The sequence below is a fragment of the Capra hircus genome, chromosome 1 (assembly GCF_001704415.2).
Source record: "Capra hircus breed San Clemente chromosome 1, ASM170441v1, whole genome shotgun sequence".
NCBI classification, from domain to species: domain Eukaryota; kingdom Metazoa; phylum Chordata; class Mammalia; order Artiodactyla; family Bovidae; genus Capra; species Capra hircus.
The window spans coordinates 33,877,169-33,949,257 of NC_030808.1; the positions used below are offsets into that span (position 1 = coordinate 33,877,169).

A 72,089-nucleotide genomic window follows, 5' to 3' on the forward strand; every position below is an offset into this window, starting at 1 on the left:
TGTCCGACTCTGTGCGACCCCATAGACGGCAGCCCACCAGGCTTCCCCGTTCCTGGGATTCTCCAGGCAAGAACACTGGAGTGGGGTGCCATTTCCTTCTCCAAGGGAACCTCTAGCTTACTTTAAAAATATAAAGCCTTGGACTTCTCCTTTCCAGGCGTATTTCTTCAATGTCAATGAATTGTCAGGAAAGTTTTCCACAGGACTTACAGCAAGTTCCACATTAACAAATGCAAAAGCAAAACAACAAAGTACACCTCTGCTAAAGAGTTAATTGATAACTTCAGAAGCATTGTATTAAAAAGTTCCCAAGCCTGTTATTCTGTAATTGATATAGCCCATTTCACTTCCTGTTCTATTATAACCCTTGTTTTGTAACCATACAATTCTCACTACAACACATAAATCCCTTGACTGTAAAATTAACCCCATTAAAAAAAAATAAACCACCACCTAAAGGTGTTTTAATTTCTAAAGATACTTGTAAGTTGCTTAACTGAATAAGAAAAAAAACAGAGGGCTTAATTGTCAAAAATGTGGACAAAACCAAATTGCTACATTAAAATATAAGCATCAAGTTCACATTAAGTTATTTATTGAACTGAAGATGACATTTGTTTTAACTACAAAGTCCTCCATTATTTTATATCATCAACACATAGTTATGAGACCTATTTGAAGAGTGAATAGAAATACAAAAATGTCTCTTCCTCCATCCTGATGAAAAACAACAAACATATATATATATATATGATTTTATAGTTAGCTTGTGAAGCTAAAATCTTATGAGTTACATATACTTTCTAAATTAAGAATGACAATAGAGCTAAGATTAATTTCTCTTTCTGGGCATGTAAAATGAAGATAGCATAAAATTGCTCATCAAACTAATAAATCTGGAATTTTTTTTAATTTAAGGGTTCTAAGATAACATTTCTATTATGTTTTCAGTTCACTGAATCAAGTGACAAATATAAAGCTCATTGTACTATGTATTTTTACAAACGCTTTCACCTGATCTAAATTTATGTGATGAAAATGGTCTGTTTTCTTTTTCAATATATGAACTTTAAAATGATGCAAAGAATTCACATGAAAACCCTTCCCTAAATTGTGTATCCAGAAACATGTATGGAATAGTGATTTTAAATCAGATACCATATCTAAGATTGTAAACACTCTAAAGAATTAAATCAAGTGTGTAAATAATCATTAATTTTTGCCCTAGTTATAGCAAAGAAAAAAATGTACAGCTCTATCAATATAAAAAGATATCACAGAAGAGTTCACATCTTATACATATACCAAACAACTAATTAAAGAATACCGTATTCTAAAAGAATTATTCTTAGGTCAAAATTTAGTAGTCCAGAAATTGTCAACAAGGAAGCTAACTGATGATGACCTGTCATTTGCTAGAAGGTGTGACTGTTTATTTACACAAGAGAATTGGTACATTTTGCTTACCATTTCTTAAAATTTTAAAAGAAGATTAGGGTAATTGAATTGGATCAAGTCAATCTGCAGTTTCAAGAGAATACTAGTTTGATCAATTATTTGAAACCATAAAAATATTTTTCAAACAAGCACATACAATGGACAATAAAAGAAATGACAGAATTAAGAAATTTTAATTATGACTATTTCTATACCTTGGAAAAGTATACAGAGGGAAATTCCCAGAGAGCACTAAAAAGAGAAAAACCTACTAAAAAATTCTGAAAGTCTGTTCTGTGCCCAATCTCTAAGATCAAGTCACCAATTAATTAACATTGAGGAACTATTAAGATGTGAGGTTCCTTTGTGGACCTCACCTTTTCCCCACTTTCTAGAGCCTTCCATTTGTGCACAGTTTATATATTCTTATTCAATATACATTATTTTTCTAATTATATTGAAGTATATTTGATTTACAGTGTTGTGTTAATTTTTTCAATACAGTGGTACAGCAAAGCGACTCACTTCATATATACATATATACACACACACATATATATATGTATATATCCTTTTCATGTTCTTTTTTTCCATTATGATTTATCACAGGATATTGAATACAGTTCCCTGTGCTACACAGTAGGACCTTGTTGTTTATCAGTCCTAAATATACTAGTTTCCATCTACTAATCCCAAGCTCCTAATCCTTCCTTCCCTCACCTCACCTCCCCGTTGGCAACCAGAAGTCTGCTCTCTATGTCTTTGAGACTATTTCTTCAACATATACCATTAAACCAAATTTTTACCCTGATTCTTCTAATATGACTTGAATATTGTTTTAATCTTCAATAATAAAGGGTTCTTGGACCATGTTTTTAGAGAATATATTTTAATTTCTCTCTCAAAATCCACCTTAAATCTTTTGAAAGATATGACTTTTATTCTGGAGGAGGAAAAAATAAAACAACTGAGTCTTTAGGGTCCAGTAAATTAAAATTGGCAGGTTGATTTCAGTCTTAGTATCATAGTTTTGGCTTTTCCACTGTCCTATCTGCTGTGAAGATGCTCAATCACAAGAATTCTAATGGCCATCGATACCTCCCTTGTAACCACAAGGGCTCAAGTGAACGCTTTCCATCTTCAACAACTGACACAGTGTCAACATCTGCTTCCAATGAAGTTGTTTCTTTTTTCTCAAGTCAAATAAATCTGCTGACTGAGACTGTAAAGGGTTTTTTTTTTTTTTTCCTCCTCTTTTCATGCGGAAAAATTTTTTTCCACCATATTTTGCAATTTTTCCTCCAAGTTGAAAAAACGGATAACTTCAAAGGAGACGTTTTTAATCTAGGTGCTAAGAAAGCCCAAAATATAATAAAAAAAATAAAAACTTTGGTAATTTCATGCAAATGTCACTTTCATTTTGGAGACAGTAATCACAGGGTTCTGGATGAATATAAGTCTGAAGTTAAGAAAACTCAAGAGTTGGACCTACATACCACTAAGAAGTTAATTTATTTTCTTTCATAAACAGCACATTAAAATGTCAGAAATAATTAAGAAATTTACATTTTATTGTCAACATCTAGTAGAAGACAAAGATTCTCTTGCAACAATTTCTTACATAAAAGCACAGCTGTATATCAATTTGCTATAGATATGGGTGTGTAAAGAAAAGGGACACTTGGGAGCTCAATTTGATGATTTACTTACTCAACTGACAGATACTTGAGGAATCTGTCATTAACTGAATGTCTACTATGAGCCATATTATTGAGTGTATATATATGTGTGTGTGTGTGTATGTGTGTAATATAATTTCCAACCTTCCTAGCCTGCCAGTTAGGTATTATTATCCTACTTTACTCATGAGATAAATAAATGAAGCCCCAAAACACACATCTAATTGTGGCTGAGCCAGAATTCAGAAAATGACCTAATGTCCAAGTCAATTTTTGCTCACTGATTCATTGCTTCTCTATTCATCCTCCAGTCAGAATTGTAACATAAATACTGTCCTTTTCTACTGCTTTGTGTCACTGACCCATTTTCTTAATTTGGCATATATTATGTAACCAAGGGCTACTCAGTAAGGGACAGAATGCAGTTTCTTAAAATATAGTATCTGATTGCTATTTGCATAATAAATAAGGAGCTTCATGAGGGCACATTTTATGCCAGTGCCTGGAATTGTGGGTTTTTTTAAAGGTTGTTACAACATAAAAGAAATTAATTCCTCAGTTACTTGCAATCCACTTGTTCTCATGGCAAAATGTAGAGCAATCCCCATTATTTTTTGCTTAAAATATTAATGCACATAACTTTAAGGGAAAGAGAGGGGAGAAAAATTAAACGGGAAAGTTAAGAAGGGACTGTTAACCTTATTAAGATGAAACATTGATTTTTAAACATTTAGAGGTGCTTTTCAATTAAATAGTGAGGAACCAAATAACCTGTTAGGATCTAACTAGTCACTATTTTATTGTTCCTCAGATAATGATAGTTTAGTGGTCAAAGCATAGATTAGATGGAAAATCAATGAGATAATTTCCTAGGGTCTAGCTCACAGATCTTTAGAAAGCCTGAATAAAGACTAATTTGAAAAATAACCAAAAGAGGAGTGTTTCCAAATGAAACTGAAGAGGGAAATGGTAGCCCTCAATAACACAGTCCGGAAACCTCCAAGACTACTGTATCTTTTTGGTGGGAGAAAATCCATCCAACGAATGATAACATTTTAAGCTTAAACTCAGACTACCATACTAAATTACAACTTATCCCTTGTATGACATCCCGTGGTTATGGTACTATAATGGTAACAAAGGCATGCCAATCACAGAGACACACCCATTTTTCTTTGACTTAGATTTTGATCCATTTCTTGCATATGCAAGGATCCAGTCTTTGCAAAGTGTCAACACCACCTGGGCCTGTTTTCAATGGGGAATCTTATTCACAAATCTCTCCTGTGTACAGCAGAATTTAGGTCCCTAACTTTTCTTGGGTCCTCAGAGCCGAGGAATATTTTACAAGATAGCTACCAGGGATGGCACAGGGCACAGTGTCACCCTAAATTTAGGGTGAAGCTATCTGTCAGCTCTCTCTCCTTCAACTCAATTCACTAGAGAGTAAAGAAAGAAGCAGAGAGTTGACATATTTCTTCTCAAAATTGGGAAAATCCAATTGAGTGATCTGAATAAACTGGAATACCACACAATTCTAAGAGAAACTGCACAGTTACCAGGTTCCAAGGGAAGAAGAGAAAAATAAATCATCCCCACCCATGGGATGGCTGCTACACTGGCCTTTGAGAATTCAGGAGGATACAAAATAACACCAATTTTAAAGATGCATTAAACCTTGTGCTACACAGATAAAGGCACAGTACAAATACAAAATTGAACTGAAGTTGCTCAGTCGTGTCTGACTTTTTGTGATCCCATTGACTGTAGCCTACCAGGCTCCTCAGCCCATGGAATTTTCCAGACAAGAGTACTGGAGTGGGTTGCCATTTCCGTCTCCAGGGGATCTTCCCAACCCAGGGATCGAACCCCAGGTCTCCTGTACTGCAGGCAGACGCTTTACCGTCTGAGCCACCAGGGAAGCCAACTGCAGATCAAAATGCCAATAATTTAATCGAGCCACTCCCTAGAAATCTAAGCTTATATCATTAGTAAATCATTAGTAAGTGGACGATTCCTTAAGTTTGGACCTCACATTAGGTAAATGTGTATACCGTGTTAAACAGAGTCTGGTTAAGAAGAAATATAGTGATGAAAATACAAGAGAGGGCATAAATTTATAACTAATAAGATGCACCCACCAGGAAAGAAGAGTATGGCACAAAAGGGAAATATTTGAAAACGATCTGTGAGAATTTTGCCTAGCTATGCAGACTGTGTTGTTCTTATAGTTAAAATGTTCATAGATATGTTATCCTATTTAAGATGGAAAATGATATTTCACTAAACATTTAATTTCATATGGATGAGGACAGGGATGGGAAAAATTTGAGAAACATTGTTAACAAACTAAAACATCTATGTAACACTACTTTTTTAACATGACCCAACTCTGGAAGCATCTGAAAGAATGGACTTTATATTGAAAGTTCTTAAAATGTCAATAACTGCTATTTGATAACCTTAATCTTTTCCTAATTGTATTTTAATGATTATCCCAACTTTTTCTTATTTAGATCCTGAAGGGCATGTCAAGTTGAATCCTGAGTCCCCAGCAATAAATTTCAAACAATAAATTGCTAATTTATTAAATTAATTTCAGTAATTATAGTATAAAAATTTATCTTGCCCCCAATTTTTTTCTTAAAAAGAATCAGATCAATTAAAACCAGAATTAAACAAATAAGACTCACCAAAACCTGTTTAAAACAATACACATGCAATACATTATCCTTCAACTTATAATGATGGATAAAACTCTCAGAAACAGCCACTGAGTGAAAGGGTTTGTCATGTGTCTGGTACTTTCCCAAATAGAATCCTTTCAAACTACCTTCAGGAAAAACTCACTTAAAATATGACTAAAATTGTCATAAATGAATAATTATAAACAAGAAAAATAAGTCACTGGCACTCAAAGATAGCATGGTTAAATGCTTTTTTTTTTTTTTTCCCAGTAGTTGGTTGTAAATTCTGGTTCCATTTTATCAAAGTTGGATGGACTACAAAGATAATTATATACTTCAGGCAAACTCTCCATCTGATTCAAAGTTTATGAAAACTTTCTTAGTCAACCTCCAAGCAATCTTTGGGAGAAATCAAAGTAATGAATAGCTTTTCTTTAGTGTGATCATTAAAAAACTTCCTTTTCAAGCTACACATGTAACTCAGAGCTAAGTAAGCTATCATGGAAGTAACTCTTCACTGAGACTTAATGTAAAACAGTACTATACTGGCTTGGCTATGGTGCTACTTTTGCAAAAAGGAGAAACTATCAAACATTTGAGGTAACTTAGAGCACAGAGCATATCACAGACATCTTAGAGACAAGCATTTTAAACACTTTAGCCAGTGCTTCTCTGAGAGCAAGTTCTTTAAACAGAACTTAACAATTTTTACAATATTAAAAAAAATCCCTCAAAAATAGCCCATCAATGCTAAATCAAACTTCCTGTATTTTTACAAAAATAGAAGAACATAGAAATACAAAATTGTGTTCCTGAAAGAATGAACATTTTCATTGTGGTTCATCTTTTCCTGACAAGGTAACTTGTTCAAAAAGAAGGGAAAAAAAAAAAAAAGTCAAACCAAAAATTAAACCATGTATTGATAAAAGCAAGACAAAAAGAAAAAGAGAGAGAGTTGCACAGTTGGCAAAGGCTCAGATGAGGGAAAGAAATAAACAAAAATGCTTTTCTTCAATGTCTAGGACTCATTCTGCTTTCCCAAGAAAAGGCTCCAAACCAAAGTCAGCTGGAGAGCACTTTCTCTTTTCCTTCCACATCTAACATGTCCCACTGCAGAATGACAGTCCCTGGCAGCATCTTTTCCCAGTGGGACCATGGATTCATGCTCCAATTTAACTTGATAATACTGTGTGTTTCAGTACCACGGTGACTCCTTGCCCTTGTCTTGATGCTGTAGACCTAGAAAAGGTGTGAGAAATAGAAAAGTATCAATACGTGTAGCACTTGAGAATAGGCATTCTCTACAATGCACTAGAGATACAGAAACCAAAGTGACAACTGAGCTCACAAGTTTCAAAAAGCCAACCAAAAGTCTAGACTGGAGCAGTGCTATTAGCACAGTACGCATTCTTTACGGTGGCTTTTATCTTACTGGAGTAGGTATGAATAATAAATAATATGAATGAAGCTTTCTTATTTCTAATCTCAAAAGGAACTGACATGGGAAAACAATGATACAACTGATCTCTAGGGCATATTTAGGCAGAGTTTCAGTTACCACTTTTCAGCAAACATCAGATGATACTTTTGGACTGAAGCAGTGAACTACATTTACTTATTTTTATTGCCTCCTCTTTCAGAAAATATTTGTGTGTGCGCATTCAGTCGTGTCCAGCTCTTTGTGATCCCCATCGACTGTCGTCCGCTAGGCTCCTCTGTTCATGGAATTCTTCAGGCAAGAATACCGGAGTGGGTAGCTATTTCCTTCTCCGGGGGATCTTCGCAAGCCAGGGATCGAACCCGGGTCTCTCACATTGTGAGCAGATTCTTTACCATTTGAGCCACCAGAGAAGCCCCACTAAAGCATCTGTAGTGGTTTCATTTCTTGTCGTTCAACTTGTCAAATAATTGTGTAAAGCAATGGATGTCATTACAAAACAGTTACAATTAGTCAGTCATCATGGGAGTCATTAAGACACTATACTAAACAAATTACATAAAAGGGAAAAGAACGAGAAGGAGTCAAAGAAGCAGCTCATAGAACCACAAGGCACGATCTTTGGTTTTATAGCATTTGTATACTGGGAAAAAGCACCTCTTTCTGAATGCCAAATGATTAGTGCCATCTGAAGTTTTATCTCGTGTACTAGCATTATGTTTAGACAGAGAGGCCACAGTTTCCCTTTCCCATTTCAAAAGAAGAGGAGGAGAAAGAAAAAAATAAAAAGGATCTGGGGCATATCAACTCACTCTAAGTTTGCTTTATTCATTTTCAAATAATTTTGTGGTCAGAATAATTTGCAACCTGACAAAGTCTCCGCTGGGTGACTTTTATAATCTAAACCACCTTAACCGACAATCTGCTGACTGCATAAATATTTTTTTCATTATTAAAACGTCTCATCTTCTGTATGACTCAGTATTTTCCACACTTGAAGACCCCATCAATCTATAGAATGTCAGCACCGCAAGTCATGAATAGTGTTGGAATCATCAAGTAGTTTGAGTGTCTTTTTTCCTTCTTAAATAAAAGCAATTCTTAGTTTGCAAAGAGACATGACTCCACCAAAATCACGTTAGCCTTTTTCTGTGGACAAGGATTATGTTACTTAACACAGTCCTAAATATTCTAATCAGAGTTAATGGTGGGACTAATTCTCGCTCTTCAACTGTGTTTCCAAGTCTGCATGACTCCAAAGCAAACCTTAAAAAAATCAATTCACCTATGGCCTACAACATATTAAATGGCTTATGTTGTCCTTTTGGCTTAATTTCTTCTCAGTGATGAGACATAAATACAACTTCTCCTTTGATTACCAGGTATCCATACCTATAAATTTCAAAGTCAGTATAAAGAAAAGGAACAATCACAGACAAAAGACTCTACTACTAGTAAGTTGTAACAGGGATATGATTTTTCTTGTTAAACACTTGTTGAAGGAAGATTAAAATATTTAAGAATCTGTCAATACACTTAGTTTTCCCAGTGGTGAAAGGAGACAAAATCATTAACCCATGATTCTTAATGTGGTCTTGTTGTTGTTCAGTCACTAAGACATGTCCCACTCTTTGTAACCCCATGAACTGTAGCATGCCAGAATCCTCTGTCCTCCACAATCTCCTGGAGTTTGTTCAAATTCATGTCCATTGAGTCAGTGATGCTATCTAACTATATCATCCTCTGCCACTCCGCTTCTCCTTTGCCTTCAATCTTTCCCAACACCCAAGTCTATTCCAATGAGTCAGCTCTTCACATCAGGTGGCCAAACTATTGGAGTTTTAGCTTTAGCACCAATCCTTCCAATCAATTTTCAGAGTAGATTTCCCTTAGCATTGACTGGTTTGATCTCCTTGCAGTCCAAGGGACTCTCAAGAGTCATCTCCAACACCACAGTTCAAAAGTGTCAATTCTTCAGTGCTCAGCCTTCTTTGTGGTCCAGTTTTCACATTCATACATGACTTCTGTAAAAACCATACTTTTGACTGTACAGATCTTTGTTGGCAAAGTGATGTATTTCTTTTTAATATGCTGTCTAGGCTTTTTCATAGCTTTCCTTCCAAGGAGCAACGGTCTTTTGATTTCATGACTGCAGTCACTGTCCACAGTGATTTTGTGCTCCAGTTGCTTTAGTCATGTCCAACTCTTTGCAACACTATGGGCTATCAGCTACCAGGCTCCTCCGTCCATAGGATTCTCCAGGCAAGAATTCTGGAGGGAGTTGTCATGCCCTCCTCCAGGGGATACTCCCAACCCAGGGATCAAACTCAAGAATTCTGTGTCTCCTGCACTGCAGGTGGATTCTTACTGCTGAGCCACCAGGGAAGCCCCCACAGTGATTTTAGAGCCCAAGAAAGGAAAACCTGTCTACTTTTCCCCCTTCCATTTGCCACAAAGTGATGGGACTGGATGCATATATCTTTAATCCATGATCCTTACATGAGCTACAGATACTTGGGGATTCCCCAAATTTTCTTACAAGAACATAAAATCCACTCTGCTATTATTTTGCTACTATTCAGGCTTTTTGTTTTTTTTGTTTTTTTGTTTTTTTTGCTTCTCACTCCTCAAACTCAAACCTATATGAAATTAGTTTATAATACATTTTGAAATCTACTTACTGGCTTGCTGAAATCACTCAGGTTTATCTCTTGTTATTAGTAACTCAGTTTTAGGTTTATTATTTACTCTGTGATATTTTCAGTGAAAGTAAAATAAACATTATAATGATAATGGTAGCACACACTTTCTTAGGGCTGAACACACTAGATATTGTTCTATTTTATGTGAAATATCTCATTTAATCCTTTCAATCATGTGAGAGATATATATATATATATAATGTATATATATATATTCATTTTACAAATGAGAAAATTGAGAGTAAGCGAGGTTATGCCAACTCTTATGTGGTAGAACCAGGACTGAATGTTGGAGGTTTGATTTCAGAGTCAATAGTTTTAACCACAATGTATATGGCTCCCCTTTTTTTTTTTCCAGATTTTATTTTACTTTACAATACTGTATTGGTTCTGCCACACATCAACATGAATCCACCACGGGTGTATGGCTCCCCTTTTGTGGATTATCTTGTCTGTAGGCTGTGACACCAGCCTCTATTCTTGGAATTCCCAGAGTCAAAATCCTTTCATTAAATCAATTCAAAGAAAAGTCAATACATTTTAAATATTGATTTTTGCACTATTTAGAAACACCCTGATTTATCAGAACTGATACCAGTGTTAATAAAATAACTCTGTGTTTTTTTAAAACTATACTTTTGCAAAGCGTTTCTAAGTCACAGAAGATGATTGCATAGTAGTTTGTTATACTTCAGATCATGTAATAGGACATGTTTTATGAATAGATGTGTAACCATTCCTCCCTGCCCCCACCCAAATAAACTGCCACAGTATGAAAACTGGAGACGTAGGGTGGCCATCTAACACATGAGGTGTTTGTCAGAAATGGGCCCAAAGAACAAAGACATCACACTGTTCGCTTCAGAGTTTGAGAGTCTGAGATCAAGTCACGAGAAAAACCTGAAAGAAAACAAGCCCACAGACCCAGTTCCTCGCTTCAGTTCCAATACCACCACCACTTGACCATCAAAAGAAAACAGAAAATCCAAATCCAGGAACAGAGCAACAGAAGTACAAACATAGGAAAGACGCACTGAATACTTGGGAGTGGGAAAGAAGTTTCGGTTAAAAGAGATCATATTAGGACTTCCGCTCAAAATTTGAAGAATCTGACTATGTAACAAGGCACTGTAACTCATTTACTAGCTGAAATTTTTGGGAGCCTATTGCTTCACAGATTTCTTCTCTTCCAATAAGCCTCTAGGAATAAGGAAGTGGAGACGGCAGCAAGGTGTGCCTAAGCAGAGAAAGCCTAGAACCTTCCCCCTCCCTTGTTTTCCTTCAAGTCCTAGGTGTCTGATGAAAAGATCTTAAATTTCTCATGCGCTCCTCAAACAAGGATACAGAAGTTGCTTCAGAGAGATTTCTGGCAGGCCTGCCTCTTTATCCCATAGCTGTGATATGGGTACCCCGTGGCAGATAAAATGATATGAGCCACCCTAGCTGAGCACCTCAGAGGCATCACAAACTTTAGGAAGCTGAATGAAGTAGTCATCAGTGGAGCTCTGTGTGGGGAATGCACAGAGAAATGGTGGGGGAGGCGATATGTTTGCAAACAAAAGCAAGATAGGAAGGAAATGACAAAGCTAAGAAGCAGACAGCAACCACTTAATCAACAATGTTCAGGATATGACTAACTGGGAAAACAGAGGCAGTCCCTAGGGAGAGAATGAGGGAGGCATCTGGGAAGAGGGTTCAACTAGAAGTAGGGCAGTGTTTTAAACTGAGGAATGAAGAAACCATTGGGCTGGACTACAAATACTCGGAATTGGTGAAGTCATTATAGCACAGGGAACTATAATCAATATCCTCTGATAAACCATAATGGAAATGAATATGAAAAAGAACGTATATACAACTTAGTCACTTTGCTGTATAGCAGAAATTAACAACACTGTAAATCAACTATACTAGAATAAAATGAATTTAGAGAAAATGAATTGAAAAGCTAAATTTTCTGCTATTGGGTAGAAGTAAATAATAAACTGGCTTACTGAAAATGCTATACTCCAGCACATCTGAGTTTCAGGACCATGTGATCATCAGTCATATCCACTAGAAAAGCATACCCTACTTCTAAAGAAGAATAATCCCTTGACAACATCACTATCACTCTTAAGTAACTTTTAATATGATTCCAATTAATTTTATTGCTAGAGATAAAAGAAGTAATGTGGTAACCATGCACTGGTGAATATGCTGTTGATAAAAAGAGAAGAAAAATAGGAACATAAAACCTGGATGTGCAGGTGGAATATTTAATGACTGAAAAGAAAAGAAAATACTTAAATGAAATACTTAGTTTCATAGATATTGAGTCTAGAAAACCCCTGTGGATCAGAATGCTTGATACTATATTAAAAGATGCTGGTGGTTTATTTCTACATTTAAAACAGGAATACCTGCTTCATCCTTGCTTTAACAGAGAAAAGCCATAATTGTCACAAATCTAAATATACACAACGCTGTATTGGCTGCTATATCAAAATACCCAGCGTTCGCCAACAGCATAACATCTGACACCAACACACTGCCAAATGATAACAAACTACGTGATGTGAGAGACAGTCACGTTATCTTCTTCTACTTTATAAAATTATCACTGATAATTATCATACAACTGCATTTGTTTGAGCACCTGGGCAATCAGTTTAAATGCTAATGAAGAACGTTTAAATAAGATCTAAATGGGGGTAGTACCTTAACACTAACGAAGGGGTAAAAATAAGAGTGGAAGGCTATTTAATTTGGGAACTGATTTCATTACAGGTAAATATCAAGCTAGATCATGTTTAAGCATCAGGAAGAATTCCCTTCATTTGTTTTTAAAACTTCAAAAAAAAACCCTCAAAATATCATAGATTTGTTGTTTAAAGATCAAGTTATGAAGTATTTAGAAAGTAAAAGTTCTATATAATGTACTCCGTCATCACACAGCTTGCTAAGTATACTTCAGATGTACATACATACACCACTGTTTATCCTATGTGACAACGATGCTTATTTCACCAGCAATATTGACTTGCAAAACCATTTCATGTCAGTATATGTCGATCAACTCTTTTGAAGAATATTAATTCTTCAATATGCACAATATTCATTCTTCCCTGTACCATAAATTACTCAATTCTATATAGATATGCATCGTTTGAATACACACACTGTGGTGTGTATATAAAAATATATTTGTTACTTATGTGAATATTTTGGTAGGTAAGATAGCTTCCTGAAAATACATTTGTATAATCACTGAACCCAAGTGTATAAATATATTTATACTTACATAGTTCATGGTGAGTGGCAAATGTTTCAGGTAGTTTGCATCAATATTCATATTTTTACTATTATCATTATAAATTCAATGTATCTAATTGTTTCAATTTGCATTTCTTTCAGTTCTTGTGAAGCTGAACATTATGTGATTTAGTATTTCTTCCTGTGTTTTATCTTTTAGCTGACTATCTATGCTTTGATTAATAACAAAATAATTTCCTCACTGACTTCTAAATGCCTTTTGTATATTAGTATTTTTTTTCATGTATCACACCCAATTTTGGCCAATTTAATGAGTACTAAATACCTCCATACTTACTACCTAAACTTTGGACAATAATTATTTTAAAAGTCATCACAAACAAGAATGTATTCTTGAAACAGACCAAAGATTAAATTTATTGTTAAACTGAATTACAATTATCCATGTATCATTACAACTCTTACATACTAAAACAATGACAAAAGATACCTAACTATGAATGCATAATCATTTATTAGCAGAGGGAGCATTCTCAGTATGTGGAGGTATCTTCCTGGGTACATTTAGAATTGTCTTAAAATGTCCATGTAGTACTCTTGTCAGAAACAATGAGGTGAAAGCTGTCTAAACCTGTCAAATATCTTTAATTCAGATTCAAAAGAGAAGGAGAAATTTAAAGCCCATTGAACTTGATGTTACTGGTAGACTATAATTTACTATATTATTGGAAGAAGCATGGGACCCATACACCTGAGGCCAAGATTGCAGGTGACTAGCAGTTCAGTGGCCAGGTGTCTCCCTCTGCTCCTGGCCCAAGCCGCAAGCACTCTTAGTCTGTCTGCTCTCTCAGAACCCTCCTCCCTCCAAAACCACAAATTTGTGCACTGACTCTCCAGCTTTTGCCCTTACCGATATCCACTTCCTCAGATTCCTGTACTTTAAATGCTCAGCTAGGAGGGAACTGGCAAGTACTTTAAGCATCAGGATATGTAACTACAAATCTGAACTAGTCATTCTACAACTGACCTTTTGGACAATATAAAATACAAATCATAGAGTTGATAGTTCTTTTGTTATTGTTGTTCTTTGTGTTTTTTTTTTAATTTTTATTGGAGTATAGTCCGCTGGATCATGGAAAAAGCAAGAGAGTTCCAGAAAAACATCTATTTCTGCTTTATTGACTATGCCAAAGCCTTTGACTGTGTGGATCACAATAAACTGTGTAACATTCTGAGAGAGATGGGACTACCAGACCACCTGACCTGCCTCTTGAGAAACCTGTATGCAGGTCAGGAAGCAACAGTTAGAACTGGACATGGAACAACAGACTGGTTCCAAATAGGAAAAGGAGTACGTCAAGGCTGTATATTGTCACCCTGCTTATTTAACTTCTATGCAGATTACATCATGAGAAATGCTGGGCTGGAAGAAACACAAGCTGGAATCAAGATTTCTGGGGAAATATCAACAACCTCAGATATGCAGACGACACCACCCTTATGGCAGAAAGTGAAGAGGAACTAAAAAGCCTCTTGATCAAAGTGAAAGAGGAGTGTGAAAAAGTTGGCTTAAAGCTCAACATTCAGAAAACGAAGATCATGGCATCCGGTCCCATCACTCCATGGGAAATAGATGGAAAAACAGTGGAAACAGTGCCAGACTTTATTTTTGGGGGCTCCAAAATCACTGCAGATGGTGACTGCAGCCATGAAATTAAAAGACACTTACTCCTTGGAAGAAAAGTTATGACCAACCTAGATAGCATATTCAAAAGCAGAGACATTACTTTGCCAACTAAGGTCCGTCTAGTCAAGGCTATGGTTTTTCCAGTAGTCATGTAAGGATGTGAGAGTTGGACTGTGAAGAAAGGTGAGTGCCGAAGAATTGATGCTTTTGAAATGTGGTGTTGGAGAAGACTCTTGAGAGTCGCTTGGACTGCAAGGAGATCCAACCAGTCCATTCTGAAGGAGATCAGCCCTGGGATTTCATTGGAAGGAATGATGCTAAAGCTGAAACTCCAATACTTTGGCCACCTCATGCAAAGAGTTGACTCATTGGAAAAGACTTTGATGCTGGGAGGGATTGGGGAAAGGAGGAGAAGGGGATGACAGAGGATGAGATGGCTGGATGGCATCACCGACTCAATGGAAGTGAGTCTGAGTGAACTCCGGGAGTTGGTGATGGACAGGGAGGCCTGGCGTGCTGCGATTCATGGGGTCACAAACAGTCGGACACAACTGAGCGACTGAACTAAACTGATAGTTGCTTTGCCATGTTGTATTAGCTTCTGCTGTTCAGCAAGTGAATCAGGTATACATATACGTTGTCCACTGTTTTTTGAATTTCCTTTCCATTTAGGTCACCACAGAGCACTCAGTAGTTTTTGATCATAGCAGCAATTTACCATGCTCAAAACATGAACGTCAGTGTGATAACCTCTTGGCTGAGAGAAGCTGGGGCCCAGAAAGTGCAATATGGTGTGTAGACACTGCTCACCAAGTCAGTGACCTCAATTTCAAAAGCAGATAAAAAGTAACTTTGAAGATAGAGACAAAGAATAAAGGAAAAAAGGAATGGGGAAGAGTGAAATAAAATACCTTCTATAATTTCTTCTACAGACTTTCCCTCAGAACTGGAGAGGAACAAGACCAAAAAAGAAAAAAAAAAAAAAAAAAAGGACAGAAACGCCTGGATCATTTATTGTAACTGAAACCACAAGTTATAATACTCTCAAGAGATTCTAAGTATCCAGACATCTGCTGGATAACAAATGCAGCCAAACATGCATCTTTAAAAAGGTTTCTAGGTTATGCAGTGACAGCTTTATGATCCAGAAAATAGATAATCCAACCAGAGGCAGAGGTAATCTGGATCCACTGCTCATCCATAAAACCTTAATTAAGGACACATCAGCACAAGTGTTCTACCTGAAACTATGAGTTAGTTAAGGACTCTCACATTTTAACTGCAGAAGTACAATGTATCTTTTATGCCTACTTAGTTAAGTAATAATTCTCCCCATTAAATCAAACCATATTGGAAAATATTCAGTAAGAATGAGACATGTTGCATATAGATCAATTCTTCACTGACATCAGTAATTTTTCATCTCACTTCTCTGTGACATGAACACAAGCGTGCTCTCTGACATATTCCAGAAACTTCTGTCCAATCCAAGCATACATAAATAGGGTTTCAATGACTGTGAAGATGCTAAGTGTCATCTGATAGTGCTCAAACAAGGCAGCTATGAAAATAAGCATTATAACACATGCTTGTGGTCAACAAAAATTAAATCCCTAGTATATCAGGCTGTAACCAAACAAACAAACAAACAAAAAATGGCATATTTGGGCCTCTCATCAGTCTCTTGCAAGAATTTTTCTGGTCATCTTTTTGCCAAGGAATTCAGAACATGTTGGCCACAGACAACTGTTTGTGAAACATTATATTGTTGATAAATAAAATAAGAGAAAAGTTAGCCAGAAAGTGAATAAAAACAACTTGTCAATTCACCAGCCACATAAAATTTTGTATAGAATCTTTGTAGGCGATTTCAAAGTTAATGTAAAATTGCCTGGATACAAGTTATGAAACAGATTTTGTCATAGGAGCTGTTTCTTTTAGATGTACTGCTATATGTGATACAGTAAATAGGAAAGCAGTACTGAAAAGATAATTTGCTGATATGAAATATGCTGACCACTGAAACAAGCCTTTTAATGCTTAGAGTGGTTATTTATTTGGAATCACGTGATAATTAAACAGTTTTTCAATCTCTATAGCTCCCCTCCTAGGCAAGCAAATAAGCTTCTCTTGGGAAGACCCTGTATACTTTGACAAAATCGCCAATCCCAATGACAAGGAGTTGATGACAACTCCTTCAACAAAACAAAAGAAAATTGTGCAGCCCACATTTTAGCTACCCATAGAAACTTGTTCATAAAACTAATACTAGAATGGAAAAAGAACACATTTTAGCTCACAACTGTTGGAGATAGCAAATATTTTATTAACGGAGTTTTGGTGAATTTAACTACATGCATAGTCTAACTTCCTTGTTCTGCACACAAAATTTCCTTTCAATCTATGAGTGACAAGAACATCCCAACAATCCATAATCATAGTGAGTAGGATATATTTTTTAGTAATCTCTGATGACATCACCCTTATTGCAGAAAGTGAAGAAGAACTAAAGAGCCTCTTGATGAAAGTGAAAGGGGAGAGTGAAAAAGTTGGCTTAAAGCTCAATATTCAGAAAACTAACATCATGGCATCCAGTCCCATCACTTCATAGCAAATAGATGGGGAAACAGTGGAAACAGTGGCAGACTTTATTTTGAGGGGTTCCAAAATCAGATGGTGACTTGCAGCCATGAAATTAAAAGATGCTTACTCCTTGGAACGAAAGTTATGACCAATCTAGACAGCATTTTAAAAAGCAGAGACATTACTTTGCCAACAAAGGTCTGTCTAGTCAAGGCTATGGTTTTTCCAGTAGTCACGTATGGATGTGAGAGTTGGAATATTAAGAAAGCTGATCGCTGAAGAATTGATGCTTTTGAACTGTGGTGTTGGAGAAGACGCTTGAAAGTTCCTTGGACTGCAAGGAGATCCAACCAGTTCATCCTAAAGGAAATCAGTCCTGAATATTCATTGGGATATTCACTGAAGCTGAAACTTCAATACTTTGGCCACCTGATGCAAAGAGCTGACTCATTTGAAAAGACCCTGATGCTGGTAAAGATTGAAGGCAGGAGGAGAAGGGGATGAGAGAAGATGAGATAGTTAGATGGCATCATTGACTCAATGGACATGAGTTTGAGTAAACTCCGGGAGTTGGTGATGGACAGGGAGGCCTGGTGTGCTGCAGTCTGTGGGGTCACAAAGAGTCAGACATTACTGAGCAACTGAATTGAACTGAACAGAACCACATGGTAGAGAGTTCCAGATGGAGAAAGCTATATTTTAAAATGTGAAAATATTCTGATGACCGTTCAAATCCTTATCTTTTTGATTCTTTATCTTCCCTTTTCTCATAATCTGCCCAATAATATAAAAGTACCCGGTTTACATTGTATGGCCAACACAAGCTGACACCACTACTGGGAAATTTGGCTCTGACAAATATTACAGCTATTCTTCAAGAACAGAAATAAATTAAACTAGAAACAGGAAGTGATGGAAGATTTAAAGTTTGCATCTCTATCATGCATGATGCCTCACATCTCCAGTGTGACTTGGTTTTCCTGTTTGAAGAGTACCATACATATGAAGAAGAATGAGAACTTCAGTTCTGCACCATGTGTCACAGTCTAGAAAACACAGCCATGCGCATTAGTCCATTGGAATCTCCTGGTTGTGTCAGACTAGGAAGTATCATCTCTATTTTGCATCTAAGAAAGAAGAGTGGAGAGATTTTGAGATTTGCTCAGCAAAATATAGCTAAAATAAAATACAGGTTCAGGAATCTATTTTTTGGCCCTCTGCTTTTTCCATAAACACTGCAAAGATTAATGTTCCCTATACATTTATCATCATTTTCTCATCAATTCTTCATCTTAGCTCCCTAAGTTTGGGAGGAAGAGTAAATTATTGATAAAAATCAATATTTCTCCTCTTTTTCATTGTCTCTTTCTCATATAGACACAGGAATACACATATGCACACACACTCAAACATATTTTTCTCTTATAAATTCCTCCTTCTCTCCTCCTTAAACCACATTAGTGACAACAATACTTTCAGTCCCAAAAGGAAACACAAATTAACAAGCTAGTCTTCTCTGCTTTCATTGAAATGCATAAATACACATACAGGATTTCTTGCCATCTGTTTTTCCCCCCAAAAAAGGCATATACGGTCTTCCCTGGTGGTGCGGTGGTTAAGACTTTGCCTCTCAATGAAGGGTTTGCAGGTTGGGTCCCTGATCCCAACATTCCTTGGGGCCAAAAAACCAAAATGTAAAACAGAAGCAGTATTGTAACAAATTCAATAAAGACTTTAAAAACGGTCCATATCAAAAAGTCTTTTTGAGAAAAAGGCATCTAAATGTGCTTCTTCATATTTTTTTTTAAAGTCAGCAACATCACACAAAACATACTTCACTCATAGATCCCCTCTTAATGGCAATCACTTAATTCCACCTCTGAGATATTATGAACATTGTCACGATAAACATTTTTGTACCTGTCCTCACATGCTGCTGCTTGTAATTGTGTGGTACAGATTCACAAGAGAAGAATGCTGGGTCAAAATTTAGGAGAATTTTTAACTGTAGTACATATTTCAGTTTACTTAAAAAAAAAGCTTACACTTCTCTAATTTTGTAACAGCAATATATGAAAATAGCATTTTCCCTTAACCAAGATGTCCTTTACGAGGATTTACACACACACACACACACACAGAGGCATCTATTTGTATTATACAAATGCACCTTAAAACATTCAGAATTCTCTCAGAAGGTGTCTGTATTTGTCCTGTAAGATTGAAAGAGAATCTCTGAGAATAAACCTCCATGCTTTGGGCATTGTAACATTATGGCACCATCTTAAGGATGGGCTTTCCAAGTGGCTCGATGGTAAACAATCAACCTGGCAATGCAGGAAATTCAAGAGACATGGGTTTGATCCCTGGGTCTGGGAGATCCCCTGGAGTAGGAAATGGCAATGCTACTCCAATATTCTTGCTTAGGAAATCCTATAGACAGAGGAGACTCCATGGGGTCACAGAGAGTAGGACATGACTAAGTGCGCGCACACACACACACGTGCGCATGCACACACACACACACACACACACACACACACACACACACACGCATGCACCCCTCTGGATGAAGGGCCAGGATAGAGAATGGGGAAGATCTACAGCACTCTGGGACAGCAAGGGAGTTTCATTACAGTCCTGCAGAATCTAGCCCTGGATGCTGGAAACTGACAGCAGTGCTCTGGAATGTATTTCTCCCTCTGATTCACCATCCTGCTACTTTTAATGCAGATCTCACTCTCTGGCTGGGATCTACTGGCATTCTACATGCATCTCAAAGATGGTTTCCATTACCCTTCTGGTCACGGAACTGTCATTCTGGACATGTGCCTTATACAACTAACACCATTCAAGAGTGTGTAAATACTGTAACATACTTTCGGGTTTTTTTTTTTTTTTCCTTTCAGTGGAAAATAGGCTTATGCCACAGGCCAAAAGAAAAGCAAAGGTTTGCAGAAAGAGTGGCACAATCAGCTGTTAATTACTAGAGTCTTTATGTTATCAAGTCATAATAAACTGTCAAAAAAATAGTAAAAGTCCACAGGAAGTATCCGTTTACAAATATTCTTCCTAGTATTTTCTTTAATCCACAACTATTTCTTTGTGACATTTTAGTTATCCTAATTAAGATAATGCCTTCAAGGTAAGTATCCAGAAATCTGTAAATCTCTATCGACCAGCACAGGCTGTCACTGAAAAATCACATAGTTCTAGGGCTGGCTTCTATATTAAAAAGCCATTTAATGTGTCTCCCTGCTGAAATCAAATGATTAGAAGTAAGCTTCTCTGTCTATTCTATTTTATGACACTATTAAATAAAATTCATTAGTTTCCTTATTTGTAAAAATCATTAATAATGTTAGGAAAGATTACAATAAATCACCAACCCCACAACCTTCATAAACATATTAAATGAGTAATAACTATGCTCCAAAGAAGTGGTAAAGTAGGAAAGAGTGACATGGCTTTTAGTGGAGCCTTTATCATATATGTTGCTTTAATGCCCTCTTTTCTTTATACTGAAAAGTGTGTTAGTGCTTTAATATTTTTATATAATTAATACTATCTTGTTAATGATTACTGTGGCTCTAGATGATTCCCATCACTTCATGGCAAATAGATGGGGAAACAGTGGAAACAGTGGCTGACTTGATTTTCTGGGCTCCAAAATCACTGCAGATGGTGACTGCAGCCATGAAATTAAAAGACGCTTACTCCTTGCATGGAAAGTTATGACAAACCTAGACAGCATATTAAAAAGCAGAGACATTACTTTGTCAACAAAGGTCTGTCTAGTCAAGGCTATGGTTTTTCCAGTGGTCACGTATGGATGACCACTGAGAGTTGGACTATAAAGTTGGACTATAGAGTTGGACTATAGAGTTGGACTACAAAGAAATCTGAGCACCGAAGAATTGATGCTTTTGAACTGTGGTGTTGGAGAAGACTCTTGAGAGTCCCTTGGACTGCAAGGAGGTCCAGATCCTAAAGCAGAGATCAGTCCTGAGTATTCTTTGGAAGGACTGATGTTGAAGTTGCACCTCCAATACTCTGGCCACATAATATGAAGAGCTGACTCATTTGAAAAGCCCCTGATGCTGGGAAAGATTGAGGGCAGGAGAAGAAGGGGACGACAGAGGATGAGATGGTTGGATGGCATCACCGACTCGATGGACGTGGGTTTGGGTGGACTCCGGGAGTTGGTGATGGACAGGGAGGCCTGGTGTGCTGCAGTTCATGGGGTCGCAAAGAGTCGGACATGACTGAGTGACTGAACTGAACTGAACTGAACTGAGATGATTTCTCTCCAAATTTAGTGCATCTCTCTTTCACTGTAAAACCTGGAGTTGGAACATTATGTTATTAGGTAAATATTCAAATGTTAGGTTGATAACTCTAGGTTTCCTTTAGTCTTTTTTCATAAATGTATATATCTATAGAGAGAAACAAATTTAAAAAGGTTATTTTATGCAAAGCTCCATGATTTTGATATCCTTAGTGATCCAAATACCAAAATTTGTGACATTTTAAAGTGAGATGTTAAAATAGCTTAGCAAGGTTATTTTGAAAACTTTCATGCCTAAGTTTTGCCCAGGCTTGTCAGCACCAGACCACCTTCAAGAAAGCATGGTTTTGAGATGTAATCTAGAGAGATGGTAACTTACAGGCTGGATGAAAGAGCAAGTGGTAACTTGATAACCATTTCTCTTTCATAGACAGAAACTGCTTGTCCATTTGCTGTTCTATTAAGTGAACTATTTATAACCTGGTCTTTTATTTCCTGCATCTGATAAAACAAAGATATTTATATTTCTAATGGATTTCAATGTAAAGCATCCCTATAGTATTAAGCAAGATTGACTACCATGATCCTAAGCAAAAAAGTAATTCAATTAGCCTATTTTTAAGGGAACACTATATAATAATTGTGAGCAATAATTACCATTTATATTGCATTAAAATACATTTTGTCATTTATGAAAGATTTTTTTTCACAAAATATTCAGATAAGAAGATTCAGATTAAACTTGTTATATATGGGCTTCCCTCGTGTCTCAGACAGTAAAGCATCTGCCTGCAATGCGGGAGATCTGGGCTTGATCACTGGGTTGGGAAGATTGCCTGGAGCAGGGCATAGCAACCCATTCTGGTATTCCTGCCTGGAAAATTCCCATGGACAGAAGAGCATGGTGGGCTACAGTCCATGGGGTTGCAAAAGCTGGACATGACTGAGTGACTAAGCACAGCACTGCGTATATATATGTGTATATATATATATATGTAAGTAAAAATATGTATACATATGTATGCTGCTGCTGCTGCTGCTAAGTCGCTTCAGTCGTGTCCGACTCTGTGCGACCCCATAGACGGCAGCCCACCAGGCTCTCCCGTCCCTGGGATTCTCCAGGCAAGAACACAGGAGTGGGCTGCCATTTCCTTCTCCAGTGCATGAAAGTGAAAAGAGAAAGTGAAGTCGCTCAGTTGTGTCTGACTCTTAGCAACCCCGCGGACTACAGCCTACTGGGCTCCTCCGTCCATGGGATTTTCCAGGCAAGAGTACTGGAGTGGAGTGTCATTGCCTTCTCCGATACATATGTATAAATATAAATATATGTATAACTATAAAGTTATAGTTATACATACATATATTTGTAGTTTGGCCACCTCACGCGAAGAGTTGACTCATTGGCAAAGACTCTGATGCTGGGAGGGATTGGAGGCAGGAGGAGAAGGGGATGACAGAGGATGAGATGGCTGGATGGCATCATTGACTCAATGGATGTGAGTCTGAGTGAACTCCGGGAGATGGTGATGGACAGGGAGGCCTGGCGTGCTGCGATTCATGGGGTCGCAAAGAGTTGGACACAACTGAGCGACTGAACTGAACTGAACTGAATACCATAAAAAATTCAGGAAACTATTTAAGGTGATTTTACTCATAATATTTTCAGACACAAAGTGTCTATGAAGAATAAAAAAAGATAAGGTCATTTGTGAACTTTTTACTTCCCTATTGTTGCCCAACATGCCCTATCCACTATCACAATTTAGGAGTTCAAAAATATTTTTTCCAGGTTTTTTAACAGACTATATCTATACCCAAGTGAAGCCCATCAGTATAAAACCCTCTTCAGAAATAATTTGCTACATGCCTCAAAATTTGTAAGAATACTAGAAAAGTAGTTTCCTGAGTTTTCCTTGAAAATTTCATAACCTCTCTTTAGCAAGAAATTTTCATATCTATCAACTATTGTAGTTACAGTTATTCTCTGTCTAGGAGGAACTCTGTTCCATCCTATGATGAATAATCTTGATTTTAATACCTGATGGTATATTCATCAATGTCTAGAAAATTCTGGAAAATTCAAAGGACAAAGGAGCCTGGCAGTCTATAGTCCACTGGGTCACAAAGAGCCAGAGACAACTGCATGCACATGCCAGACACACACACACATCATGCTAAGTCGCTGCAGTTGTGTCTGACTCTTCGTGACCCCATGGACCATAACCCTCCAGGCTCCTCTGTCCATGGGATTCTCAAGGCAGGAATACTGGAGTGGGTTGCCATCCCTCCTCCAGGGGATCTTCCCAACCCAAGGATTGGACGCATGTCACATGTGTGCCTCCTGCATTGGCAGGTGGGTTCTTTACCACTAGTGCCACCTGAGAAGAGCTACACACACACAATTATTGCTTATATGACAAAATATTTGAGAAACCAGAAAGTACATAAATATATGTTAATTCTCTTTTAGCTCCAGATTTCTTGAACCTGTAATATACTACAGAATACTATTGACTATTGTTTGGTTTATTAAATTTTAAGCTACCTAAATATACACTAGCAAAAAGAACATGTATACCTCAACTCTAAGCTGTTTATATATATTTTATATAGAATTATTGTGACATTTCTCAAAGTAAAAAAAAATTATAACAAAATTGGAGCTAAAATAACATGAGGGATGCTAAGAAAAATAAATCTGTGAATCTAGAGATGAAAACCATCTCAAGCCCTGAGCAGCTTGTGTTTACAGGAAAAAAAGTCACAAAGCATGACTCTTTTTCCTTTCTGTAAATTTAAATCCAGTGGATGAAATGGAACTTACAAATAAAGTCAACTTTGTATTTCAGTAAAAAAAAAAAAGACTTCATTAACAAATCTTAGTTGACAAATTAATTCAAACTGGCTGGAAAATGCAACATTTTATGTCCTACATCAGAGAAACTGTTGTTAATAACAGAACATATGAAAGCATTTCCATAAGATGCATTTTTTGGTTATGGCCACTAAAAGATGAATTGTAAGTCAGAATTTACCTAATGTCATCATTAAAAAATCTAAGCATGATATTCTTGCATTCACATATACATATCTAATAATACATTGTATCAAAATCACAAATATTTCTACATTTAACTCTCTTCTTACTGACATACAAAGGGTACCATACAACACTCTGAGATTACTGAATTTAATCCTCCATATCCTGAGTCCTCTCTTCTTCAGTTTACCCTTCTAGGTATTTTCTTCAGACCCATCTACCCTTTCTAAACTATGCCTCTTCACAGTAGCTACATGTTAGGTGAAAGTTACTAGTAGAAGTTGAAAACCACATGGCTTTTATAATGAAAAAACAGTAATAGCATTTCCCAAAGAGCATTCTATGAGAAGTTAATAAGTATACTAAAAACAAAATGTGCCCAAAAGAAAGTCAGGTGGAAAAATCTCCTATTAAGCAAAATTTAAGATGTTTCTTTACTAAAGAATGCATAATAGCCTTTTATATACTAAACTGAGTTCTGATCTTAATTGGATGTACAGAAGGCTATGTTAACAAACTGATTTCACCAAAAATCTTTCTATTTTTCAACTAAGCCTCTCATCACATTTAGGAACTACTGTTCTAAAGGAACAGAACCCAGTTCTGTGACTGCTAAAGAAAAGAGGAGAGTTTTATGTGAGATTTTGATAACAGCCTTTTGGTAAAGAAGGATATTTTACACAAGGAGGGAAGACAGAGATGCTCTACGATTATATCAACACACTGATCATTCCAAGAGATCTATATGTAATATACATTCAACAGAGGGAGCAATAAGTGATAGCGAAAGTAGGGCCAGGGCAGGGTGAGGCAAAATTTAAGTATTTATGTGCTTGCATGCCCCAGAAAGTGAATATCTTTTTATATTCTGTGTTGCGGCACCTCACTCTCCTCACCTTACCTTGGGCCCTTCAGAAAAGATGGACTATCTTTCCTTGTTCTTAGTTTGTTACCAAACTGCAGAACTCTATTTTATTACTATATTACAATATTCTGTAATAAATCTTTTAAAAATTAATTTTAATTAATTAAAAAATTAATTACAGTTAAAATATATTCTCTTTATATCTTTAAGAAACAGGTTCCAAAATAAAGTGAGATACTCTCAACCCCATAGTTCTACTATGTATGTACATACCCAAGAAAATTAAAAATATATGTTCACCCACAAACTTGTTACATGAGTATCCATTATAGCATTATCCTTATTAGCCAAAAAGTAGGAAAAAGAAATTGATAAATGAATTCACAAGATGTAGGCATACGTGCATGCTACTTCATTTCAGTCATGTTTGACTCTTTGTGACCCTGTGGATAATAGCCCACCAAGCTCCTCTGTCCATGAGATTCTCCAGGCAAAAATACTGGAGTATGCTGCCATGCCTTCCTCCAGGAGATGTTCCCAACCAAGGAAAGGATCAAACCCACCTCTCTTATGTCTCCTGCATTGGCAGGTGGGTTCTTTACTGTTAGCACTACCTGGGAAGCCCAATAAATGTGGTATACCTATACAATGGATTCATGTCCACCCCAAAAAGGAATGATGTTCAGATACATGCTACATGGATGAATCCTGAAAACCCAGGCCAAGGGAAAGAAGGCAGACAGAAACGACCACATACTATATGACTCTCTATATATGAAATTTCCACAGAAAGAAAACCCGTAGGAGCAGAAAACAGATTAGTGGTTGCCAGGGGATAGTGAAGGGAGGAAACTGGGACTGATTCCTTACAGTTATGGGTTTCTTGTGGAGGTCCTAGGTATGCTTTATAATTAGATACATAGAGATACTTGTAGAACATCATCAACATACTAGAACCCACTGAACTGTAGGCTTTAACATGCTGAAGTATATGATAGGTGAAGCATTGTTTGATAATAAATTTTTTTAAGCTAAAATGAGTGAGGGTCTGATCACTTTCTCTTATGTAGCTAGAATTTATATTGTATCTATTATGTGCAGGGCACATCTTTAAATGTTTAACTTCATTAACTTACTTAATCCTCAACACCATCCAGTGAGATATATTTTAAAGATAAAGAATTAAAGGCACCAAGCAATTTAAAAATTTGCCCCAAATTCTGTAGCTAGCAAGGCACAGAGCTAGGCTTATAAAACCAGGCAGTTTAACTTCAAAGCTCATGTGCACACAAATTACTAGCAGCAATGACCTTTATAAGTTGGAGTATATACTTTCAGGCACATACATGCATATGTATGTATATAGATAGATTGAAAAGGATTTGTATGGGACTATATATACTAGAGGTCAGCAAACTATAGCCCATAGACCAAATCAGGCCCACCATCTGTTTATACATAATCCATGAGCTAAGAATGGAAGACTGGATTTTATATTTTTAAATGGTTGAGAAAGAAGGAATGAAAAAAAATAAGTATCATTTTCATTGACACACAAAAAGCATACAAAATTCAAATTTCAGTGTCCATCAAAGTTTAATTGGGCATAGGTACATCATTTATTCATTTTTTTGTCTGTGGTAGCTTCTATATTATGAAAGCAGAGTTGAGAAGTGGCAACAAAAACTGTGATCCTCACAATGCATTAAATATTTTTATCAGGCCATTTAAAGAAGAATTTTATTGACCCTTGGATTATACCATACAAGATACTCTAAAACTTTCTTAGGTCACTAAGCATTACATAGTATTTAACCTCCTAGACTTCTTAATTTCATTAAATGACTGCAAAATAAAAAGGTACCTAATAATTATTAAACCTCTTCCCTCCTGAGGAAATAAGTGTATCCTTTACCAAATACCTTTCAAAATTGGATTAGTTTATTTGCCTCTTAATGTGAAAATGACCTACACTTTGGTGGCCTAAGAACCTAGACTTCGGAAAGTTTCATGCCTACATAACCTGAATGCAGGCTCTTTTCACAGCTGCTCAATAGCCACCTAACACAGATGTTGAGTTCTGAGCTGTTTTGGGTGGCATGGTTAGGTCAACATTGCACAAATTATATACAGGGACTCTCATTCTTTTCAACCATCTTACCTTTCCAGCTTGGGCTTATGATATAGAAACTTCTATTCTTTAACAAGTGGTGAGATAAGTGGAAGAGTAGCTACTGTTACAGCTACTCTTGCTGTTGTAATTCTTCTGCTGTCCCTCTTTGCAGACGCTGGGGACTGTCAGATCTCTCTGTATTCTGTGTTGAGATACTCATTTTCCTGAGGTTCACAGCATGGAGCCTTCAGTTGTCTCTTTCTGGCAATTGCCTTCAGCTGAACAAGGCCACCTTGCCTAATGTAATGACTATTTTTCGAAGTGCAAATACACACAGTAACTGATCAAAGTGAGAACATAAAAGCCCATCCACCTTGACTTAAGGCAGGATAATTTTAAAAGGCATTCCCAGCTCCAGAACTCCCTGTAGAATCCATTAAGTTTCAGTTGAACTTATTCATTGTGAGACTCCTCCTGGTTAATTCTTCTCTTATTGTACAAAGATGTTGTTCTGAGAACACTACTACACAAATTTTCTACAAGCAAAATTGTGTCTTAGAGTTTCTTGAGGAAACTGACTGAAAACACTCCTAACCCTTCCTAAAAGAAGAGAGATTTGATATTTGATATGATGCCTGAGTTTAGGAGAGGAAAATGAGTCCTGAAGGCTTCATCCCTTCCATCCTCTCTCTTCGGGGTCAGACCTAATGCAGGGAGATGTATGCTCCTTTCTGCTACCTGTGTAAGGTAAGGCATGCCTCAGTTTATACTTTTCTGTGGCGAACCTAACCAATCATTATCGCTTTTCACAGTAACAAGGCTCTAAATTGTGCACCAAGGAAGATGTCTATGGGAATCTTCTCTGAAGAGAATATTTCGGTAGGATTGGATCTACCAGAATCTAAATTTAGATGAAGATTCTAGGAAGCTCAATTGTGGTAGTAAGCCTAATTTAAGTTCTCTAATTTGGCCTAAAAATTTGTACTGATGCAATGGCTCAGTGGGTTTGATCCCTGGATCAGCAGATCCTCCGAAGGAGGAAACGGCAACCCACGGAAATATTCTTGCCTGGAAATTCTCGTGGACAGAGGAGCCAGGCGAGCTACAATCCATGGGGTCACAAAGAGTTGGACACAACTGTGTAACTAAACACACACTGGTGATAATTATGCTATGATTTTACCTTTATCTTCTTGATTCCCTTGTCTTTGTTTGTTCAACTGGGTTAAACTTATGGACAGGAATGAATCATGATCATCATCCTAAATCCACAATGACAAAGAGGAGCACTACATACGTTCTATAGATAAATCTTCATTCCTTAATATTAATTATTTATAGTCTAAGATAACAGTTTTAATCAATAGTTTCATTCACCTACATATAAAGGCAGATGCTACCCCAACAATGCTTTAGTTTGGGGCAGATTTGGGGTCAAATATAGCTTGAGCATTTGAGATTTAGGAAGATGTTTTCAAATAGGAAAACCAAGCCATTTCCTTATTAGTAACTGAACTAGAGAACATCCATCTCAGATTTAGTTTAAAAATTAAAAGCAATGATATATATATAATTTCAATATATATTGTTATATAGTATATAATAATAAAATGTTTTATTTATATATTTATATTTAGTATAATATAAATTAATATTATATATTTATTATAATATAAATATATATAATATCTCTGGCAATATCTTATATAGTGGGTACTCAATACATATTAATTCATAGCTCAGCATTAAGAACTATTATGTAATATATCCACATGAAAATCTTCTCCTACTTCCTGAGGGTAGGAGGATGATTTTTCATTCCAAAGAGATTATTTCAAGCCAAAATTCTGAACAATGAATCAGTGAATCAAGCTCACATCAAAATTAAATACAAAAGTAGGGAATCAGTGACAGAAACAGAGAGCAAAGGCAATCACATCCACTTCTGGAATGCTTATATCCCTGAAAAGTTCACATGCTAAATCTTATCCCTCAATATAATGGTATTTAGAGATGAGGCCCTCAGAAGGAGAATAAGTCATGAGGGTGGAGTCTTCACGAATTTGATTGATGCCCTTAGAAATGAGAGTGCAGAGATCTGGTTCTGTTCCTTCCACCTCAAATAAGGACACATTGCAAAGAAAGTCTCTATGAATCAGGAAGTAGGCCCTCACCAGACACTGAATGTGTTGGCACCTTGGTCTTGGATTTCCCAGACAACTGTGAGAACTAAATATTTGTTGTTTACCACACCCAGTATATAGTAGCTTCCCTGGTGGCTCAGACGGTAAAGTGTCTGCCTGCAATGTGCGAGACCCGGGTTCAAGTCCTGGGTCGGGAAGATCCCCTGGAGAAGGAAATGGCAATCCACTCCAGCACTCTTGCCTGGAAAATCCCATGGACAGAGGAGCCTGATAGGCCACAGTCCACGGGGTCGCAAAGAGTCAGACACGACTGAGTGACTTCCCTTCACTTCACTTCACACCCAGTATATAGTATTCTGCTGAAGCAGCCCAAACTAAGATAGAAGAGAATGTTCCCTTTGCTTCTAAAAGCATTATTAACCTTGGCCACACAAGTACTGGGAAATTGAGAGCCTGCAGAGACTGGGTGCCAATGATGGCAGCTAACTCACTGGGACTCTCATTAGATCTGGCCCAAGGCATCAAACGACTCAAACTAGTAGTTCATACTACTAGCATGTGGCAAAGGATGGAGGCAAACCTGTGGTGGTTAGTTTCATCACATTCCCTTCTTACAGAGAGGAAGAACCAAGTTCTTGCCTGACAGTTTAGAAAAGCAGCTTGAACCCAAAGACTAAACAGGAAGCAGAAACGGAGACATTAGGCAATGAGAAACATTGAAAAGCTTAGCGGAGAACCAGTTAATCAAGATAAGGAAGCACTTAGGTATAGGATGAACATAAATGGATGCTGAGCATTTGTTACTCTGTGGAGTTCTCTGTTGTGATTGGCATTCAGATTTAAAATCCTGTACACTAAGAATACACTTAGAGAGACAGGAATATCAGCTCACCTCACCTGCCTCTTGAGAAACCTGTACGCAGGACAAGAAGTAATAGAAGCAGACATGGGACAATGAATTGGTTCAAAATTGGGAAAGGAGTACATCAAGGCTGTACATTATATGCAGAGTATATTATGCAGGGTATATTATGTCAAATGCCCGACTGGATAAATCACAAGCTGGAATCAAGATTGCTGAGAAATATCAACAACCTCAGATGTGCAGATGATCCCACTCTAATGGCAGAAAGCAAAGAGGAGCTAAATAGTCTTGATGAATGTAAAAGAGGAGCGTGAAAAAGCTGGTTTAAAACTCAACATTCGAAAAACTATAATCTTGGCATCTGGTCCCATCACTTCATGGCAAATAGATGGGGAAACATCTATGGAAACAGTGACAGATTATTTTTCTTGGGCTCCAAAATCACTGTGGAGAGTGACTGCAGTGATGAAATTCAAAAACACTTGCTCCTTTTAAGAATAGCTACGGCAAATCTAAACATATTAAAAATCTAGGCAGAGACATCACTTTGCCAGCAAAGGTCCATATACCAAAGTTATGGTTTCTCCAGTAGTCATGTACAGATTAGATATGAGTGTTGAACCATAAAGAAGTGTGTGCTGTGTGCTAAGTCACTTCAGTCTTGTTTGACTCTTTGTGACCCTATGGACTATAGCCTGCCAGGCTCCTCTGTCCATGGAATTCTCTAGGCAAGAATACTGGAGTGAATTGCCATTTCCTCCTCCAGGGTATCTTCGCAATCCAGGGATCAAACCTGTCTTTTATGTCTCCAGCATTGGCAGGCAGGTTCTTTATAACTAGCACTACCTGGGAAGCCCAGACCACAAAGAAGACTGAGTGCCAAAGAACTGATCCTTTCAAATTGTTGTGCTGGAGAAGACTTGAGAGTCCCTTGGACTGCAAGGAGTTCAAACCAGTCAATCCTAAAGGAAATCGACCCTGAATACTCATTGGAAGGATCAATGCTGAAGCTGAAGTTCCAATACTTTTGCCACCTGACGCAAAGAGCCGACCCATTGGAAAAGACTCTGATGATCTGAAAGATGGAACACAAGAGGAGAAGGAGGCAGCAGAGGCTGAGATGGTTAGATAGCATCACTGACTCAACGGGTATGAGTTTGAGCAAACTCTGGGAGATAGGAAAGGACAGGAAAGCTTGGCGTGCTGCAGTTCATGGGGTCACGAAGAGTTGGACATGACTGAGCGACTAAACAACACATGAAGAATAAGGAGTAAGAAGCAGAAGTTCCAATACTTTGGCCACTTGGTGGGAAGAGCTGATTCACTGGAAAAGACCCTAATGGTGGGAAGATTGAAGGCAAAAGGAGTAGAGGGTGGCAGAAGATGAGATGGTTAGCATAACTGACTCAATGGACAAGAATTTGAGTAAACTCAGGGAGGTAGTGGAGGACAGAGGAACTTAGCATGCTGCAGTCCATAGTGTTGCAAAGAGTCGGACATGACTCAGTGACTGAACAGCAACAATACAAAGAGGAAAACTGAGGAACACTATGAAAAGGTGAGTTTTCTCATTGCAAGGGAAAAATAAGGAAATAATTAAAATTTATAAAAAATTTAAAAGTGTGTTTCCTTAAACCTCTGGAAAGGAAGTCCTAATTTTTCACAAGGATTCTCAGAAAAGAACCTGGGATTGGAGGTGGTGGTGGCTGACTTTAGAATGTAGTTTCTGGGGATATAATCACTGACTTGATTTGTTTTTTAGCCTCTGATGTTTGCGATTTTGGTGAACTTGGAACAAATAACACTATGAATATGAGTAGTCTGGTCAAAAAAACAAGCTCAAGCATTTAACACCATGGCTTTCACAACTAGTGAATTCCAGAGAGGAGCTGAATGTCCTTTGAAGAAAGATTTCCCTTACTGTTATTTTTCCCCAAAATCTGTTGAATATAAATTTTAGAGTAGCCTCTTAAGTTTGATGCTTTAAAATAAGAGAGAGAGAGAAAGGAAAGAGGAGGAGGAGGAAGGAAAAGAGGGAAGGAAGGAGGGAAATAACAAAAGACAAATGAAGAGGAATAAAAGGGGTTGGAAAAGAGAAATCCATTCCTTTAAAATTCATTTCCTAATTCTTTTCAAACACCATGATTATATTCCATGAATTGCATTTCAGAAAGTAGTTTGGTTTATACATCATAAATGGGATCTGACAAAAAGAGAGAAGGAAAAATTACTGAAAGATACTAGATCTGAATTGTCAGGCATTACATATCACTCTTAGAGAGTACGGAGACATGGGGGATTTAACCAATGTGCTTAAATCTTTGTAAACATAAGGTACCAGAGATTCCACTTCAAATAAACAGATTACTAGCTTAAGAAATGGGAGAAAAGCTCTGAGACCTCTCTCAGGTAGTCACACCAGTTTCTGCAGGAATGCAGGAACTGTTGCGAAACGGTGAACTGAAAACCATATGGACAAAGATTAACTTCCCATGTAAGAGAAAAAAAATACTTCAACATGTTTAAAACGCCCTCTATTTTCAGTGATTCATTTCAGGCATTTTTCTTCTTTCTATAGAAAGGAGGAAATCGCCGGGCTCACCTGCGTCAAAGCCCACACTTGGCACTAAGTCCACGGTTCCGTGAAAGGCTCCGGCCCACGCTGAGGTAGCGGTGGTGACTGTCGTTGGATCTGTCTTTGTGATGTCACACGGGGGCGCGGCAATCCTGGCCGCACGCACGGAGGGCATCAGCAGGGGCCCGTAAGGTGGATCCAGGGCGGAGCCCGCAGGAGGGTGGTGGTGGTGGTGGTGGTGGTGGTGGTGGTGGCGGTGGTGCACGTGCGGGGGGTGGTGCCGCATGTACACGTCATGCACGTGCCCGTAGGACGGGCTCACCTGAGATGCCAGCGGGTAGTGCCAGGACTCCGACACTGGAGGTGGAGGGGCGGAGCCAGTCTGATGCAGCCCATGTCCTGGCCAGGGGCTGGGGTCGGCGGCCGTAAAGTTGCCCGGGGGTGCAGTGACCTGGAAGTCAGGATGAACGCCCCCCAGACAGGGTGCGGGTGGGGGCTGGTAAGAGCTGGTCCAAAAGGAAGTCGGGAAACTAGTCCGCTGGCTTGAGAGAGCTGAGCTGTCTGAGAAGACAGAAAAATAACATTATTTACATAAGATTCAGTTCTGGGATAGACTTGCCTCTACTTGTCCAGTATTTTCAAGCAAGCTAATGAGTATGCTCTCTTGTTCTCCCCACACAGAGGTGAATGATACCAGACACTGGTTTCACGCCAAGCCAATGTGCAGGGGCCCAGATGGTGAATGAGTTCCCAGCGTTGGGGCTTAGTTTAGGGGGTCACTGTCTAGGCTGAGGTGGACAAGTCTAGGACTGGAAAACTTCGCTTTCTCCTGTGTGTCTTAACGCCCTTAGGTCTGAGCAGAGGTCACGGGTACATACGTCACAGGTTAAAAAAAAAAAAGGTTATGCCATAGACATGATTCAGGTAGATTGCAAATGATGTTTACCAACTTCTTTTAAAGGCATATACAATTTTCACTCAAACTAAGCATTTTAATGCCCAAACAAAGGGAAGTAAGATCATACTTAAGGATACTTGCCAGCACTCACTTTACATCAAGAAGGATGTATTCCCAGTTTAGTTTTTTTGTAGAGGTCTGGGATTTTCTGGACTGAAAATAATAACAGTTTACATTTAATATCAGTGACCCAGTAGTACCAGATACAAGGCCAGGAGCTTTTCATGGATTGATCTCATTGGGTCCACACTCCAAACTTATGAGTTAGTTACTGTTATTATCCGCATTTTAGGGATGTAGAAGCTGAGGCAAGTAATGGCTGTCACTCATCACAACTGTGCCACAAGTCAGCACACTTGTAACTATAACCTGAACACCTAGAATTTGGTGAAAATTCTGTGGAAATCAGAGTGGAGGAGATTCAGGTGGGTTATGGGTTGGAGGAGATATTGAGAAGGGGGGGAATGATATCAAAGAATAGCACTTGGAGATAAATAAGCAAGAGAGAGAACAACTCCCAGCTTTGCTTCAATTTCTCCACTCAATATTCATGACATATTTATAGATGTCCTACTATGTGTGAAACATGGGGTGACTAGGGATGATTGGACAGATGCCATCCTCAGTCACATCTGGCAGAGAAGAGAGAAGTAAATAGACACGAGCAATGTAACTTAGATTGTGCTCTCAGGAGGGGAAATACACAGACAGGGCATTGAAACTGGCTTAGAAAGTAACAGCAAGATCAAAAGGGTCAGGAGGGCTAGCCATATGAAGAGCTAGGGAAGAGTGTTTTAGGCTAATGAAAAAGTGTGTGGAGAAAGGCCAGGAGAACACATACTGGCACAAAGCAGCATCTGAGGAATCAAAAAAGGACTCAGTGGGGAGATGCTGGCAAACATACTACGGTCCAAGAAGGACCCACATGGGTATGGCCTTACAGTTCAGTTCATTTCAGTCCAGTCACTCAGTCGTGTCTGACTCTTTGTGACCCCATGGACTGCAGCATGCCAGGCCTCCCTGTCCATCACCAACTCCCAGAGTTTACTCAAATTCATGTCCATTGAGTTGGTGATGCCATCCAGCCATCTTATTCTCTGTCTTCCTCTTCTTCTGCTGCCTTCAATCTTTCCCAGCATCAGGGTCTTTTCAAATGAGTCAGTTCTTTGCATCAGATGCCCAAAGTATTAGAGCCTCAGCTTCAGCATCAGTCCTTCCAATGAACATTCAGGACTGATTTCCTTTGGGATGGACTCGTTGGATCTCCTTGCAGTCCAAGTGACTCTCAAGAGTCTTCTCAAACAGCACAGTTCAAAAGCATCAGTTCTTCAGCACTCAGCTTCCTTTATAGTCCAACTCTCAAATCCATACATGACTCCTGGAAAAATCATAGCTTTGACTAGACGGACCTTTGTTGGCAAAGTAATGTGCCTGCTTTTTAATATGCTATCTAGGTTGGCTTTTCATAGCCTTACAAGCCATGCACTAAATGTGGGTACTACCCTGAGGAGGTGAGCTTAAAAGGAGTTTTGTTTTTACTTTTTAAATTAATTTTTATGGAGTATAATTCCTAGGAAGGGTTATGGTCAGATCTGTGTTTAGAGAGATAGCTACTCCAGCCATGGCCTGTTGCCTCCGGCACAGGTATCTGAGCAAGCCCTGGCCTGGGAGTCTGGAAAGCCCAGGTCTAGAGCTGGTATCTAGCAATCATCCTCTCTTATTGTAGGACCCCAAGTGATCTGTCGGCTTATCTGTGGCTTAGTATCTTCCAATCAAATATAAGGCATTTGAGCTCATTTAATTCTACATATCTTCTGGCCGCATGCTTCTAACCATTCTGTGAAATGTCCTATGGATTATTTCTATCTATAAAGATAAGGTGGTTAGTACATTAGTTATGCATGTACGGTACAACAGTATTTTTATACTGGGTTCCACATAAAAGAACCTTGTTAGATATCGCCATGAAATGAATGTTATCCCAAGAAGTATTATGAAATAAAAGTTTATATGAAAAAAGTTCATGTGAAATAAAAGTTTATGAAGTAAGAACGTGGACATGTCATGTTCTTCATAAACTTCCAGGACAGTTGTTTTTTTTTGTTTGTTTTGTTTTTTACCTCAGGGAAATCTTAAGTAACTTGACTCAACCCCCATATATGTACTTTGATGAACATAGTTAGGATATCACTGGGTTGTTTCAAATATTTTCTTTCTTTACCTTCACTAAAGGCTAAGTCACTACACTGTAAGCTCTTCCTCTCTCTCCCTGTCAGCCTCATGGCAGAGCTATCATCCACCCCATCCACAGATAGCCAACTTTTCACTGTCTCAATTCAAGTCTCCCCTTAGCCCCTGCCCAGAATCTCCTTGGATCTCAAACCCTTGAGGAAACGTAAATGATGATCTTATAGAGGCAAAGGATGAAAAGCAAACTATTCTTCAAACCTTCCAGCAGACCTAGCAAAGTTTTACTCAAATGACTTAGTTTTATCACAATCACAATCTATTAGAAAATAGCACTTAAAGTCAAGCCTACTGGCATTGGGCAAATGTGATCTATTTAAGCATTGTCCTCCTCTGACATATGAAACCTGGCTGCTAATGACAAGAAAGAAAATTGTATAAGGTGTAGGAAGAAAATTCATTTGCCTTAGATGATGGCAGTGCTAAGTTGCTTCAGTCATTTCCAACTGTTTGCGTCCCCATGGACTGTAGCCTGCCAGGCTCCTCTATCCATGGGATTCTCCAGGCAAGAACACCCAGAGTGGGTTGCCATGCCCTTCTCCAGGGGATCTTCCTGACCCAGGGATTGAACCCATGTCGCTTGTGTCTCTTGCATTGGCAGGCAGGTTCTCTACTACTAGTGCCACCCAGGAAGCCTATAAATAATGGACATTTGTAGAATATTTCTATCATACTCACAGTGAAAGCTGTCAACATTTAAAGTTTAAAACTCATAAAAGATTTTATAGAGGCTTTTTACATTACGTAGTGTAGCTTTGCCACCACCAACGGGCTCCTTTGCTCTCAGAGATCCAATCTTTGGTTCCAAACCCTTCATTCTGCTCATAAGTTTTATCTCTTGTGGGACCAGAATCCCATTATAACAGCTGAACTCAACCCACAGGTGTGTGCCAGAGATAGAGTTCTCCTTATTAATATCTCCCGTTAAAATGCCAAAAATACAGAGAGTATATGTCATTTTCCTGGATGCTTTCCTTTTGTTTCTTTCATTCATGTCCATGGACCTAATTTTATTGTACAGATGTTTACACATTTTGGATATGCATGAAGAAACATAAATAATGAAAAAATTCCTTACAAAAATATTATCCTATTTATTACATATTGTATTGTGATTAGTGAACATGTTATCATGGAAAGTAGAAGTCTGTTCTAAAAAACACACCCCATAAAGGCTGAACAAAGCTTTAAAATGTGCCAGGGAAAAATCAAATTAGAAGCAACTTAGTATTTTCCCAGTCAGTGTGTCTCCTGAGATTAACATAAAGTTTGCAGAGATCAATGCAGTGTTTTGAAAAAATAATGTTGCTTTCTACAAATAAATGAAAAGATATTGAATAGAAAATATGTTTATGCGCAAGTCTACATTTCAAAATCACTATCTGGTATCTTGATTGTTAAAAAAGAAATTCTTGATACAAAGAAACAGATGATATTCTTTGTTTCATGCCTGGGAATCAGTATGCTTATTTCATATGTATGTAAATTTTTTTCATTACATGACTCTTTGCTTACAAGTATTTAATCACAGCCACATTTTTTGGATGAAAAAGCTTATGAAAAACTGCACACAGTATTTCCATGCAATATTACTTTTCAGCAATTCAGAACTATGTGATATTAACACTCTATGGTGACTTTGGGCTCAATGACACAACATTTGGATAACGTTCACACTGAGTCTAACACGTACAAAATGTCTAGATATACTTTGGTTCCGTTTGCATTTGGGATTACAAAATATTACACACAAACATACATACCCTATTTCTAACAACAAAAAGGAAAAAAATAAATTGTCTAATACAACCAATCCAGTGCATACCCAGTAATCTCACTGCTGTGATTTTTAACAGAAATATGTCTTAGAGACATAAAAGAGCTTAACATGGTACATCAAGAGGTTCTTTTCAATTTCACAGTAGCTGGGATATGTTTTACATTAACATTCAGTTTTTCTGAAAAAAAATCTAAAGAAACATTTTATGCAAGAGAAAATTAAACATATAATTTTAAAAATATTTTATTAATTTTGAAAAAAAAGAAAGTAAATGTATTAGCCCCTCAGTCATGTCCGACTCTTTGTGACCCCATGGACTGGGGACTGCCAGAATCCTCTCTCCATAGAATTCTCCATGCAAGATTACTGGAGTGAGTAGCCATTCCCTTCTCCAGGGGATCTACACAACCGAGGGATCGAACCCAGGGCTCTTGCATTATAGACAGATTCTTTATTGTCTGAGCCACCAAAAATGAAGACTATAGTAAAATGAAAAATGGGTTTCTAAGAACTTAAAAGTTCAGGAAGCAACAGTTAGAACTGGACATGGAACAACAGACTGATTCCAAATAGGAAAAGGAGTATGTCAAGCCTGTATATTGTCACCCTGCTTATTTAACTTCTATGCAGAGTACATCATGAGAAATGCTGGGCTGGAGGAAGCACAAGCTGGAATCAAGATTGCTGGGAGAAATATCAATAACCTCAGATATGCAGATGACACCACCCTTATGGCAGAAAGTGAAGAGGAGCTAAAAAGCCTCTTGATGAAAGTGAAAGAGGAGAGTGAAAAAGTTGGCTTAAAGCTCAACATTCAGAAAACAAAGATCATGGCATCCAGTCCCATCACTTCATAGGAAATAGATGGGGAAAAAGTGGAAACAGTGGAAACAGTGTCAGACTTTATTTTGGGGGGCTCCAAAATCACTGCAGATGGTGATTGCAGCCATGAAATTAAAAGAGGCTTACTCCTTGGAAGAAAAGTTATGAACAACCTAGATAGCATATTAGAAAGCAGAGACATTACTTTGCCAACAAAGGTCCATCTAGTCAAGGCTATGGTTTTTTCCAGTAGTTATGTATGGATGTGAGAGTTGGACTGTGAAGAAAGCTGAGTGCCAAAGAACTGATGCTTTGAACTGTGGTGTTGGAGAAGACTCTTGAGAATCCCTTGGACTGCAAGGAGATCCAAGCAGTCCATTCTAAAGAAGATCAGTCCTGAGTGTTCTTTGGAAGGACTGATGCTGAACCTGAAACTCCAGTACTTTGGCCACCTCATGCGAAGAGTTGACTGAATGGAAAAGACTCTGATGCTGGGAGGGATTGGGGGCAGGAGGAGAAGGGGACGACCGAGGATGAGATGGCTGGATGGCATCACCGACCCGATGGACATGAGTTTGAGTAAACGTGGGTAGTTGGTGATGGACAGGGAGGCCTGGCGTGCTGCAGTTCATGGGGTGGCAAAGAACTGGACATGACTGAGCGACTGAACTGAACTTAAGATCTTAAAAATTTCCAGAAAACATAGAATTAATACTGACTGAAAACATCCATGCTAAAAGTTAATATTTATCTTTTTAATTAACCTTAGTGAAAAGCAATGTTCCTCCATTCTCAGTCTACAATTTTCTTCCTCTTATTCTACTTTCTATAAAAATAAATTTTGGGGTCAGAGGTGAACTGATATGTGTTCCAGTGTTACCTGTCACTCAGTAATTTATCGTTACCATTATGTACAAAGATTGCGCTCCACTTATTTTGTTCTAGAGTTGCTCAAAATAGTCCTTGTGACTCTAAAATGAGAATTTCAGAGGGCGCTATCAGATGCCCATAATCCTTAAAGGCAGGTAACTGAGATAAACCAGGCCTCAAATCTTCTCCAAAGTGTTTATTTTAAACTTCCCCACAGTGATCACTTCCAATGGCCTCCTGGAGAGGCCGCTCAACTCTCTTCTTCCCTGGGTTAGCTGACCCAAGAGACAGGCCCTCCTTCCCCTTCTTCCTTTTTGCTGTCTAAGTTTAATGCTAATTTTGAGAGCTCTTATGAGAATGTTGCTCCAAGAAGACACTGTGTAGATCAATTATGCAGAATATATTTACTTTGCAACCATAAAAAGAAAAAAAAAATATCAAGTTTACCATTCAGCATAGGTTTTAAGTTAGTGATCTATTTGGCTATGTCTTGACTTAACTACTCCCTTTTCCTACACACACAAACACACACATACACACTTTCTGTAATAAAACTTAAGCACTGAAATCAGTGAATAGATACATTCGAAGCTGATGTTTCTATTTGGATGGGATGAGACAATCAGATTCATTAGGTTTTCTTAGCTGAGAAGCCCTATATAATCCATTAGAAGATATACTGGGAGAAGAGGTAGTTCATGTGATGTTGTGCCTAATAAAGGACGAATATTTCCTGTCAGTTTTTTGACAGGAAAAGTCACAAAACATCTAAAGAGGACTTTCCTAAGTCCATCAAGATACAAGCTCAAAGTATGACCACAATTCCATCATTAGCTGACACTCTATCATTTGCCTGAAGATTTACTGTGGAAATATATTCAGCAGTCAAACATAATTCAATTTTAAATTCCTTTGAAGCACTGCAGCACTTGTGCAGCACTGTAAAAAAAACCTCATGCCATAAATTAAACCCTTTAATTTAATACAGCTGGTCAACAGTTCCTCATAAAGTATTACTGCCATGGCCATCAAAATTGTCAATAGCCTTCAGTATCTAGTATGCTCAAGACACTGTGCTTTTTGTCAGGAATACAAACTTCCAGAAAACAATGTTTCTGAATAAAGATACAAGGTTGGTATTCTGTGTGCCAAATGAGTGAAAACTTACTTAAGAGAGAAAAGTCATTTGACCTTCAGTTAATGCCTTGCATCAAGCGCTATGCTAAATTATTCATATATATCATCAAAAAATCTTTACAACAACAATAGGAGATGAGTAATAATAAACACATATTATAGTTGAAGCTACTCTCAGAGATACTTTGAGCATCGAGGATAACATTGCCACCAGGCAATAATAAGGTCCACTTTTGAACCCCAAAACAAACATAATCCAACCAAAGACAGCGTTATGCAAATTGGTGCTGCTTTGGCAGTTAATATTTGAAGCAACTCTCTTCACCAGACATGGGAATCCCTATTACATTTTTCTATAACATTGTTACCAAATCCTTAATTTTATGTTGTGGATTTCCTATGAATCTTATTCAACTTATGTACACTTAACTAAAAACACCAATTCACAACTATGGCAAAGTTTTATTTATAATTGGATAGTAAACAATACATTTGAAATCACAATTTCATGGAGAAAAGACTTCAACAATCCCTTAATTCAAGTCCCTTATTTTATAAATAACACTGTACCCAAATATTTATACAACTTATTACTATAAATTCTCTATTAAGGACTTTTTTGTTTTCTTATCCTGGGTACATAGTATGAATTTGGTTCATTTAACTTAATCACTTGATCATTCAATTTATATTTCATATTTTTCATATAGAAATGCATTATCTTGCATATTGGAGAAATGATGTGAGATAACTAAAGAGGACACATATAGTCTTAGCTGAAGAGGGATAAATGAAGATTGAAGAGCATCCTCTGATACTCTGATAAACTAATTTACAAAGCTCTAAAAATTCTGGTCTCTACCTATACCTTTTCCTTTCACTCCACTTACACCAGCATTTTGGTTTCCCATTGAACATTCAAGTTCAGTCCTTCCTCAGGTCCTTTGCACTGGCTGTTCCATCTGTCCAGAAGGCGATGGCACCCCACTCCAGTACTCTTGCCTGGAAAATCCCATGGACGGAGGAGCCTGGTAGGCTGTAGTCCATGGGGTCGCTAAGAGTTGGACACGACTGAGTGACTTCACTTTTACTTTTCACTTTTATGCATTGGAGAAGGACATGGCAACCCACTCCAGTGTTCTTGCCTGGAGAATCCCGGGGATGGGGGAGCCTGGTGGGCTGCCGTCTATGGGGTCGCACAGAGTCAGACACGACTGAAGCAACACGGCAGCAGTAACCTTCCTCTAGATATTTGTGTGATGAGAAGCACTGTTATATCCTTTGGGTATGTACTGAAATAAAAATCTTAGACCATCTATTGTCACCCTAAATAAAACATGGTAAAACAATACCTTGCTTCTCAATATATTGATACATTTACTATCTGTCTCTTTTACTAGAAAGCTTCATGAGTGTACAAGCTTAGACTGTCCTGTCCACTGATATATTCCCACTGCCTAGAACATAGCAGGACCTTAATAAATATCTGCTGCATAAGTCAATGTCAATGAATGAAACAGGAGGCAGATTTGTAGGCCAAATTCAAGATAATGTGAAGAAACTTCTAATGATACTAAAACACTCCCATTATCCACCCTTTCAATGCTAAAATTTGACATCTTTCTAAAGGTCCTCTCCATTAAGTCATGCAGATTATGGGGAAACAATGAATTGTAGAGTTGTTACATTTACACAACACTTCACTTAAAACTATTCTGGTTACGATACTTTAGACGATCACTCTTACATCTATTTGTAATTTGGAACTTGCATTCCTATATTCCAAGTTCAGTGGTCACTGGGCTGCATATGCCAGTATGCTAAAAGAATTAAGCACTGCATTTTCCCCTGGAGAAGGGAATGGCATCCCACTCCAGGATTCCTGCCTGGAGAATTCCATGGACAGAGGAAACTGGCAGACTACAGCCCACGGGGTTGCATAGGGTCGGACACAACTGAGTGACTGACAGTTTCAATCACTATCCCAGGACTGGCTGTCATGATAGAATTTATTATTGATATATCAAACACTTTATTAAAGTCAGCTAGGTCGCTGAACTTTTCCTAATTTCACCCTCCACGGTTTTAAAAGTATTCACAATATGCTATCTAACAGGACATCATTGGTTCTATTAGCATCTTAGAGTTGGAAGGACTACGTTTCTTTGGTTAAGTCCATAATTTCTAATCAGGTAAGCAGTATGCTTCCCAATTCACCTATGTCGAGGTCTAGGTCACTTGAGTATGGATTCCACCTTCCTCTTTACAGTCTCTGTGTATATTAACATTTTCGTATTTACTAGAAGGAGGGAGAAAAGAAGGGAGGGATGGTGACAGGATAGAATGAGGGGAAAAGGAGGAAAGGGAAGGAAAAGCAGGCAGACAGGCAGGCAAGTACAAACCTTTCTACTGATGCTGAGAAGGCAGCAGCCACTCATCACCTCTCACCCGCCCCTAACACAGGTGTCCAGCCTTTCCTCATCACAGGATCGCCTGGGACACTGGTTACAGTAACTCCCAGAGCCTCCTTCTGGACCCTCTGTCTGATTCAAAGGTTTGAGTGAGGAGGCGGCAATCTGTGATTTTCACAGCACTAGACCTATAACTATCAAACCTGAGCCTGCACATGAATCCCTGGGAGGGCTGGTTAAAACATAGGTTACTCTACCTCTGAGTTTCCGATTCAGTGGGTCTGGGGCTTAGCCCAAGAATTTGCATATCTAACAAGTTCCCTTGCAATGCTCATGTTCCCAGTCCTGGAAACCACACTTTGAGAACAATTTCACTAGATTCTTCTTGGAACCAGGTGAGTTCAGAAGAAAAGTTCATAATGCATTTCTCTAAACCGATCATTGGAATGACAGATTGTTTTTTCTTTGATGTTGTATTTATTTCAATTAAGTTGTCACCTGATCATTTTCTGTGAGTCAGAAATAAGATTTGAACACACTTCTGTGACCTCTATGGAGAGGAAAATAAAGGAGAAGAAGCCCGATCTATTGCTTTGCTTTACTGAGGTTAAAAAAAAAAAAAAAAAGCAGAAATCAGGCAGATACAGTCACTGATACCTGTTTTGTACACTACAAAGTGTTAACATCACAACAGAGTGGGACAGAGTAAGCCATCAAGCAAACAAACACAGAAGGCTTTCAAAGTCTGTATTCCTGGGACAGACTCAGATCTCTGCTATGTTACCACATAGCACCTAGTGGAATGAGCAAGAGCTAATTTTTAAATGCTGATCCAGGCACGCCCATTATTTAGAGATCCAAATTGGGCCATCGGGGCTTAAGGAATGGTGCTTCGCAGCTCAGTCCTGCCACTATAAACTCAGGCCGGTTGCATCACTACTTTCCATGAGGAATTTAAGGGGTGTGACTGCATCCTTTCCAACCCTGCATTCCACATGTGACAAAACTGATCCAGCTGTTTGTCTGAAAGAAATTCCTTGCTGTCCTTAAAAATTAAAAAGCGAGTGGATATCCGTCCTCCAGGGGCAGGTCTCCAGCTGGAACCTGGTACAGACGGTTGCGAAACACAGCCAGTGGCCTGGAGAGCATCTGCTCTGGAATTCTTACCTCGCCATAAGGGGGTTAGCCCCATCTTGCTTTTTGAAATGGCAGATTCTTGATGAAGGGTGCTGGCTTGGCCCAAAGCTCTTGAGAAGTGTTCATCCACTACTGACCCAATGTCTCCCTGGAAATAAGTGAAAAGGACACAGCGAGAGTTAAGGTACTCCATCTCGGCAGGCTGGTCTTTCTCCTCCTCCTCCTCATCCTCCTCCTCCTCCTCCTCCTCCTCTTGTTTGCTGGGAAGGGTGACTTCCAGAGAGTCCTGCATCTTGCTGTATACCGCTAACTTCTTCTGGGATGGAATAAACAAAACACAGTATCAAAGACAGTTTGTTAAAAAAAAAAAAAGCATTAACTAGTTAACTGTTCACTTAAAAAAAAAAAAAAGACTCTAAATATTAACATATGTTCGCAAACTGATTCTTCTTCATTTGCTTTACTCCTTCTCCCCGACCCCCTTCCCCAAAGCGGCTTTCTGCTTCCCACCCTGAAAAAAGACTGTTATTTCAGATTTGGTGGGGGAAAAAATGTCCTTTATCCCATGGCATATTCTCAGACTGTGAAAGGCAGTTGTGTTTTTCTTTTCTTAACCTAGGTAAGCCAAAAGGAGTTTTTAAAAAAGAAAGTGACAGATCCCTTCCACTTTTGTTCTCATTTTCTATTTTAAAGATTTAATGTACAGCAACATTATAGTTCAGCATGGGGAGGAATAGAGAAGGAGGCCTCACTGCCTGGGGGAGGGGTAGAGAAGAAAAGAGCTTTTCATAAATGAAATACACTAAAATAAAAACAGGAATGTAGCATCTTATAAAAGGATTTGGCAGATGTGCTGAACTCATTTCTCAAAAATCAAACTAAAATGACAAAATAAGCCTGTGTGAAGATCCATTTTGCATGGAACATATTTTTTAGATGTTCCACTTACCACCATTATCATAAAAGGAGGGAAAAAAGGCATTATGATGACTTACTGAAAATAATACAAGCACTAGCAATGGCTACTATGGATTTCAAATCAAAGTGAAAAACACTTGATAATTTAAAAATATTTTCAAAATACATAATCATAGCTATATAAGTAGTTTATATTATGACTGACACATATTTATTACCCCATTCAATCTTTACAATCCTATAACAAACATTATTATTACTCTTCATATTTTAAAGATGAAGAAACTGAGGCACAGAGAAGTGACGTAACTTGCAAAAGGTCACAGGCTGTACAAGTGGTGGGCCCAGAATGAATATGAAAAATATACAGATAGATGTACACATGTGTGTGCATGTGTGTCAGAGGAGGGCAGAGAAGGATATGTAGTGTGGAAAAAAATCACCAAAATGTTATGCTTTGTATTCTTTTTCTGGCTGATAGGCTTGTAGTCATTATTTTCTTATTCCTGCTTTCCAGTATTTCCAAATATTTTCCATCGAGCACATATCACTTTTATAATCAACAATTTTACTATAAATTATATATAAAAAGATAATGTTAAAAATGTTAAAATTCATTATTTTAGCAACAAAAGCAGCATCCTATCATCTGTATACCTACAAAACCTGACCATTTGTTATACCATTGTTCTTATTTCAGAGAAAAATTCATACTGGAAAGTGAATGTGAGTAGATAAGAAGTGAATCATTCCAGAAAATCAGTAAGCATAGATTGTTAAATGTTATCAAAACACTTAAGCCAGATTCTTAATGTTTCTAATGGTAACTACTAGCTTCAAATCCATAGCCACAAACTATAAACGCATCATTCAAAAAACTTAACCCTTTTCCCCAGCAATGAATAAGTTGTTCTCATGTGAGGTAGGCTCTGAAATGTTCAGGCACATTACAAGCAGTTGGTTATTATTTAGGGCTATTATATATACGTGTGTGTGTGTGTGTGTGTGTGTGTGTGTGTGTACCTACATATGCATACATACATACATATATATTCCTTTTTATTTAAAATTTCTTTCAGTAAGGTTATCGATTCATGATGAATAGAAAATTCATTCCCTGTGAGTGAACATGCCTTGCTGATGAATAAGTAATTGGTAATGACTGAGTGGTTACAAAATTCTTACAATGTGTTTTGCACAGATTTGAACATGTTTATGTTTAACTTCAATAATAAAAACACCAGAGTAACATAGGTTATATATACAATGAGAGTATTGAACTAACTGACCTCTAAAGTTACTCCTGACTATAAATTCCATTATGAAGTTAAACGAATAGTATAATTTCTTGATGGCACTGTTTCTCTATTCACATGTGCATTTACCGGTTATAAGGTTTTAAGCAAATGCACACACTCTGCCAAATTCTCAGGCATGTTAGAAAGAAGCACTGTTTTTATATGGGGAAAAAAATTAAAACTACTATAGAGTGGCTTCACTGCCACAAGTGTTCAGTATTATCTATTAAATCGATTTCTTCTTCTCCAGTAACATGCAGCACAGAATCAGTTTGTGAGAGTCAGGCTTTGCATCTACTTGTTTCATTTGTTTAACATTTATTCTTTAAATGAAAGAGCCCTGGCTGTGATAATTATTCAAAGAAAGGCAATTGTTTATTTTATCCCAATTAGCAATTGATACTTAAATAAAATAAGTTATATGTGAAAGACTTGAGAACTGCAAATCAAATACAAACTTCGCTTCCATCTGTATGCAAATATAGCATAGTATTATGATCAATAATGATGATAATAAAATATCTTAATTTTTACATTGCTGGCAGTTGAATTTAAACTATACATTTTCAGTCTATTAAAGATTACACAATTTTCCAACTGCTATAGAATTTCATGTTATTCTTTTTGGCTCAATTGTTAAGTGATTGGATACAAATAAACTAATCTAAAATTTGCACAGTTTTCACTGCGAAATGGGAAAAGATATGCAAAATCTTCCATTGTATCAAATTACCTTTTATCTGTCAATTCTCTGTCAATGGATGCATTGATTCTCTATAATCTTTATATTTCCTATATATAATATACATCTATATATATACATATGGTTTTATATAAATATATATTGAAATATTCCTTTCAAATACACACGATACTATGTGAATATCTATATTATGTGCCTTTATTTAAATACACTTGGGGGAGGATTATAAAATAATTTTTTTTTCTCTTTCCTAGCTTTTTGGGGCAGATCTTCTACTAATTAAATGAATTTGCTGGAGACTATCCAACAAATAAAATAGAAAAGGAGCCTATGGTATATCGACCAATGGACAAGACATAAAGCATATTTACTGTCACTTCTTTCACTTTTTTTTGAGATAAAGTTGCATCAATTTTCACAAATTTTTTAGTGGACCAATTAAATATTTACATTTACAACACAAGCACATTTATGACCTCACCATCAACATCACTGGTTTAAACAAGAATTCTAAAGTATCTGATTAGCCAGATAGCTTCCTAAAAGGCCCACACTGAACTTACACACATTTCTTGAACATTAAGTGTGAGTATGAGGAAAATGGGAACACAAAATTAAAACAGCAATTGATTCACATGCTGACATTCACACTTTTCTAATCTTCCTCCCCATTGATTCTTAAGCCCTGACTACTTTCTGTTATCTGTTCTTCTGTGACTGTAAATTAGTCCTTTGCCTTCCCCCCTCCAAAAAAAAACTAAGTATGTTACTTCTGTACGCTGTTGCCATATTTTATATTTACTTGGTGTGTGCTCCTTGGAATGAAACTTCCCTAGCATGATCTTTGTTCTTGAAAAGAATATACAAAATTCAAAATGTTAAAAATAAATCTCAAATCATCAGAACCTAGATAGATTTCCTGAATCAAGGCTGAAAGGCAATGTGGTTCATATTTTTCTTAAAATGCACTATCACTCCCTAAAAATAGCCCAGTCTGTCAGAAATATTCATGCTTTTCTTACTAGACACTTAAGAATTGTCAACAAAAATAAGTCATCAGAAGGAATGTCAAAGACTGCAAGTTGGCTTATTGAATGTACCCCTCACTGCAGAATAATAGCAAGTTTTCTTCAGGTAAAATAACCCTCAGTTCGATGAAACAATGACTGAGCTAACAGCCACAAAGTTAAAATCCACTCTGAGAGGCTTGAAAGCAGCAGGGTGAAGGAAGTCTGGCTAGGCAGCGCAAACCATGCTAAACCACCTCACAGACTGCCATCAGGCACAGCAGAAACAAACTCGCACAGCAACGTGCCGGGGAAAGGATTTGTCTGACAAGAGAAAGACTTCCATGTCACGAGCCAAATACCACTAACTCCCCGAGGCTTAAGCCTACAAAATGCCAAATGATTACTGTGCATATGTGGAAACTTTTTCCTAAGGAAACAAAAAATATTTTAATGAATCACTGAATATTTGGAAATAGCTTTAAAAAAATTCTACTGACTATCTTTTCTAAGGCAATGGTTCTTTCATCCTGACAGATATGGTTAGGGCCTATAAGAAAGGACCACTAGCCTCTAGTCAATGTTTCAAAACTATAAATCCCATAAAGCAGTGCATTGATCTTTGATCATATTTTTCTGAATTTACTTGAGTAACAGATTTTAAAATCTATCTCAGAGAGACTTGAAGTTTTGGCCCTTAGTCTATTTGGAGGAGGGGGAATAGGTGGAGGGAGGTCAGGGTGAGGATCAGGATAAGGAAGACAGTTCACAGAACTTTGATGTATTTTGTTTCACTAACTCTCACCGGTGCAGAAATATTCAGTCTAAACAATTATTCTCAATTTATACACACAAAAGCTGATTTATTTGGCCAGCATCTAACTAGTAAATGGCAGGCATGGGATTAGAACTTATTTCTATCTGACTAGAAAGCATCTGCTAAGAAAACAGATTAAAGAAAATGAGCCTCTATATAATATTTAATTGAATAAGCAAACAGAAGCCCACAGGTAGCACGGTATCATATGCTAAGAAAAGTCGAAAGTTATTTATAACATTTAAAATTAGGAATGCAAACATATCAAAATATGGTTATTATATAAAACATTGTTTTTCAAAATATATGTATACCTAGAGGAACCTGCCCTTCTATATCTAGAAATGTGTTGTCCCCTTAGCAAGTCAGAAACAAAATAAAGTTTTTCTGAAAATACTATTTTGGAAATATGAGCAGAGTCAATTTACAAGATACATTCATACCTCAAGATTTGTTTGTTAGCTTTGTGTGTTTGTTTTTATTTTTCTTAACAGTAGAAGAAGCAAACCAAAAATAACACTAACTCTTTATGAGCACACTTGCTGCTCACTGATTCTGGTCATCATCAAAAAATCAAACCCACCCCTTAAAGGATGAACATTTTCCAGTTTTGAAGATGTTCCAAAAAATGTGCCACAGACTGAGAGAGAATTTCAAAATTTGCATTCCCAAAATGTTTTAAGCAATGATCACATCATGAGGGTATGTGTTCTCTCTCAAACAGACTTCTTTGAATGAAACAACATTTCTGACGTATAAATTTCTGGTATGTTTGTATAATCCTATTACTAGATTTAGGGTATGATTTCACTTTTAAAAATTTATCTATTATTCATGGAATTGTCAGTTAACTCCTACTTTGAGTCAGTCATTGTGCAAAGACTTGGAGCCACAAAAATGATAGTCACAGCATTTGAGAGAGGGTTGTAAGGAAAATGATAAAGAGAACCTGAGGGTTTATTTACCTGGCTAATTGTCTAATTTCTCCAAATAGCTAATATTCAAAAGATTTTATATGAGAAAATAAGTAACACTGGGTAAATTACTAATTGCTTTTCTTGCTTCTAAGGATGCCCAGATGGGAAGGGAACACAATAGAAAGAAGAACTGGAATGGTTTAGGAGATTTGACCAAAACTAGTCCATATATCTGGATAAAGAACTGAAACCTCTGGCCCTGAACTTCCTCTTCTGAAAATGAGGAATTTTGACTTGATTATCTCAGAGGTCTTATACAATTCTGTATCCTAATAAGCAACATGCTGGAGCTCTAGACAAATTCACACTTAATTTTGTTTCTTACATTGGCTGCCTCTTCTGATTTTTCAGGACACTGGCCAAAAAAAACCTACAGATCAGTGAAGACTAATTATTTTGCAGACGTAGGTCATCTAGCTCAATCCCTAGGTATTAGTTTGGGTAATTCCTTTAGCTATCTTCACAGGAACGAGAAAGGAGGCATCCTTCGAATCCTCTCACCCTGTCCACTAAGGACAAGTGTTTTGGCACACTAAAATAATACAGTTTTAGGAGAAAAGGACACCTGTTCACTTCAGGCCTTTCTTCCTTTCCTTTCTTTCCTTTTTTTTTTTTTTTTTTTTTTGTTTTCTTCTTTACTAAAGTAGGAGACAAGTGAAAAATAGTTGTTACCCTAGTTTAGATCATACTTGTAAATTACTGGCATAAATCTGATATCTGATGAAATATCTATAAATATGGCATTTACGACTTACTTCTAGCAGCAAATGTTTGTACCTAATGGTTCAAGGTATTCTTAGGGTCTTCCTAAATGAATAGCTAAAGTAGAAAACCAGCTGCTAAAAGAGGTGCTTTTTCAAAGATTCAGTGCAAAGTTTTGACCAAAATTATTTCCTTCACTGGTCTCTGCCAGAGTCGGGAAACTTAAGTATTAGAGAGCTTTGTTTCTTGAATGAAAATGTCTTTCCTAGAGATAATACCATAAATTGTTATATATTACTAGATTTATCAGTTTTGAGATTTCTTTCTAAAGCCAGCTGGAAATAGGGCCTATGAGAATGAGATTCAAGTGTCCAGATTTTAGAACAGCAGTCACTTAACTTCTCAAATTCACTTTAGAATCTGACTTAAGCATTCCTAGCATAATATTTTTTGTTTTGTTTTTGTTTTTTAATTTATTTATTTTTAATTGAAGGATAATGGCTTTACAATATTTTGTTGGTTTCTGCCATACATCAATGTGAATCACCCCATAGGTATACATTTGTCCCCTCCCCCTAGAACCTCCCTGCCACCTCCCACCCCATCACAGAGCCTGGGTCTGAGATCCCTGAGTCATACAGCAGATTCCCACTGGCTATTTTACATATGGTAGTGTACATGTTTCCATGGTACTATCTCCATTCACTCCACCCTCTCCTTCCCCACTCTCTGTGACCACACGTCTGTTCTCTATGTCTGCATCTCCAGTGTTGCCCTGCAAACAGGTTCATCAGTACCATCTTTCTAGATTCCGTATATATGCTTTAATATACAATATTTGATTTTCTCTTTCTGACTTCACTCTGTATAATAGCCAAGCATAATATTTTTAGTTTTACTGAAAATCCCCTTTGCACAGAAAGATAAAAGATAGAAATGTACATATTGCCGAATTGGGTCAGCACAACATCTCTTCTGTAGTTGCGAAAAGAGGTACCATGAGGGATTATTCTACCTCCTGATCACCCTCATTTCCTTTATCATCTCCCGGTCCTCTCCAACTCTGTGAGATGTGAGCCTCTACCAAGCACTAGGTAAAGAAGGACTTCCATGCATTGAGAGAAAATATCCTTAACTTAAATTTCCACAGAATGCTTCCTTGTCCTGGCATTTGGTTTTCTGCTGAATGAAGCCTTACTGCCTGTGATTTTATGGATTTCCAGCCTGCCCGTACTATCGGTATTGTAATCTCCATTTTGGTTGATTGCCAGAGACAACAGTTCAGTTTAGTTAGTTTAAAGTTTAATTTTCCTTCTGGCTTTGAATTTTCTGGCTGGAAAGTTATTGGAAGCATAAAGCTCTGAGGCACTTGAAACTTCTCAGTGTCTACAGTCAAGTTATTTTGTGTTGTATGGAATCAGAGAGGCTGTTCTTTCTCAAAGAAGTCCTGTATGAACTCTTACAAATCCACTTAAGTCCTTGCTTACAGTTGTAAGAAAATTAGATCCTCCCACTTAAATAAGTGGCCTGTGTATTGAAACTATTTAGAATGTAATTGTATGCTTTCCTCTTAATGAATCTAAACTTATGTTGGAATAGCAATGATATATAAGGCACTTAAAGCTGACTGTTAAGACCACTTCCTGAATATTATTTTCAAATAAATACATGTTCATTTGCTAACTCATATTCTGCTTCATCAACAAAGGATGCAACATGGCTAGCAAAAGTCATTAGCATAATACAAATGCTTGCAAAAATACTTTGGAATGCCTAAACTAAAAACGTACACTACAAGGACTTGGAAAGAATTTCAAGCCCCAAGGCCAAAGAATCTACTGCATATTAATCTTCTTTATCAAAAAGTTGATTTGGAGCACTAAAGACAAAAATAAGCCTATTGCACAATAGCAAAAAAAAAAAACTTAGGGGACCACATGGTATGGTGGAAAGATGCTATACTAGGGAGCAGGGGATCCGGTGGTCCTAATTTTGTCGCCCATTAGCTTTGAAATCTTTAGTCAGGCATTTCAGCCCTATAAACATGCATTTCTCCATCTGGAAAAGGAGGGGTTGAAGTGCGTGTTTTCCAGGGGTTTTTTTCCCTAACAAACAGAATCTCGGAGAGATTTTTATGACCTAACCAAAGTGGCAGAGGCCAGAGAAAGAGCTTGAAAAATCCCTTACAAACTTATAACTGGAGTTCTGCCTCCCAGGACTTTTAATTCTCTTAAGTGGAAGCATGCATGTATAGTCACCCAGCTGTCACCCTGGAAGAGGGGAGATTAAATATACTCATATATGAAGCCCAAAGTGTGACTGTTAAAAACTCTTATGCACAATTAGTGAACAAGGGTTATTCTCCTCTGTTTGCACTGCCTCGTCTATGAACTACCCAGTTTTGAAAGCTCTAAGTATCTCCCTAATGTTAACATTATGAAAGTATGGGGGGAGGGGGAGGGAGATTTTAGACAACCACAGATTGCCCGCATTTAAGGTGAGGAATCCACAGAGTATGAAGGGAATTTATGATTTCACATTATTTCCCTCAATTTTTCCTGACACATATCTTAATTTTTTTTTTCATTTTTCCTACTGTCGCTACTAGGATACAAGTACATTCCTTTCTGTCCATGTTCTGCAGTGTCATCATGCCTTTGGAGCATGTGCTAAGAGACTGGGTCAAGAGCTCTCCTGAGGGGATAGTAGGGGCTGCTACTTTCGAGCTAGGAAGAAATGGTGGGCACGGGGACCAGACAGCTTAGCAGACCTCAACAAATCCTGGCTCTAGAAACCACACTGTAATATGCATGCACAGCCATGCAGTTTCCAGGAAGTAACGTCAAGGACTATAAAATTGACTCTACAGGTATATTTACATAAAGTGCTAACCTATTACCCACCAACAATGTATAGTATGTTCAAATAAAAAAATAAAACTTAAAATTTCAAACATAACACTGTGCTTTTAGGGGAAAAGCTGAGAGTACATGTGCCTGGAGTATGAAGTTCTACTATTTCAAAAAGAATTTTCTGCTATATAATCATACATTAAAAGGAAAACATACTTAAGTTTAAAATCCAGTGTAATAAACCATTATAACATAATAATTTGCAAAGACTTCAGAGCTATATGGCTTTGAGAAAAAAAATCAATTCAAAGATACAATAACTGAATATACAGAAGTGACAGAAAAACTTTAATGCTATCTTTCATAACATTTTCTAAGTGGCGATTAAACTTTGTCACTCTATCGCTTTTTCTGCTTCTTGTCCTCAACAAATCAATTTTTTAAGTGTAGTAGGGCTTGTAGCTCTTATTTTTGTCTCTCAGGCAAGATGCTACTAGGGGTCACTTCCCATGTACAGAGAAAACAATCTTCATGGATAATGATGATAAAAACTTATGGAATGCAAAAACAACCAAAATATGTATTCTCAGATGACTACGTTGAGGACAAATCAACATTAGTCCCACTTCACCCATACACACACCACATAGTCTAAAAATGTTGTCAGCCTGATAAAAATTTCCTAATTTAATCTTTTTTCCAACAGAAAATATAGGTCATCAAAATAAACTCCTGACAGTAAAAGAACAGTGGTTACACTACTGTCTTTTATTTTGCCAGCCAGTTATAGTCAAATAGTTTCTTTATTCCACAAAACAAAATCTCAAACAAGCCAGTGTAGTAAAAGCAACGTGAAAATTTCAAGCACACTTCTCAACAAAGTTCTTAAGCTCAACTCAGCCCAACACCTACTTAAACAATATCTACAGAAGCCCAAAGGGTAGCAGAAATTACTATTTACTAATATGTGATACTCATCAAGGTAGACAATTCAAGTGAAAAAGAAAGCTCAATTTTTGATTTGTTCATGGTCTTAGCAAAAGAATGTAATTTGGGAACTGAGTTCCGGGGCTACTGCAAAAGTTAGATAAGGCATTGGAGTCATTTGTTATTAAAAACTATATTTCATGATTAGTTATTTACAATTTTTCTGATACCAAACCTTATTTTCTAGCTCAAAAACCTATTCCAATTCTAACCCTCACTAAATATTCATATTTTAACGCAACTATTTCCACACACTAGAAAATAAAATCTTACTCAAAAGTAGTCTGCTAAAGTTATATTTGATGGGAAAAAATACCTTAATGAATGCTTAATAAAGTTTAAGTTTATTGCTCATCTATGTTCCAATTGATAACTGAAGGCCTCCACAGTGTCTGAGATGGAAGAAAGGAAAGAAGAAGAGGGTGGTTTATCTGGAACAGAGTGTTCTTAAAACACACAAAACAGATATCCAATGTCTCTTTGCATCACTTGCCTGACTTGGATTTAAATGGTTTTCTCCATTACTTATATCTTTTATATTAAAGCCAAAGAATCAAAACAAAGAGCCTAACCAAAATGTTTTAACCTATTACCCTTGACCACAAATTACTGTTTTCCCATTCCCCTCCCTAAAAGTAATCTTGCTTTTAAATGCTGAAGCTGATGAATATTTAAAAAAAAAAAAGCCACCAAGTGAGGCTCCTTCCTCTTTTGCCCTAGTTGTCCTGGTTAAGCTCATACTGTTCAGCAGATGAATCTAGAGTATGTACCCTTCCAGAATCAGCTGAATTTCAGTCCCTAAATTATAAACAGAAGTTATCATTTCTTTCCAAAGAGTAGCACAATAAATCTAGTAAAGAGACAGAAGTAGAGGAAATATTTTAAATGACCAGATTAATTAAAGAGCCAAACCCCGAAGACCACAATAAAGCACAGGGTTTTTAAGAAACTAAAAAAAAAAAAAAAAAATCAATAAACACTGTGGATGTTATTGTTAGAAACGCACCTGGATCCCTGATAGGTATCTCCACCTCAGAGTACATAAATCACATTAAGTCTCACCAAATCAACCCACCCTAACTCCCAGAGTCTGAGGACCCTATTTTGGTACACCCTAGCCACGTGCTCACGTATGTGCTTTATGTAGGCTGACTAACCCTTGACACTCTGTGGCATCCAGAAAGGAACATCCAGGGATACCGAGTGCTAAATTCCTCAGAACCCTATTCTCCCTTCTAAAGGAATACTATCATCTCTCTAGTTCCTGAACCCTTCTTATCTAACAGCATTCAGTCACTCTTGGCATGGTGGAGATACAGCATTCAGTGATTCAGGGTTACTTCTTGGCTGGGAAAGGACAGGGTTCTGTCCAATAGACTGAACCATAGCACCTCTGTGCTTTGATGAAATTAAAAATAGATGAGGGATTTGGGGATCAATACTTGCCCCCTAAGTCACAGTATGGAAGAAGACAGACTTTACAAAGACCTTCTAATATAATTTGACGAATATCACACTAGACCCATGTTCCACCAGAACAGTCCCAGAAGAGACAATCCGTGAGCTCACTATCCGGATAGCCTCCCCCGTGTCAGTGACACATTTCATCCTCTTAATCAAGAAAACCTACACTCCACCTTTTCGAAGGAAACAAAATACTTGGTTTAAAGGAAGTTTACTCACATATTCTTAAAACAGGCGCCCTTGGCGAGCTTCAAAGAACTGAGCCCTAAGAGCTAGGGTGGCTATCACCACAGCTCACTGAAGCCCCCAGCCAGGTAACGTCTCACTTGGAATCCCCACCCGTCGTCCACCTGGCTGTTCGTCCTTCCCGAAACTCTGCTCTGCTCTTCTCTTCCGATGGCTTTCTGTTCAAGGGCGCTCCCGCAACTCTCAGAGCATCCTCCGCGCCACCCACCCCAGAGGGACGTCGTCGCGGGAGCCCCAGACCGATACTCTCCGTGCCCCTCGCCCCCGCCCCCGGCAGGCTGCCCGGTCGGTGACTCACCTGCTGGCCAGGTTGGGGCGCCGGGTGGTAACAGGCTGTGGGGCAGGTTGCAGCTGCCACGGGGTTGGGCAGATACTGGGGCGCTCCATACGGCTGGGGGTGATACATCACCTCCGCACAACTCATGGCAGCCGGGGCAGCGGCGGCCCCGGGGCTGCGGCCGCGGCTCTACGCGCTGGAGCGACGGGCGCCGCCGCCGCCTCTGTCGCAGCTCCAGCTGCAGCTACTGCGGCCAAGGCGGATCCTCGGCGGCCGCGGGCTCCGCGCGTCGCGCGGGCTCGGGAGGAGTTGGCAGTTAGCGGGGGCCCATGCGCGGGCACCCTCATCTTCAGCCCCTCTGGGTGTCCCCTGGCCTGCGCTTATATAGCGACTTGGGGACGCAACGGCCCGCCGCGCGGCGGGGACATGACAGTGCGGGGTTCTGGCGCCCACGGCCGCGCCAGCCGCTGCGGAGCGCCGGCCCGGGTTGGGCAGACCTGGGGAGCCGGGCTCTGGTTTGCATATACACAATGCACGCCCGGGGCTCGTCCTATCACCGACGCTCCCGGCTGGGCGAGGACCAGGAGGCGGGGGCACGGGGAGGGGGCTGGCCGGGGAGGAGAGAGAGCGCTCTCCTCTCCGGGTCTGACGCGGAGCTCGGCGAAGTTCCTCCAACTCGGCCGGTGGCGGGCCGGTCGCCCAGCAGGGGGACCCCGGGGAGGACCGGCCGCGGATTGGAGCGAAGTTGGAAGCCCTCTCCGCCTCCCGGCAGTGGGGTGATGGTGGGAGGGAATGGTATGCGAGAAGCTCCACGCCCTTAAAAAGCTCCGCGGATTCCCAGCCCATCTCCTGTCACCTGGCCGCCGGGGGTGAGGGCTTCCCAGCACCGAGATTTTACAGGGAACACCAACGTAGAGGCCGAGGCTAAATGAAGGCCAAGCGTACTAAGAGGTAAAACAAAGCAGGCGCAAAATGAAGTGGGATTAGCTCCTACATTAAATATAACCATAAGTGCTAACTTCCTTGCAAGAGCGCACATGCCAAGAATGCAGCCCGGTTCTCTACAATCTCCGCTTTAAGTTTACACCTTCATGGTATGACCTCCTGTGGGATGTCAAGCTCTTCTGGCCTTTTCAGCCTGGTTTCCATAAAATAGCAAACAGTGACACGCGATTAAAGCTACATCCAGCTGTTGTTTAAAGATTTGTTTGCAAGTGGTTTACAATCTTCTCCAATATAATTGTATTTCAATATAATCAAGTAAAGTAGAAAAGAATTATACTTACTTTGTAAAGAAGCAAAGTAACACAGAACAATCTCTTTTTGTGTGCTTGAACTAACCTTTGAGAAGTTAATCTGGATGTCAACTGTACTGATGTTCCAGACAGATGTGGCCCCCTTAAATTCACATGCTGAAGCCTAACGCCCAATGAGACTGTATTTGGAGACACAGTCTATCAGGAGGTAATTAAGGTTAATAAAGGTCATGAACACAAGGTCCTAATCTAGGATTGCTGTGTTTATAAGAAGAGGAAGAGATACCAGAGGTCTGTCTGCTTTGGCAAGCTTGTAACACCTAGTGAGAAGCAAGTCAAGAAGAGAAGCCTCACCAGAAACTAACTTTGAGGGTACTTTTATCTTAAATTTTTAGCCTCCAAAACTGTGACAAAATAATTTCTTTTTTTAAGCCACACAGTCTGTGACGTTTTGTTATGGAGGCCCTAGCAGACTAATACAGATGTATAGTACTAACATACTGTTTACATTATTAATTTTTAAAATATTATAAATACAAATGTGTGTATAGTTATATATAACTAGCCAGACACACAAATATATAAACACATGTACCCTCACACATGCCCTCCCTCATACACTCAAATATACAAACTGTAGTAATTGGATAGGAACTGTTAGCTACTCATAGTAGCTCCTATTCACTTGCTCATTCTCTGATTAATTGGAAATTAACAATATATTTATTAAGGGCTTTCACCATTTAGACATTGTGCTTTCTGTAAAAGAGGATATATTCCTATCAGTTGTTGTTGTTCTTCAGTTGCCTAGTCATGTCTGACTCTTTGCAGCCCCATGGACTGCAGCATGCCAGGTGTCCCTGTCCCTCACCATCTCCAGGAGTTTGCCCAAGTTCATGTCCATTGCATCAATGATACCAACCAACCATCTCATCTTCTATCCCCTTCTTCTTCTTCTGTCTTCAATCTTTCCCAGCATCAGGGTCTTTTCCAATGAATCAGCTGTTCATATCAGGTGGTCGACCGAAAGATTAGAGCTTGAGCATCAGTCCATCCAATGAATATTTAGGGCTGATTTCCTTTAAGATTGTATGGTTTGATCTGCCTGCTGTCCAAGGGACTCTCAATAGTCTTCTCCAGCACCACAGTTCAAAAGCACCAATTCTTTGGTGCTCTGCCTTCTTTATGGTCTACCTTTCACAATCATATGTGACTACTGGAAAGACTGTAGTCTTGACTATATGGACCTTGATCGGCAAAGTGATGTCTTTCCTTTTTAACATACTGTCTAGGTTTGTCATAGCTTTCCTACCAACAAGCAATCATCTTCTAGTATCATGGCTGCTGTCACCATCTGCAGTGATTTTAGAGCCCAAGAAGGGGAAATCTGTCACTGCTTCCACCTTTCCTCCTCCTATTTGCCATGAAACATAAGGTCCCTATAGTCAATACTATGGTCTTCCCAGTAGTCATGTATGGATGTGAGAGTTGGATCATAAAGAAGGCTGAACACCAAAGAATTAATCCTTTTGAACTGTGTTGTTGGAGAAGACTCTTGAGAGTTCCTTGGACTGCAAGGAGATCAAACCAGTCAATCCCAAAGAAAATCTATCCTGAACATTCATTGGAAGGACTGATGCTGAAGCTGAAGCTCCAATACTTCGGCCACCTGATGCAAAGAGCCAACTCACTGGAAAACACCCTGATGCTGGGAAAGATTGAAGGAAGGAAAAGAAGGGGACAACAGAAGATGAGCTGGTTGGATGGCATCACCAACTCAATGACATGAATTTGTACAGTCTCTGGGAGACAGTGAAGGATGGAAGCCAGATGGGATGCAGTCCATGGGGGTCGCAAAGAGTTGGACATGACTGAATGACTGAAAAACAGCAACAATTTTCCATGAGGTGATGGGGCTGGATGCCATGATCTTATTTTTTTTTTTTAATATTTAGTTTTAAGACAGCTTTTTCACTCTCCTTCTTCACCCTCATCAATAGGTTCTTTAGTTCCTCTTTGCTTTCTGCCACTAGAGTGGTGTCATCCACATATCTGAGGCTGTTGGCAATAGTTCTCTTGGCAGTCTTGATTCTAGCTTATAACTCTTCCAGCCAGGCCTTTCTCATGATGTGGTCTGTGTATAAGTTAAATAAATACGGTAACAATAAGTAAGACATATACAAATTTATTTAAAATACTTATTACTGCTTTTTCTCAAGTCGAAAACTGCTGGTCATACCCATCTTCTCTGTTCCAGATTTTATCTTTTCACCTTCTGTCCGGGTGGCTCCATACAGATGTTCTGTAGGACCTCAGTCATAATAGCACTAATATTGTCCCCATAGCCCAGACCTGATCTTCCTCTTTTGATCTCCGTTTCAGGTATTGAAACTGCCATCCTAGTTACTGAGCTGGAAATCTGGGTATCATCCAACATCACAGTCTCCACATACAGTCTTGGAGTCCATTTCATCCCCACTTACACCTTTCTACTGAGTCTCTCCCCTAATCTCTTTATCTCTGCTGCTATGATCCTTAGTTCACTGGGAGATCTCTCACCCAGGATCCTGCAAGAGGCACCTACCTGATTTCCAGGCCTCAAGTTCAAACCTCTTCCGATCCATTTTTCCTATTCTCTTCCGTTCCAGTCACTGCAAATCCAACAAAGTAATGATGCTTGCCCCTCTTTTTAGAAAAATTTCCCCAGCAGCTCTTGACAGTCTGCAGTCCCAACTCTTTAACATTCAAATTTTGGCTCTTACCTATGTCACCATCTCCTGCAACTGTCCATTCAGCCATCTGAATTGAGACCTCCCTTTCTAGGAAGAAGTATAGTCACTTAACACTTCTAACTTTATCTTCAGATAATATGTCTAAAACTGATTATTTTTGTACAATTATGTGTGCAATATGTCTCCTCCACTAGACTATTGCTGAATCATATATATCTTGTATATGTAACATTTAGAACGTTTTCAGGTTCTATTTGTTGACTTAGAAAATAAAGGCAGAACTAGCTCGAACATGTTCATGCTCCAATTTCTGCATCTTCCTCATGCCCCATAGAGCCTCTGTTTAGTATGTAGCAAATATTTAATGTATGACAAAGATGCAGTTCTCAGACACTAATGTCATAGACTCAAAAGTCTGGAGGTGTTTGACAAAATTTTCTATAATGCAATATATATATTTTGGTGTCTTTCTTCCTCCCTATCCTGCACTGATAGAAGAAAATGAAGATAAATTATGCCCAGACAGAGAAGTAGGAGAATTCCTATTAAGGAAAGCTAAGTTGGAGTTCTTGTAGGAGAGAAGATATGTCTGACTTCCCCTAGGTAGAAGTTTAGGGTTTTAGAATAGAAAAGATAAAAAAGATCATCTAATCTACAACATCTTCTTTCAAAGATAAGCAAACAAGTGATCTAAAGCAAGAGAATTCCAGAAAAGCATCTACTTCTGCTTCATTGACTATACTAAAGCCTTTGTGTGGATCACAACAAACTGCGGAAAATTCTTCAAGAGATGGAAATACCAGACCACCTTACCTGCTTCTTGAGAAACCTGTATGCAGGGCAAGAAGCAACAGTTAGAACCAGACATGGAACAACGGACTGGTTCAAAATTGGGAAAGGAGTACATCAAGACTTTATATTGTCACCCTGCTTATTTAACTTATATGCAGAGTACATCATGCAAAATGCTGGACTAGATGAAGCACAAGCTGGAATCAAGATTGCTGGGAGAAATATCAATAATCTCAGATATGCAGAGGACCCCACCCTTATGGCAAAAAGCAGAGAAGAACTAAAGAGCCTCTTGATGAAAGTGAAAGAGGAGAGTGAAAATGCTGGTTTAAAACCCAACATTCAAAAAGAGATTCTGTCATCCAGTCACTTCACTTCATGGCACATAGATGAGGAAACAATGGAAACAGTGAGAGCCTTTATTTTCTTGGGCTACAAAATCACTGCAGATGGTGACTGCAGCCATGATATTAAAAGACACTTGCTTCTTGGAAGAAAAGCTATGACCAACTTAGACAGCATATTAAAAAGCAGAGACATTACTTTGTCAACAAAGGTCCATCTAGCCAAAGCTATGGTTTTTCCAGGAGGCATGTATGGATGTGAGAGTTGGGCCACAAAGAAGGCTGAATGCCGAATAATTGATGTTTCTGAACTGTGGTGTTGGAAACGACTATTGAGAGTCCCCTGGAATGCAAAGAGATCAGACCAGTCAATCCTAAAGGAAATCCATCCTGAATATTCATCAGAAGGACTGATTCTAATCTGAAATTCCAATTCTTTGGCCACCTGAAGGGAAGAGCCTCCTCATTAGAAAAGACCCTGATGCTGGGAAAGATAAAGGCAGATGGAAGAGGAGGACAGAGGAGGAGATGGCTGGATGGCATCACCGACTCAACGGACATAAGTTTGAGCAAGCTCTGGGAGATGGTGAAGGACAGGGCAGCCTGATGTGCTGCAGTCCATGGGGTCACAAAGAGTCAGACATGACTGATCTGAACAACAAAGGAAATGGAGGCAGAACTAAAATCAAAGCCTCCTGGTCTCTGGTCTCTTAGCTCAGTTTTCTACCACCCACAATAATATATATAAACAAACAGATGCACACACACACACACACACACACACACACACACATATATATATATATATATTTATTTACATGCATATATATATATATTTACATGCACACATATATATGTGGGTGTGCATACATGTACCTATTCATGCATATTCATTTGTGCATATAAGCCGAGGTTTTAGATGAGATCATCTTTTGGTGAACCTAGAGTTGTGAAAAAGGAGTGGGTTGGGGGGAATGTAGGCTGATTGCATTTAACAGTAGTGAGTCATCCAGATCAGAGGTTTCAATCTGACCAATGATGTACTCATTTTCATATCTGTCATGCAGAGGTGTCACAATTATTTGGAATAACATAGTAGTGGGATGAAATTTGATGATTTGCATTTCTGAGTTCAAGTTCCTCAAAAATTACTCATTTATCTTTATTTTCTTCTTTCAGTCTGCCCCGCTTCTCTTCGGGTTGAGTGCCATGAAACTCAAGCCTACTGGGTGTTTATCTCCTACTGTTTTATATTCCAGCCACTGTGGTTCTAATAGAATGCTTGTATGTGTGTATGCTCAGTTGTACGTGACTCTTTGTAACGCCAAGGACATAGCTCCACCAGGCTCCTCTGTCTATGGAACTTTCCAAGCAAGAATATTGGAGCAGATTGCCATTTCCTACTCCAGAGGATCCTTCCAACCCAGTGAATGAACCCACATCTCTTGTATCTCCTGCATTGGCAGGCACGTTCTTTCCCACTGTACCACCTGGGAAACCACCAATAGAATACTTAGAATACCTTCAATGTTTCCAACTCTCTGAGTCAGGGATTTACTGTCACTATATTTTTGGCACCACCCACCAAATTTCCCAGAATACTTCCAAATTTTCTAGCTGGAATTTAATGAGGTGAACTCCGCAAACCAGTTTCATTTGGAGGGGTAACTTGAAGTGGATTTCCCCAATATCTCTTGGGATAAGATAGGGCAAAACGGGGGCTGCCTTTTGTTTTAGAAGGATGAAAGCTAGGCTTATCTTTAGCTTAGAGTCTTAGTGTGAGAAAACAAATGAGATCTGCAGGGCATGTGTTGGATGGTTCACCGTGTGCATCCAAACATTCTTCCTAAGGTATAAAGAGTTGATTCTTGGCTAGCACTCTGGTCTCAGCTGAGCCCACTGATAATGCAGCCTGCTCTAGGAAGTATGGCTCTGAAGAAGTAGACTTGGTTCATCTACTCAGGAAGCTGTCAACCCTTGAGTACAAAAACATAGGTGTTCTAGACAGAATAATTCCTATGGATATGTTTATCTTATACAGCAAAAGAGAGTTAAGATTGCAGTGGAATTTAGGCTACTAATGAGTAGATTTGAAGATAGAAAAATGATCCTAGGTTATCTGGGTGAGCCCAGTGTAAGTAATCACAAGGGTCTTTTTAAGAGGGTAGGCAGGAGGCAGAAGAGTCAGTGTCCTATTGACAGGAAGCGAGAAAGACTCTCCAGGCCATCTCTGACTTGGAAGATGGAAAAGAAACATGAACCAAGAAGTACATGACCTCTAAAAGCTGGAAAAGGCATGAAGTAGGCTCCCCTGGGGTCTCTAGAAGAAATGCAATCCTGCCAACCACACCAGTTTGAACTTCAGACCCCCAGAACTATAAGACAATAAATTTGCATTGCTTTAAGCCACTGAGTTTGTGGTGATCTGTTACAGCAGCAGTAGGAAACTAATCACCAGTTTAATGGGGGGCAGGGGAGGCTAGAAGAGAGGACTTCGGTGGGCATGTCCCCTTTGCCCTACAGTTACCTCTGAGCAGAGGCATGATAGGAGAGGAACCAGTGAGAGGCTCTCTAAATCTCAGGAGCCAAGGAGAGACTCTAGTTGTCTGGACCAAAAGGTGATGCTGATAATACTAGTAGAATAGACATAAAAACAGAAGATCAAAAGTCACATGTAAAACGGTTAAACCACTTAGCAGTTGTCATCTAAGATCACCTTCCTTCAGGGTACTCTCTTCAGTGCCCAGCAACTTCACTGTGTTCCTCCGGCATGCTGACCCACATCTTCTTATAAGTACTGTCTCCTATCTTATCCACCATTACCAACCCTCAAAAATCCGCTTTCTCCTTTTCTATTCACTCTTCCACCCATATACAATCATATTTCTGCCTCATCACCCCACCAAAATTTATTAATGTCACCAGTAATGATCATGTTAACAATTCTAACTTTATGTCTTTAACCTCATCCTAATTGATGCTTTGTAAATTTTGAAACTGTGGATTAATCCCTCCTTACATTTACCTCTTCGCTTGACATCCTGCCATTATGCCCTTCTTTGATAATCTGCCTTCTTATACTTTGGCTATTCTTTCTCAATCTCCTTCGCCAAATGTCCCTCTACTTAAACTCTAAATATCTAGTTTTTTAGTCTTTTGCTTGGCTTTTTTTCCTCATCTTACTCTATCCCCTCAACCTGAGATCTCATCCATCTTCAAATCACCTCTATATGCAAGTTACTTACAAAAATTAGCATCTAGCCCAGAGTCCAAGACTCATGGAATGGAAATATATCTTATATGGGGTTCTTAAAGCTCAACATCCAGAAAACTAAGATCATGGCATCCGGTCCCATCACTTCATGGCAAATAGATGGGGAAACAGTGGAAACAGAGGCTGACTTTATTTTTTTCGGCTCCAAAATCGCTGCAGATGGTGATTGCAGCCATGAAATTAAAAGACGCTTACTCTTTGGAAGGAAAGTTATGACCAACCTAGATAGCGTATTAAAAAGCAGAGACATTACTTTGCCAACAAAGGTCCATCTAGTCAAAGCTATGGTTTTTCCAGTGGTCATGTATGGATGTGAGAATTGGACTATAAAGAAAGCTGTGTGTAGAAGAATTGATACTTTTGAACTATGCTGTTGGAGAAGATTCTTGAGAGTCCCTTGGATTGCAAGGAGATCCAGCCTGTCCATCCTAAAGGAAATAAGTTCATTGAAAGGACTGATGTTGAAGCTGAAACTCCAATACTTTGGCATTCTGATAAGAAGAACTGACTCATTTGAAAAGGCCCTGAGGCTGGGAAAGATTGAAGGTGGGAGGAGAAGGTGATGACAGAGAATGAGATGGCTGGATGACATCACTGACCCAATGGACATGAGTTTGGGTAGACTCCAGGAGTTGGTGATGGACAGGGAGGCCTGGTGTGCTGCAGTCCATGGGGTCGCAAAGAGTCAGACATGACTGAGTGACTGAACTGAACTGAAAGTCAATAAATAAAGCAAGTGAAACTATGCATGGCCCAAATTGTTATTGAAAATTTCTTCAAACCCCCACAGTGAACAAAATCACATATACTGTGTCTCAGAAAGTTCAACAGACAATTTAACCTCCAGCATTGAAAAATTTGCCTTTTCTTCAGTTGACCACCAGGTGAAAAATTGATCCATGTTTAGGAACCATGTCTTTTCAAAAAATGCATAAACCAATCTTTAAATGCTAATATCATATTCAGATTGACAAGATATATATATATATATATATATCATATACATATAAGAGAAAGTGAAAGTGTTAGTCGCTCAGTCGTTTCCCACTCTTTGTTACCCCATGGACTGTAGCTTGCCAGCCTCCTCTGTCCATGGGATTTTCCAGGCAAGAACACTGGAGTGGGTTGCCTTTTCCTCCTCCAGGGGATTTCCCGACCTAAGGAGTGAACCTGGGTCTCTTGCTTTGCAGGCAGATTCTTTACAGTCGTAGACATCAGGGAAGCCAAGTAGTAATTTAGACCAACTCAAGGAATAATAATAAAGGTTTCATGGAGAAGGCAATGGCACCCCACTCCAGTACTCTTGCCTGGAAAATCCCATGGACGGAGGAGCCTGGTAGGCTGCAGTCCATGGGGTCGCTATGAGTCAGACACGACTGAGCGACTTCACTTTCACTTTTCACTTTCATGCATTGGAGAAGGAAATGGCAACCCACTCCAGTATTCTTGCCTAGAGAATCCCAGGGACAGGGGAGCCTGGTGGGCTGCCATCTATGGGGTCACACAGAGTCGGACACAACTGAAGCGACTTAGCAGCAGCAGCATCTGACTCTTAATCTAGCTAGCTTTACCAAGTTTTAACTCACTGGTGAATATAATGCTTTTTTTTAAATCAGAAATTCCCTCTTCCCCTCTTTCTCTTTCTCTCTATGTTTCTTTCTCTCTGCCTCTGCCAGCTAACCTGTACCATTTCTACCCATTTCCTCCTATCCACTCTGCAATTTTGTTCTAGCACATGTCATCCTACCACTTGCTTCAGTCCAATGAGCCCTCTCCCTAAGTCTTTGCATGCACCCTTTCCTTGGAAAAAATTTCCTCCGACTTGGCCTACTTACCATTTAGAGCTTAAACATGCTTCCTCAAAGACATTCTTCAACTTAAAGTACACCCCTATTCTGCCCCCACTATTCTCTCCAATAACAGCCTGCTCACATCTCCTTCCTAGTATTTATCCTATTTTGATATATAGGCTTTTTTAACCCCCTCTTTTTCTTCCTATCTCCTCACTATGATCCAAGAAGAAATAAAATATATATGTTTTATTCTTGCATGCATGCTAAGTCACTTCAGTTGTGTCTGACTCTGTGCAACCTATGGACTATAGCCTGCCAGGCTCCTCTGTCCATGGGGATTCTCCAGGCAAGAGAACTGGAGTGGGTTGGCATGTCCTCCTCCAGGGGATCTTCCCGACTGAAGGGTCGAACCCACTTCTCTTACCTCTGTTGTCTTGGCAGAAGGGTTCTTTACCACTAGCACCACTGGGAAGCCCATATTTTATTCATATTCACTACTATATCATACTTAATGAAATCATGATTGTATGCTTTATGAAAGGATAATTTCATTTGAGGTTCAATATTGTCACCGTTATAGGGATAGGCTTTGTTTAGCAGTAGATGTTTCACCACCCAAAATGTAGGTTATAGAGTTGTTAGATGATTTAAAGCATGTGCTTTATAAGAAGATGAATAATGTAGTAGGTTTATATGGATCAGTATTTTTGAGTCTTCATGGGGAAGATGATGAAAAAAGGGAACTCACATTTTATGAGCACCTGCAATGAACCAGGCATTTATGCTAAGATTCTTTTTCTCTCACTCATTTAATTTTCACAAAAATCCCATGAATTAGATGGTGTTACCATTCTAGATATGAAAAAGCTAAAAGTCAGAAAAATTAAATAGCTTAAAGATCACCTACCTGGTGAGTGCCTAGTCAGGATTTGACCCCAGGTCTGATTCCAAAACACGTGTTTTTTAAAAAATTATCATCATACCATACTTTATATAAAAATTAGTGAGCACTAAGTCTAACAAAATGGTCTATATTTGTATTTAACTTTATGTGTTTGTGTTGTGAAAGAGATAAAAAGATAGATAAAAGAATTAATAAGGCTCACAGAAATTTCCTTCATCAATTATTTGTCTAATGGGTCAATTTAATTAAAATTTCCTGTTGAACCTGAGTTTCTGGCTTTAAGAACTGGTTTGGAAGGAAGTGAGTAGGGAGCTCCTGGAAGTTCTGAAAGTTAAGTTGCTCAGTCATGTCCGACTCTTTGAGACTCCATGGACTGTAGCCCACCAGGCTCCTCCGTCCATGAGATTCTCCAGGCAAGAATACTGGAGTGGGTTGCCATTTTCTTCTCCAGGGGATCTTCCCAACCCAGGGATCGAACCCAGGTCTCCCGCATTAGAGGCAGACACTTTAACCTCATAGCCACCAGGGAAGAGCCAAAAGTTCTGAAATGCATTTTAAAAATTAATCGCTAGGGATTACAGAAGTAGCTTCAAAATTTCCTCCTTGGGTAGAATTGAGAAGTTGTTTGTTTGTTTGTTTGTTTGTTTGTTTTCCTGAAAAGTCCTTTTATGTTAAATTTTTTGCTTCTATTTGGTTCTTTTCATAATCTATTAAAAGCAGTATCAGATTTGTGGTTACCAGAGGTCAATGTGGGGCTAGGGGGGATTAGATAAAGGTATTCAAAAAGTATAAACTTCCAGTTATAAGTAAGTACTAGCGATGTAATGTGCAACAATGTCGAGATAATTGACATTATCTCTGAAAGCTGTTAAGAGAGTAAATTGTAAGAGGTCTCATCACAAGGAAAACTTTTTTTTTTTCAATTTCTTTAATGTATATGAGATGATGAATGTTCACTAAACCTATCATGGTAATCATTTCATGATGTACATAAGTCATATTACATATTACGCTTTAAACTTATACAGTTTTTAAACATTGTTTAAATTGAAGTATCGTTCATTTACAATGTTATGTTAGTTTCAGTTGTACAGCAAGGTGATTCAGTTATTCCCAGGCGGCACCAATGGGAAAGAACCTGCCTCCCAATGCAGGAGACATAAGGGATGAGTGTTCGATCTCTGGGTCAGGAAGATCCCTTCAAGGAGAAACTGGCAATCTGGAATAGTATTCTTTCCTGGAGAATCCCATGGACAGAGGAGCCTGGCAGTCTATAGTCCATGGGGTTGCAAAAATTCGGACACAATCCTAGAAATTGACGTCTCCCTTTTGGTAGCCATAAGATTTGTCCTATGTCTGTGAGCCTGTTTTTCATGTATGAGTGATATCACATGACATTTGCCTTTGTTTGACTTACTTCGCTTAGTATGAGCATCTCTCAGTCTAATCATGTTGCTGCAAATGGCACCATTTCATTCTTTTTTTTTTTTTTTTTTTTTACAGCTGAGTGATATTCCGTTATGCATATGCACCACATCTCCGGTATTGGTTTATCTGTCAATAGATACTTAGGAAGCTTCCATATATTGGCTATTGCAAAACATGCTGCGATGAACATTGGAGTACATGTCCCTTTTCAAATTAGAGTTTTCTTTGGATATACACCCAGGAATGGGACTTCAGAATCATATGGTAACTCTGTTTTTGTTCTTTTAAGGAAACTTTATAACTGTTTTCCATGGTGGCTGCACTAATTTACATTGCCACCAGCAATGTAGAAGGATTCCTTTCTCTAAAAACATTTACAGATTTATGTGAATTTTATTTCAATAAAACTAGAGAAGAAAATCAAATAACCTTTGATATTACCAGAAATATGGCCTTAGTTGTAGGAAACGGAGACTTTCAAGGGAATACAGCAGAGTAGGCAGGTGGACAGGACAGCAAGTCTTGTAGGGGACAGTGATCAGGGAAGTCACCAGCTGGCTGAGCTCCTTACCAAGTGAGCAGGTGCTGGCTGTGCTGTAGGGTGACTAGTAAAATCAGTGTCACAAAGAGCCTTCAGATACTTACATGAAGGATGAAAAGAGCACAAGCCTTAGCTCCAGACAAAAGTCTGAACTTCGGTTATCTTACATCTAAATGGAGATAGTTTGATTTATAGGACTTGTGTGAGGATTAATAAATACTATATATAAAGCTTATAGGGGAGAAATCAACTCATGCTGAACTTCGAAATGTTAGCTTATTTCCCTGTCACAAACCTTCCTCAGCAAGTTGTGAAACAGACAAACTATAGAACAACTAAATACTTAAAAAAAATAATTTGTGGGTCCTTTTAAGAGTTCGGATCTGAAAATGCACAAGCCAACCAGCCAGGCCTGTGAATCCATAGACAATCTAGGGCACAGGACATGCAAGAGTTGTGCACGGCACATGCCTGTTGTGTTTTGCACTACTCTATTCTCTCCAGCCTGGTGAGATTTAATGGCTAAGTTTATAAGAGTCAGCATGTTCTCTCTGCAGATTGTTTTTAAAACATCCATGCAAGAATTTCTTAGGCAAGGTTTCTTACAGAGATATTATTTGTACTCTGATTCAAGATGGTATTTTTTTCCCCTGATGACTTTAAACATCTAATAAAGTGCCACTTCTCTGTCTTATTTACTTCTCTTATGATGTGTTTAGCTCAGAGCACACAGTGCTCGTTACAAGTTGAAGCTCTCATGTAAAGACTCCAAGGATGAAGTTTCATCTATTTATAATTTAATAATGAGTCTATTTTCAGTCCTTCTAGTTTTGTTTGTTTAATAAAAATGAGACTTTATCTCCAGTGAATCCACCAGGGAAATACAGCAAATGGCATCATCACCTGCTTCACCAATTTCTCACTCACTGGAGGTTCACTGAAACTCTGTACCTCTGTTTACGCAGTTTTGAAACAGTCAGCAGGCTCCCTGTGTAAGGTTTGTTGAGATTATTTTTCCTCTAGTAACTTTGGCTGGAATTGTAAGATTTTATAGTACTACTTATTTACATACTTAAATAGAGATTTAATAAAAAAGGAATCCAAGTTGGGAACAGTGAGATAAAATGAACAGATACCAAGACACTTCTTAGCCTGCATTAACAAGTCAGCAAAGAGTATGTACTTCACCATGAAAGGATCATGTGTCCTCATAGAAGTTAATGACAGACCATTAGTTCAATGTGTACCTTGAGCTGGTTGTTGTTTTGCTAGTTTTGCTGGTAGTAATGGCTGATGTGGACTAATCTAACTACATTCTCTCTGTCAGCTTGTGACAAGTGGAATATCTTCACATGAAATCTGGCCTGGTGTGGGTGCAGTTCTGTCCTTGGAGTGGAACAAAGCTAAATAGGCCAGGAGGGACTGAAGCCTTGATCTTGGCGTCATTAACACTGTGTTCTAACCCACCAGGCTAACAAGCCACAGACAAAGATCAATTGGACTAATAAATCACAGCAGCCAGCATAATCTGGTTTGAATTTATTTCTCATTTTTAATACATTAGTTTTATAATTTGATTTAAATATTTTAGGATAAATGAAGCCAAAGGCCCATGTTGCTGTCATTCAGAGGAGAGAAGGCAGAGAGGAAACATGATGCCTCACGCCTCCCCACAACCCCTTGGCACTAAGAGACACTATGGGCTGTACTCTCACTGACACAAGAGGTGTCAGCCTAGAACACGAGGGCAAATCATGATTTTTATAGGTAATTTATGTTTAATAAGCACAAAAGAGACTTTGTAGTAAAGGAAAACATTTTAGACCCTGTTGAAGGCCAATAGCTTTTATGAAACAAACAAACAAAAATTACTCCTCTGTTTGGCTGCTAGTTCTTTGCCAGATTTTCATGCATTGTGTTTGTTCCACACCTACAAAGGTATGCACACATTTAAAGTCCTTAGAGTAATTTAGCTGCATCCCAGTTGCCCACTTTGTTCTTATTGTATAAATAGGTCACACTGGAAAGGATGTTTTAACGTTATTATCCCTGTGGCT

At 38.5% G+C, this 72,089-nt stretch overlaps 1 protein-coding gene across 4 annotated transcripts; it reads right to left on the bottom strand.

Moving 5' to 3' along the window:
- Positions 4,981-57,473, bottom strand: VGLL3 (vestigial like family member 3). Of its 4 annotated transcripts, none has more exons than XM_018054438.1 (4): positions 56,990-57,473; positions 44,751-45,033; positions 33,386-33,919; positions 4,981-7,042 (listed from the first exon to the last, which is right to left on the bottom strand). In XM_018054438.1, exons 1-4 carry the CDS (start codon positions 57,113-57,115, stop codon positions 6,999-7,001), a joined length of 987 nt encoding a protein of 328 aa, XP_017909927.1. In that variant the 5' UTR covers positions 57,116-57,473; the 3' UTR covers positions 4,981-6,998. The 4 variants fall into 4 exon arrangements, with proteins under 4 accessions (XP_017909927.1, XP_017909882.1, XP_017910032.1 ...); XM_018054393.1 differs by having other exon boundaries at positions 44,751-45,036; positions 56,990-57,471; XM_018054543.1 differs by having other exon boundaries at positions 44,751-44,868; positions 56,990-57,467.

Bases quoted from the DNA above. Each gene is read 5' to 3' on its own strand.
- VGLL3 (XM_018054393.1), bottom strand. From the start codon at position 57,115: ATGAGTTGTGCGGAGGTGATGTATCACCCCCAGCCGTATGGAGCGCCC. The intron at 33,920-44,750 runs GTAAGAATTCCA...CTGTCTTCTCAG, and splicing joins GCTAACCCCCTTATGGCGAG to ACAGCTCAGCTCTCTCAAGC. The intron at 7,043-33,385 runs GTGAGCCCGGCG...CACCTTTTCTAG, and splicing joins AAGTGTGGGCTTTGACGCAG to GTCTACAGCATCAAGACAAG.